Source organism: Lichenostomus cassidix, chromosome 2, assembly GCF_008360975.1.
Source record: "Lichenostomus cassidix isolate B80296 chromosome 2, HeHo_3.0, whole genome shotgun sequence".
Classification (NCBI taxonomy): domain Eukaryota; kingdom Metazoa; phylum Chordata; class Aves; order Passeriformes; family Meliphagidae; genus Lichenostomus; species Lichenostomus cassidix.
In genome coordinates, this window is record NC_139482.1 from 134,882,117 (window position 1) to 134,954,205 (window position 72,089).

Below are 72,089 nucleotides of genomic sequence, written 5' to 3' on the forward strand. Positions count from 1 at the left end.
TTTGTTTCCTTGATGGGAAAAAGACATTCAACATGACTAATTTTTTTTTTTTTTAATATTTAATTTGGGGTTTTTCCCCCCCACCAAATATAATTTGAGCTTTCCTATTGAATGAAATTGTTCGAGGCTGTAGTTTACTCAGGTATAATCCACAGTTAGCACAAACCATTCTTGAAATATTAAATGCTGATTTCTTAACTATATTTGCATTCTTAGTTGCTGAAATATTAATGTTCTGTCAAGGATTCAGTACTAATGGATCTGGGGTTTTTTGCCTCATAAGCTATCTGTGCCCTTTGTGATACCCTGTGACAAATAACAGCGAGTACCTAATAACCTGCAATCAATATAACATGGACACAGACACAACACTGGTAATGTGTGCCTTGTGCTGAGGAAATATCTGCTGGGAGAGAGTGACATTAGGATGGAAATATTAAATATTTGAAGTTGGGCAGAAATGAATAATTAGTACAGAGCACTAGTAATTGCTTTATTTAAGAGGTGGTGGATAACTCAGTATCATTTTTGTTGTCAGGTGAATTCTGAGTGATATGTCAGCAGCTGGCAGCTTAATGCTTCCAGTGTCCAAGAGATTAGGCATATCACCCGTGCTTATGTCAGAGCAGGGAGTGTAGCTCTCAGTGAGCTTCAGGCATTCAGTGAGTCAGACAAGGGGTTTCCTTTATGTCACCTGAGCAAAGTAGATGAACTCAAGGCGGACTGCTAATTAACAGTGGAGGTGGCATAAATTTTGACACCTACAATACAATTAAGCTGTGTTACAACGGCTTTTAAACCTTTCACATATTAGCAAAGGACTTTCAAATTCCAGGAGAAAAGTCAACTAGTTTTGCCAATACCATTATGGACTACATGTTGTGGAGTTTATTACAAAATATTATTTTGCTGAATGTAAGTCTATTTAATCTCTTTTTAATAGAGATATTTGAGATAATTTTAGGAAACATGCTAGGAAACCTGCCTGAAATATCTAAAATAAACTGTTCTGTAAAAATACAGACTCCCAATTTTGGAAGATTGAATAGAGCTTTATGTCACTCTCAACACCAAATTCTTTTACAAAGCTATTCCTAGACTTAATCAAAGGTATTAGTTAGAAATTATTGCAAATATGTGGTCAAAAATACTTGAAAGTGAGCAATTTCTGGAAGTGGTTTTCTCAGATTGACTGTCTCCTTCCAAAAAAAAATAACAATAATGATAATTTTACAAAAGAACACTTATTTTTAATTTTTTTTAATGTGAAATGTTCCGTAATGAGATCCCTGTATTGACGAAGATATAATTTTAAATGTAGGAAAATGAGATTAGATAAAACTCATAAAGCAACTTTAAAAATAGATTTTATTCTAAATCTAGTTGTTACCTAATTAAAAATTATATCAGATTATCAATATTTTTTGTCTTTGATATGAATGTGTCTTTCAGAAATCTGTCAAAGTGAATATTAGTAAAGAGTTGCTGTTAAATCAGAAATTAATCCCATGTTTGCTTCCTCACAATGTCTTCAAAGTCAGAGCATACTGTAGGCGGAAGTCATCAAATCATATCAAGGATATCAGCAAAATCCCAAGTCACTAGCTGTTGCCTATCTCTCAGAATAATAAAACAAAGCCCTTTCTTTTGAATAACAGATTTTGTACTTTTATTCCTAGGCAATAGCTAATTTGGTTAGAGCTGATAAAAGTATGTTATTACTAGCGCATTGTGCAGGATGAGATATTAAAGAATATGCCAAGAAGAGACAATGCATAATCATGATATTATGTATATTTTTGTACTGAAAGAATGTTCTTGGCACTTTAGCAGTCATAAGCTGGCAAAGTGGAAACTCTTTGATGCAATGACCACAGGATAGAATTTACTATTTATTAATGTAACTGGTGAAGTTCCAGTAATCAAGAAAGAATATAGCACCACATCTTTCTGATGTAATAGTGATGACATCAGATTGCATTACTTCAAGGGTCTCCAAAGTGGACATGACAAACAAGCTACATTTCTATTTCTGTGGCAGTTCAAATGCTCTTTCCATCAGTATAACACTGCTGTCACATCAGTTTCATTAATTATCTTAAGTGGAGCTGCAATGACTGAAAATAGATGAGCATTAACCCCTGCATGTTGCTAGACGAATGACAAAGTATAGGTGAGATAGAGTCTTATTATTGGTTTTTTTTTTTTGGTAGATCAAAAAAGATTAAGCAATGGCACTGTAAATTTTTTCTCACTCCAAGCAACTTTAGTACAGATATCAGAACAAATATCCTGTGCAATGGAGCAAGCTCAGATGTACTGCATTAAGCAGTTCTTATATGTAGTTTTACTATTATTGTTCCCAAGCCACATTATTGTCTCTAGAAACTGCGCTGTTTCTGGTTTCTCTTTTTTCTTAATTTGTTTGCAAGGCATTGTCTGCCAAGTAAAAGGTCACTTAAAATGGGTTAATTTAATAGAGTAGTGATCCTGTACTAAATATCTTCTCTGTTAAGATTCTGCATTATTTCATAAATAATGTTATTGTGCTGGCCTCATGGTGAACACTTATAAATTCAAATGAGAAAAATAAGGCAGTGCACTGTAAGAAAACTCTAGAAGACCAGCATCATAAAGTACCCTGTAGACTTGTGCTTGCTTCTGTCTTTGTTGAATATTTGCTGCAAAATTGAAATATAGATGGTATTTGAACTCTGCAATCAACAAAGCATCCTAGATAATTTTTTTTCTCTATAATTGAATCTAAAAACAAATGCCTCTAATGGTTGTAATGTGATTTGAATCAAACCTTTATCTAAAGAAAAAGTAAGTTTTTCTCAAATGAGCTTCCTATAAACAGGAGCACTGTGTTATACAGTATTTGGAACTAACACTATTTTAGAGAAAATTGAGGAAAGCTAAATTGCAATGTATAGGAGAAGGTCCAGATTGACTGCAATATCCTAATTTTAGACAGTATATATCTTCATTTAGTTATTAATATTTTTCTGCCTCCATACCACAAGTCATGTCTGCCTGTTCCTGTAGATCTCCACTGCATTTGCAAATGTTAATTTACTTTGTGTGCCACCATGCCACTGTGCAAGATACTTTTGGAATTATCCAAACTAGGAGAATTATTAGCTCTAAAGGTGCACCTAAAATAATAATTAAAATGCCCAGCACTACCTCATTGGGAAATATTAGCAAAACAAAATTTCCAAGAATCAAACTGTGCTTACTACCTGTTCTTCTCTACAGGTGCAGAGTATGTATCCATCCTCATATTGTGTCTGTACAGTAGTAATTCCCACTTAAAGTGAAATTCCAGTACAAATGAACTGTGATATCCTATACCAATTATGCTTCAATTTTGTATATATATTTATTGTGAACAAGGTTTCATATTAAAAAAAATAATTTCTTATAGAAAGAAGCCCCTGAATTATATTTATAACAATGTTTATGCTGTGAATTTCAAAGAAAGATTTAATTTAGCCTCCTTAAAATATGAGAAAAATCACAGTCCTTTGTATAGTGTGAGTGTTAATACACACTGCTATAGGGAAAACTTTGTTATGATGACATATATAAAAAACATTTAAAGGATTAGAATAATATAGATGTGAATAATACTAAAATTTAGAATTATTAGTAATGTTTCTTTAAAATATGAGAATGGATGATGAAAGTTTATATGACATTTAATTATCAGTTCTAAATTTTCCTTACCATGTACCAGATTGCTATTACAAGTGAATTTCTTTTTATTATAAGTATTTTTTGAGCTTAAACCACCTAAATCTCTACCTCTTTCCTCTTTTCTTTAGTTTGTTTCAGTTGAAAACTCATCAAGAGCAATATCTAGCATGTTATGTCTTTAACAACACTTTTATCTGTAATAATTTAAAAAATAGGGGTGGAAGAGAAAAATAAGAGAAATATGACTCAATTTTTTTCCTTTACTATTTAGAACATTTTTTTCCCAGTGGATTAAGAGGTAGGCAGCTTAAAAAATATTTGTTTGAATCTGCTCCTCCTGAGCTATATAAGAAACTTTTCAATATTTTTTAATGACCTTACATAAAATGAGAATTCCTGTTTCATTTTGGTGGGTTTACTATAGGCACCAGGGTGAAATAAAGTCAAAATGAAACAGAGCAGCTCATTGCCACAGAAAATGAAAATGTGAAAAATGAAAAATGAAAATGAAAATATGAAAAAGTTTGAAGAACAATTAATTTTCTGCTAAACACAATAGTCTAAATATAATCTTTGGCTCAGAAAGTCTGTAATTGCCAAGCACTGGGAACTCATGGGGCATCCATCAGATAATTCAAGATTTTCTGTGGTGGTTTGTTTTTGGATTCTTTTTTTTTTTCATAGTCCAGTTTTTTTTAGTAATTTTAAAGAAATCAAAGCAATAATAATGGATGCAGACTTCTAAAGAACACAATTTCAAGAAACGAATAAATATTCCTGATTTCATTAATTAGCTGACAGAGAAAGTAGACAACAAAGGACTGAGACGCAGAAATAAACTATGGTTGAGATATGCAGAAGTGAATGAAAGACAGTAGTGAAAGTGGCTGATATTGTTGTGATGCCACTGGGTGTTGTGGTGGATAATACCACCTCAGGAACTGCTGGGGAGCCGAGTGGTTCCAATACAGCAGGGCTTCACTGGTGGGAGACATCCTAGTCTCCCCCCTGGAGAACACGATGGTCCCTCCCCAAATTATGTAAATCCCCCCAGCTGTAACCTAACCCCTGATTCCATCCCTTCCTTCTCCCCATTGGTTGTGGTGTTCCCCCCACCTCCTCTCCCCTGACCCTCCAGCTATCCCTATAAATATAGACACCTAGGGTCTCCTCTTCCTCTTTCACCTTGGAACCCTTCAGAATAAACCTCTGGAACCTCCAGATGACTGAGCGCTCTGAGTTCTTTGTCTCTGGTGACGCACGAGTTATCCAACTCCGTGGGTGAGTGAGAATATGTGCCTTACACCGGCACGGGTGTGAGAAGGGCCTTTCTGTACAGCACCAGGCAGTGCTGGCTGGAGTGATCTCTCGATAGCCTTAGAGACACTTTCGGTAAACACAGAGGCCTGTTGCACCCCTCCCCCCCCTCAGCGTTAACTGGGGATTGGATCAGGTAAAACTTCTTCAGAACATAGTAAATAAAATGAATGTATCTTACCAGCTTCGTGGTGTCTTTCAGAATTAAGCTTTGGAATGAGCATGTGATAATTGACATAAGACATGGTTTGGTTTGGTCTGATTTGGTTAGAATTTCTTTAATTTACTTTGGTTTGTTCTATATTGATTTGTAGTTCCTAGAAATTTAAAACCACAATGCTCCTTAGTATTCCACAAAAGCTGATTCTATAAACCACTGATATGGTTTCATAGGTGTCTGCATTTCTTCACATACCTCCAGTAAATTGTAGGATGTATTAGAGAGAAAAGAGAAATAATACTAAGGACTACAGCTGCAGCACCTTTTGTACAAGTGCTCAGTTACACAATCTGAGTTGTGGCTATGTCCCAGATATCCTGTCTTTTCTTCTTCTGTTTGCTTTGGTTGAGACCACTTATGAATCAAATATGTCTGCAGCCTGGTGTCTGTTTGGTCAAATATGGAACCACTACCTGTCTGCACTGTAACAGTTAAATTACTGAGTGCTCCAATCAGAAATGCAATACAAAGAAGAACCATAATAATTTTCAAGTGATAGCTAACTTGGGGTTAGTCTTGGTAGCTAAATAAGATTATTTTCCAGAGGAAGAGGATTATTAATTTATTTTTATTTTTTAAAATAATTGGCAGGGCATTCAAATGGGGTCTTTTGGTACTTCAGATGGTTGAGCTCTACCGGCCAACATCTCCCAAGTAAACAAATATAACAATAAGCCTTACTTCAAAACCCTTAGACAGGCAAGGCTTTTACTCAGGAAATATATACACAGTTGGTATCAACCTTGATAGGAAACTTAGAAACCTTATGTGTATTTTTTAAAATGTCTTGAAAAATTTGAAGATTTTTGTTTCCCTTTATTTCTAGACATAGATTTAAACCATACACAATTAGAGGTATAAGTGAATAAATGTCTTAAGGGATTACTAAATGAGAAAATCTTGTTCCATATTAAAAAATATATACAGAAAACCAGAATGCACAGCTCTAACTAGATCATTCTATTTATCTCCCCATGAGGAAAAGATGTCACATAAAATCTCTCAAATACTTTTTAAGGTCCAAAATTCAGAAAAGACTATAATTTGTCCTGACCTCTTCCCACTGGTAAATTGAGATCCTAACCACTAGGCTAAACAGCTATGAACATACTATATTCCTAAAAATCACGTTTCAATGGCATGCAACGATATTAGCAATGTACTTGAGGCTGTGTAATTACAAGCAAACACAGAAATAGATCAAATAAGAAGTTGAGCTTAAAACACAGGAATTAAATAGAGAAGTAGAAATGTTGTTTTACTTCTGAATAAAAATGTGCAAAGTTCTCAAGTATATTGCATAACCCCTCTAGTTTCTAGCTATTGCAAATTAACATCACATTAAAATTTGAAATAATATACCAAATATGCAGATTAATACAGCCAATACTATCTGTGAGATGCAGGTCTATATTGTTGCTATATAAAATTAATATATTACTTATTATATATATATATATTACATATTAATATATTACCACGGTAAATTCTATATTAAATTATTAATTGACACACAAACCTTCAGTGTTGAGGTCACAACTATAGTGAATTTGAAACCTTCACTTATGAAAGGCCACAATATCTATATCAAACAATCCCATCTAAGAGCAATGGTAAACACATGGCAATGTGTGATTTTGCTCTTTCTTACGGCTTCCAGAACTGCAAGCATCTCACCAAACTCAGTAGTTACCCCTCTGTTGCAGAAAGAAGTATGAGATTCTTTACACTTTTTTTTTGGCACCAGATGGAAAAGGTATAGGGCAAAAAACCAAATTGCAATGCCTTACTTAATAAAATCCCCCAAACCTCTGTATTTATTCACTAATGTTAGGATTGCCATCATCTAAGCAAATGGTAAACCAGAATAAACTGGTTATGTAATATTGCATGACTTTCATTGGCTTGTTTGGCAGTACTTAAAATTGCTTTTGAGGTTACCACCAGTACGATGAAACAAATCTCAAAAAAATATAAGGCAAATCAAGAGGTTCTTTTTATTTTGATGAAGGCATTACATCCCCCTGTTTTCACAAATTTTTTCTTTACTCCCTTTCATTTTCTGAAGTGCACTTCAAGTATTTAAATAGCTGAAGCTTCTGCTATTTTATGTTGATTTTAAATTTTTCCATGGCCTCTGTCTGTAAGAGATTTAAGACAGACATGATTGTGCTGGATGACCAACATGGGAATGTAGTACACTGAGTACATAGAATACAGTAGCACAGAGAGCAGAACATCCCTGCTTCCTTCTGGCTGTAACCAACAAGGTAACATGCAGTGTAGATTTTTTTTCTCAATATACCATGTATCAAGCAGTGGCGTGATCTGCAAATGGATCATTAACATGAAATAAATCTCTGTGTATCTTTATCTATCTAAATCTCGATGTATTATTTTTAGCTAGCTGGAAGGTAATAGCCAGTAGCCTTTTCCTACATTTGATGTACTGACAGATTTGTCTGTATACTTTAGTTTCAATCTGTCCTAGAAAAAATGTTCAAAACCCAAGCCAGATCAGTTTCTAATGTCTCATTCTCTGTCCCTCTTCTCAGTTACAAAAGGATGCCTATTATTCTCCACAGAACAATCACATGTGAGTTTGATTAAGAGCTGAATTTTGGCAGGATTGTTCAATCATTGTTTTATGCTGCTCCACTTGATGACTTGCAGTGGTAGAATTAGCTCATCATGCTTGTAGCTAATGAGGAGCTGGGAATGCTGTCAAACAACATCTCTGGTGGCTGAATCTGAGCCACTCAGGACCTCCAAAAGGAAGTGGTGTGTGGTGGTGGTAGGAGAGTCACTATGCAGGGGACAAAGGCCTTCGCCTGCTGAACACTTGTCACCTGGGGAGGTTTGCTTCTTGCTGGGGGTTTGCATTCATGGCTTCCCTGAGAGACAACCAATGCCTAATCCAGCCTAGTGGTTTGACAGTTCTTCCATGTAAGCACCAATAATATAGACAGGGGTGACCTGGGAATTGCCAAATGTGTGTAAAGGGCTCTATGGACAGTGTTTGACAGCATGCACACTGTGTTTGACTCCTGCCTGTGAGGAGAAAAAGGCCATTAGGAAGATTCAGCAGATTTTATGGCTCAACAATAGTTTGCATAACTGGTATTTGAGAAGGGCTTCAGGTTCTACAACCACAGGACTCTCTGAAAGGATCACCACCTGCTTGCAGCAGACTGGATCCATTTTGATCCAGTCAAGTGGGGCAACTTTCCCATCCAACTGAACAAACTGGTGAAGAGAGTCTCCTCAACAATCAAGTGTGGAAGTTTTAGGTGAGCTAGGCAAAATAAAAACTTGGAATGATGGGGAAAAAAGGAGACTCAGTGATCAAGTATAACCATCCTTCAGGGCACTACAGACACAGGGCTCATGACACCAGGTTGCACTTATGCCAGTGATACAAAATCTCTGGGACTGGGACAAAGCTTTAAGCTCCTCTTGTTCCTCATGCTGTGTGCATTGTTGTTAGAAACACTTCAGGTGGGGCACTTTGTAGCCAACACCTCACGAAGCAGGTGATAAATGATAAATTAGTAAACTTGTGGATTTTTTTTTTTTTGTGATTCCACAAGAGGATTTTATCACTGCTTGTGAAGTCATTGAGGAAGATCCTCCTTCATAACTAGTTCTATAGCCTGTGAGAGGTATTAAATCACATATATGGGAGAGTCACATGCATATCTTTTTCCATATGAACAAAGACAGCATAACAATTATAAAAGTCAAGGTCTTTACTGCGGCCTCTGAACTACTGGACTCTTGAGTACTCTGCTTCTGCTGTTTAATTTTCTCCTTTTGGTATAAACCAGTATTATAGCAGATATAATTTCAGTGCACTGGTCACCAAGCTGCAAAGTTATTGTCTCTGTTTTTTTTAAATTAGCTCTAGTATATACTCACATTATTAATATATTCATTTGCTTTTATTAAAACTGCTCAGAAATAAAGCAGAAAAGAGGCTACTTAAAAATTATTATAGTCTATAAAACTATTACCTTTAATGAAAACATTTAAAAAAATACATTCAGTTTAGTTTCTCCTCATTACTCTTATGCAATATAAATCAGACTTTTGGTGATGGTGAATTTATCCTAAGAGATCGAAATGGAAGTTAACCTTTTCCTCCAGTTTAAGAGCTTAAGTTTTATTACTGATTAAATAAAAAAATCCCAGTGTCAGAGATCTCAAAAATAACTATTTTTTATATATATATACTTTTGTATTTATTTGAAGTTTCTAGTTTTTGTCTCCTTTATTATACTTCTATATCTTAGTGGAGTGTAGGTATGATTCCTTCCTGCACAGGCCTTTTGATTCAGTTTCATGTCCACACACTGATTCATGGCTTGATTAATCACACCTTCTCTTTTGATACTTTGTCCTCACAGACAATCCTCATTTTTTGATACTTCTGTCTGTCTTTGAGATATATCAAGCACATCTCTTAGTGGATTTTAGTGGATTTATCTCTTCCCATTTATCAGCTCTGAAAAGCATCAGTCCTAGTGTAACATGATGTCCTTTATAAGAGGCTATCCCATCCTTAACTGCTGTCTTTACTTTCTAGTACATCTTTGCAATAGTCCTTTTCCCAAATTTCTCAGTACAAGCTACTTCAATCCAATACAACATCTGAGTCTGTTATACATCGACTTTTAGTAGCATAACATGATCAAAACAGAGCTTTGAAAAAGCTGCCAAGTCTTTCATCTAGTTCTTAGCTCACAAAAGTGTGAAGTCTCTCTCCACTCCCTGTAGCGGCTCAGTAAAAAAGTTCCTTGTAGTGCTGTTTCACATGATCATCTGCTCAAGGCAAAATTGTGTTTTGCAGAAGTGACAAAGCAAACAAGGCTGTGAACAAAATAACTACAACCCACCCCAAATCCAGCTGTTCTCAACACTCCTTGAATGTTCTTCCTTAAAAAAAAAAACAACCAAAAGAAACAATAATTCCTGCCACAACCAAAGGACTCAAAATTAAAGAATTTCAGCACCTTCTAGAGCTAACATTTAGTCAAAGACAAGAAGATTGTACAGTACTGTGCCAGCAATATTTTTTTTGCAGTGTGATGAAACAGTTTCTGGAATTTTTTATGCCAATGACTTTCATAGTTTGTCTTCTTCATGGAAGTAAGTTAAGATTGATGTTAGCTCTCTCTTGTAATCAATGACAAAATAATCCAAATGAAAAGGACTAGCTTCTTCATCACCTTATATATACTATAGTTTTTTTTTCAAAAATATCATTAGCCTTTTAAATAAATAGACATAGAATTTATTGAAATGTACATTCAGATGACCTTTTGTTAGCATGAAATCTTCAATAAAGTTTCTTAGACATCTTGAAATCTGGGAAGTGGAATTAAGGAAAATGAAAATATCATATGCTATTCACTTTATGGCAATAATTCTTCAGTTCATTTCCACAAAGCTGGCACTGGATTCAGAAAACATTTCAGCTTCAATCAGTTAATGTAAAGTTCTCTTATACCTAAAGACTACTTTCAGGCAAAATATTGGTTTTTTAGTTCTTTAGGGCAAATTGGATGGAGCCTGGATAATAAAAATATATATGTCAGAATATTTTTAATATATATTTCATAATTTGCAGTATGAGAATGAGAACTATTGAATTCTTATTCCAAAGTTATATTTTCCCCTTTCAATGTGATGTCTATAATTTTTTCAACTTTTCTAGGTAGTTGATGTATGCAATTTATTTATTGTGCAGATATGAAAACCCTTTTTATGCATTTAGAGCAATTTGGTGCTATTGTGATCAAGTGAACTTTTTTAAATTTTCTTTTGCACATCTGATGTGCTGAATCATTGAAAAAAAAAACAGTGAACAAAGAAAGACAAATTTCCAGTTGGTTTCATTGACATCTTTCTTTGTCAGGATACAGTGTAGTACCTATAAATACACAAGCTTAGTAGAAAATGGTGCATGATGTGGAATTAAATGTTAGGTAGCCTATGACACATCTACCAAAAATAGACACTTAACAAGCCATTCTACAAAGTGACAAAAGAAATCTCAAAAGAGAGGCATGTGAATAAAGTTCCAGCAATGTGTTGCAAGTACCAAATGCATGACAAATACTTAAGAGAAAATTCCTTTAACATCTCCACCTCTTATAAATGACAAAAAAGACAATGATATACTTAGACAAAGACAATTAATATATTAAGTGCTTAGAAACTTTTTATAGAAGAAAGTGCCCTCAAAGATTTTCTGCAGATGATTTTTCCTTTAAAGAGAGCTTCTTGCCAAGACCAAAGGGGAGAGACCTAAAAATCCATTGTAAAAGTTGACCACAATCTCTCTTTTTATGAAAATTTTGTCCCAGTATTATAAAAAAAATCTTTACTCCCCTTACAGAAGTTTTTCAGCTGTGAATTATTTACCTGTGAATTCCTGTTTAGAAGCAATTTATTCTAGTCTACCTCTTAGAAAACATTCTATATATTTTTGTTCTACTCAGAAGAAACTAGTTCTAGTATTGAAAAAGCAGTATAATTCCTTAAAAAAGATTTGTCCTCTTATTTTCTTTCCCAAAAGAAACAATTGCATTTACTCAACTTTATATCCAAGCAATTTTGTTCCATTTTTATAATCAAGTATTCTTATTGCCTCCCTTTTTATATCCTATAATAGATAACATAATGATGTGATACAAAATGCACTTAGATACTCTCTAATTCCAAGTTGTGTTTGGATAATGTTTTAATAGCACAGATAGGTATTGAAGATTGTGCAGAATAGTACTATCAAAAAAGCATAGCTGTATTCCCAGAGCAATGAGGTATCAAGAATATATCATTAATCCACACATGGATGCATCCAAAGGCTGCTCAAACTTAATAACTCCTGCCCAGCAGAGAATAGAGAATGTTGTTGCCATCAATTCATTTATAAGGAATGTTTAGTGGAAAGTTCAAGGTCATCTCCAAACAATCTTGCACTGTAAGGACAAGGAAATGTTTTCACTACAAGCAATACAGCAGTTTTGTCCTAGATCACATCTCTGTACAGCTCTGCAAGCACTGTGTAGATGTAGAGGCAGATGTAGGTGCTTGTTCACAGCTGAGGTGATCACTGTCTGTGTATGTGTCCATTTCCACCTGCATCTGTGCTGACAAGAAGCCTTATAAGCCACTCTTCTGAGAACCTAAGCTAAAACTTTGATTTTAAATTATGTTTTTATAGATAAAAATAAAAAAGTAAAGTGTTCCCAACTCACGTTTTTTCATGCATATGCCTTCATTTCACACAGTACATTTAAATCTGTATGGACTATTGCCTTTATTTAGAATAAACATTTTTTCTCCATTCTTTCCAGAAACTACTGAATTATTTGCAAATAATTAATTTCAAAAATCTATTCAATGCTTTCTCAAAAAGGATGGAAGTTAATCATTATTATTACATGTTACAAACAATTAATGGTGTTTGAATTACTGGTATATATTGTCTTTGTATATAAGATTAATTGAAAAATTACGTCAGTAAGGTACTGCTCTCAGAATCATCAGATAAATATATACTAAAACACTAAACCCTAACAGCAGTTCTGCACACATTCATGGGCATACATGCACCCTGCTGCCATTCTGCTGATTCCTTTAAGAACAGGAATTGAAAGAACACAGAAACATAGAATCATTGAATCATTGGGGTCAGAAAAGATCTACAAGATCACAGAGTCCAGCCATGGCAACAAACCATACAACCCCATGGCAATTAGGCCGTAGTTCTAAGTGCCATCTCCAGTAATTTTTTAACATTTCCGGGGATGGTGACTCCATCCACTCACAGGGAAGTCTGTTTCAACGCTTAATAACCCTGTCCATGAAGAAATTCTTCCTGATGTCCAGCCTGAACCTCCCCTGGAACAGCTTGAGACCATGTCCTCTTGTCCTGGACACAGCACTCGAGGTGTGGCCTCACCAGTGCAGAGTATAGGTGAACAATCACTTCCCTGGTCCTGCTGGTCACACTATTGCTGATCCAGGCCAGGATGCTCTTGGCCTTCTTGGCCAGCTGGGCACATGCTGGCTCATGTTGAGTCACTGTTCACCCGCATTCCTGGTCCCCCTCCTCTGGGCAGCTTTCTAGCCACTCTGTCCCCAGCTGGTGGCACTGCATGGGGTTGTTGTGAGCCGAGTAAAGGGCCTGGCACTTTGCCTTATTGGCCCTCATACTGTTGGCCTCAGCCGCCTGATCCAGCCTGTCCAGATCCCTCCGCAGAGCTCTCCTACCCTCCAGCAGATCAGTGCTCCTGTCCAACATAGTCTCTTCTGTGAACTGACTGAGGATGCCCTCCATCCCCTCATCCAAACAATTGATAAAGTTATGGAACAGGACTGGCCTCAATACTGAGCCTTGGGGACCCCACTAGTGACTGACTACCAAGTGGCTGTGTCACCATTTATCACCATTCTCTTGGCCCAGCCTCCAGCCAGTTTCTAGCCCAACAAAGAGTGCACCTGTCCAGGCCATGGGCTCCCATTTTCTCCAGGAGGATGCTGTTGGAGGCAGTATCAAAGCATTTACTGAAGTCTGAGTGGACTAAATCCATAACCTTTCCTTCATCCACTAGAAGGATCACCTGTTCATAAAAGGAAATCAGCTTGGTCAAGCAGGACCTGCTTTTCCTAAACCCATATGGGCTGGGTCTAATCCTCTGGTTGTCCTGAAAACATCAGGTGCATAAAATTAAAGAAATTTCCATCCTAACAGATTTCACATGGATGCATCAGTGTAATTTTAATGACTCTCATCCAGCAGCCTTAACACTTTACTAAGCACAAAAACATAGGTCCCTGGTGTACCAAGAAGCTATTCTGAATGCAATCAACCTAGACTCTCTTTTTCTCATTCCTGTTATACATTGAGAGCAGTCTTTTCTCACAAATATTGCTGTTTACTCCATGGTTTATACTAGTAAACACTTTAATAGTGAGGATCTTGCAAGTATTAAACCAGAATGGTGTTGAACAAATTTGCCCTGAGAATACACAACCACCACCTCAGGCCCCTGCTGCCCTGGTCTGGCTGTGACCAGAACTGGGGTCCAGAATGCACCCTTTGATCCAGTGTGTGTGTCCTAACCCTGGCTAGTGGCCTACCAGTGCCTCCTGGGACTCAACCCCTCTCACAGTGACAGACAAGTGTGGATATGTTCCCACTAAAGGGTTAAATCTGTCATTTTTTTATACTTTCTAACTCTCATGGTTGGTACCAGTTGTCAGTGGCTTCATTGGTCATGTAGTCCCAGATCAACCTTTTATTTTGTCTATATCTAATGGCAATTAGTGGTCATTTGGGTGGATGGAGCTAAGGATTAATTTTCTCTCAGTGGTGCATCTGAGTAGGTGTCAGCCTGTGACACACATAAACATGTTCATTTTTGAGGAGATGGATGACTGTAATCTGCACTGCTATGAAACTGGTGGTCATTATGTCTTAAAAAGAACTGGCCAATGATAACTAGTTCAGCAGTATAAAGCAGGCTTACCGAAAGGAAGCAAGTTGAATACTATTTTATAAAACACTATTTTCTGCAATGTCCAGAGAATTTCCAAGGAAAGTACACAGGGCTTGTACTTTTACACTTTGAATTTTCCTGTCCTGCGTAGGACATCAAACTTTCCACCCATCAGAGAAACAAAAATATACCTTTCCTTAGTGCTACCAGTTAACAGTTTTCATTCAGTCCCTATAGTCTGACATGTAATTTTAATATAATATATTGATCATGACAAATTTTAGTCGTGAGATGCAGTCTCCACATAAATGGTTTCTTTCTTCCTGTCACTTTCCCGCTGGAAAAAAAGAAAAAAGTTAACATGTCCACTCAAAACTTAAGCTTTCCTGCTTAATTAAGTAGGAAAACTCACACACTGCATTTATACTCTCAAATGAATTTTGTGAATTTCACTTTCAGGAACTTAATTCCTTTATGCAAATATTTGTTGTAGAAGAGGGGAAAGAAACTTTGCGTAAGATAAAATTCAGATTCTCCTTTAAAGATTTGGTCTCAGAGCAGATTAATAGTCTGCAGTTTTAAAATATTGTCTTTACAGGTAAGACACTGCATTATCTAGCTAATATATATAACTAAAACAAGGAAAGAGAAAATTGGAATAGATTTGAAGACATTCTTTGTTTAAAAGGGAGACAAAGAAACTGTATTAGCTACATTGCTCTCTTAAGAAAATCTTGAAAATAGTATTGCCATTAATTGACTCCAGGTTTTTGCTAAACTGAATTTATTTGCAAAATATAAAAAGTATTAAAATAGTTTTGTTTTAAGACATATTCATATTTACAGTCTTGCAAAGATTTTTCACTATCCAAATTATCAATATAAGTAATTTAAAAATAGATGTACTAGACCTAAACTAATCTAAACCTAAAAGAAATCATTATCCAAGAGGGAAAACCTGAAAGGAAAAAAAACCCCACTAACATTCTCTCTCTATGTAAAATAACATGACTGCTGAAATCTTATTCTGTTGGACATAATCAATTAAATGAAAAAGTCTTAATAGCCTGCTGAGAAATGATAATACCACCCTCCAATGCATGAGCTCTTGTCCTTTATAACATTGGATTAATCAACTATAATTACATTTTTTAAAGGAACATTTTAAATTTATGTCTAGAGGGATCCATAGATTTATTTGGGGTAAAACAGTGGATAACTTTTATCTTACTCAAAAATTAACCTCATTAAACTTTTTTTTCCCTGTCCTTTTCCTTGCTCACTGTGGCTCAAAATGAGATTTCAGTTTTTCTAAGCCATAAGTTGAACCTATGAACATTTCTGAATGTTGGATCAATACCAACATTTATATTTCTTTCTAGATGCCCACTGATATTTAGAATGGCTTTAATTTTTTTTTGTAATTTCTTAGTTCACTGATTTTTTAATGCAAAAGTTAATAAATAATAGCCCTAGTGTCGTTTTTTTTGCAAATAATATCATTTTCACCTGTAAGCTATTATTTTGTGCATTTTCTGTTTGGAAGGTATCTCTCTTAAAGGATATGGAAGTACCTGCTTAGAAATGAAAAATTATGTTTTCTTTGGCAAAAAAACCCCAAAAACCAAAAAACAACCACAACAACAATGAAAAAAAAGCCCCAAACAAACAAACAAAATCACCCAAAACCCCAACCAAACCAAACCAAATAGAAAAAACTCAGCTGCTGATCAAAAGGTGAAAAAGGAAAGCTTTTAAGGACAGAAAAATTCCAGGCATCCATGAAAATATTGGGAAAAAATACTCCTTTTAGATTCCCTCTCATCCAGGGCAGTGTAGTTTCCTCAGAGTCTATCATCCTGACAACATTTTCTTCTTCTTTCTTTCTGTTTAAAAAGTGCCTCTCGTAGTCATTTTCTCCTCCCTGATTTCAAACCAGAAATGCTTCTAGCTCTTTGGAATATGTTAGAGCTACAAGTTTCTCTCTTATCAGCTGTCAGCATCATAGCCTGGAACTTAGGAAACTGCTCTTACAATAATAAGAGACTAAGAGAATGTGCTGCTTGCTCTGACTCAGACTGTTCTGGTAATGTGACCTCTTGGAAGCATTCAAAAGAGAAAATGAGATAACAGATTTCAGTACCATAAGCCTCTGGTAAAAATGAAGCCTTTTTCTTGAGACAAGAATGCTTGAGGACATAGTAGCAGGATGTCTTCTGTTAGAACTAGGGCTGGAGAAAAATGAAACCGAGTATCATGCAGAGACAGGAATCAGAGTGCACAAGCATACAAGCCAATCTTGTGCTCACAGCCTTATCCGACTCATGCTAACCACTTCCCACCTGGATGTCTTGGGGCTGTGCAGCAGCAGAGCACAATTCCATACTGCTGGCTGCAGAGGGAGAGCTGAACACTGTACCCATTAGAGTGGAGGCAGAACTGATGGTTATCCAAAAGTGAGGAAAACACTCTAGAATCTAGCAGTCATGTTTCCGTCTGTAAGCACTGATATCTATGACCCAGCCTGGATATCCTGTTCTGCAAATGTATGTTGTGATGAATTCGGTTTAAGTAGTGATTACAGTGAAGTAATTGCTAGCAGTGAAAACTGGTGTCTATAGGAGGGATTGAGAGATCAGGCCATACTTTCTTGCTTTGTTGCAGAATCAAGACTGAAAATCTGTAACATATATACAGACTCTGTAGAAATATATATATGAACACTACAGATTTATTTTTTTAACCTTAAGGTAAACTTCTCTGGAAATTATAAAATGTAGTAGAATGAGTTGTCATGGAATACTGTGGAATATTGTCATGGAATATTGCACAGTTTAATTATGTTCTTTTAAAGTATAACAGTATAGTATAGTTTTTTTAAAGTATAACACGTATTAAAATTATACTGTAAATTAAGACTAGGAGCCAGAATAAAAATTGGAGTTAAGAGACAAGGTCTTTGCTGGTGTCAAGGGGTCTATCTGTGCCTTGTTTCCTCAGCAAACAAGCTCATGCAGTTGCTAACTCTCTGTTCATTCACCAGCGGAGTGATCATCAGCAGAAGCAAAGGAATCTTGAACTATGAAGATCTCGTGAGTTTCTTGAAAATTACTGTTTTCTACAAGAAAATACTGAAGCTTCTTCCACCTCATAGCAGGCCACTTATCCCATGCATAGCTTGGAAACAGACATAAAATTGTCACTCTCTCACTCAGTAATTAGGGAGCAAGAGAAGTAACTGGCTTAACTCAAGGAATGAGAAAGAAGAGATGCCAATTAAAGAATGCAAGAAGGAACCAAGTTAAGGATTGTATGGAAGTGTTTAATGGACTTATAAGAGCAGTAATATAGAGGAAGCCTGTAGGAAGCCCGATTTTTTAGTTCTAACTGAGAAGCAACTTCTCTGAAAAATATTTTGTTGCAGATGTCAGATAATATTTCATTCCTTTGAGTCCATTGTTTTCAATAGCAGTCTGTAATAAAGGCATAATATTAAGGTATTAATTTTACCAACAATACTGTAAGATGACATGCCACTTGCTTGCACTTCACATTTTGTAAATGCACCCTGAAATGGTCCTTGCACCATACTTGGGGGCAGAGAGGAAAAGTAAAGGAGAAAGATTTGTCCTTTAGGAATTTTGATATTTGGGTAATTCCACTAATTCTGAATGTATGTAGTTAAACATAGATGCAGTTTGGGTTATCCTATGCATCTGAGAATCAAAATGGATTATTTGATTCTCGATTTCATGGCACTTAGCTAGCTCACTGGGAATGGTAAAAAAATGAAATACCATACCTGTATCCATTGTCTGTCCTTGACAGTGATATCAAACACAATACACATATTCTGTGAAGTCTGAAAATTTTATCTGAGGTGGTCTTTTTATTGGCATTGAAATATGTGTAGCAGAGAGGCCATGCAAGTAACTGTTATTTTGTTATGCATTAAAAATGCTCTTAGGAAGTGGTGTTGGTAACTATTGTTATATGAAACACTAACAGTCAGGTTTATTGTATTTATTTTTTATTTTAGGGGCTGTATTTTGTGAAAACAGTCATAAAAGCTTAAATAATGAAGCTTTAGCCTACTGTGGATTTGGATCTTGTGTCATACATAAGGCACTGGCTTAATTTAGGCCAAGTATGATTTCTCTGGCTTTGTCTTATCCAGATGGAGTTGTCTAGAGCTTTGTGTTTTCAAGTCTGCCATTGAGATTCTATTACTGTGAATAGAATTTATAGCATCTTCACATAGCTATTACTGCTTAGAATAGGTGTGAAAATATTGCATATATTCCTAATTTTTTTTAATATGTTACCCTTTTCTATCAGTTAAAGATCTAATCTTGATTCCCTCTTCTCTATTCGTCTTCCATCTTTAATAATACAATCTGTGAAAAAAATATATCAGAAAGGAAATTGCTCTTGCAGAAGACACTAATAAACATGTCAACTGCATTATATGGAAACTGTGTTTATCTGGAGCTGAAACAAAATATTAGCATAAGACAAAATCTGAGCACATCTTCTGTGCCTTTCATTTTCACCTTTGGTAGGAAAACGCATTTCATACTGTTATTTAAACTTTTTAGTTTGAAAATAAAAAAGAAGTCTATCAACATTTCCTAATAGAAATGTATGTGTTGGTTTTCAGAAGTTTTTTGGGAGACCTGTTCTTTATATATATAAATTCAGGACTTATTTACTTTGAATATTATTGGCCATGAATTGCAATAGATCAAAATCACATCATACCATTTTTAAACTTAATTGCTTCCAAACCTATTGAACCGTTCTTTTAAAAAACTTGTGAAATTAGTGTCTTACTTCAGTTTTATTGCATTTTCTGTGTCTCTTTTTCCTTTAAGGAACTTTTTCAAAAGCTACATTTTAAAAGATTCATGCTGGGACATTATTCCTATGAAATGCCACCTACTTACTATTTTCTGCCTGTGTGACAGGTGAAGCCTGCTGAATAAGTGAACTTTGGCAGAAGACAGAGTGCAGGGAAAAAATAACTAACGGGTATCACATATGTAGTGACACAATATATACAATATTGCAACTTTCTCTTTCTGGAGAAAGAAAAGTTAGTGAAGTAAAGTCTGAAGAGAGACAATAGAAGGTGACAAATGAGGTAAAGTCTGACAGATTTTCAAAAACTGGCTTCAGAAGTAGGCAAGATTAAAAGTAAAACGACACATTACAAAAAAACCAGCACATGACAAAACAACAAATGTGCCCTCGTTGTCACAGAGTCAGCAATACAACTAGTAGTACCCTGTATATCTAAGTGCTCCTGACTTGCCATACACAGCAGTATATTACATATTTCTTCTAGCTTCTGTTCTACCCCTTGCTAGAAATTTCCTGCCAAATATTTAGGTATACTTTTATCCCAGTCCCCATTTTTGTTGCTGAAGATGTCAGTATTCATGCACAAGTTAGATCAATCCAAAATCCATTGATTATTTATTCACCTTGTTAAAAATAAAATGGGTTTGGGTTCATTTTAAAAGTGGGCTCATTTCTCATTTTAATATGAGAACAGAATTTTGTTTCTTGACATCAGGTTATCCATCTGTAATACACCTACAACTGTAATTTTATGGTGTTGTTTGTCTTATCCTAGGATAATTGTTATATAATCTATTGCATTTTGTCAGACACCATGTCTTTTATTGGTGTGCCCTCTTATTTTGGGCACTGAAACTCCTCTAAACATATTTCTGCATCTGTAAATTGTGACCATGGAAATGTTGTGACAGGTTTGGTTTCCAGCACCTTGATGCCCACTGTATGATGTTTACCATGAGGAACTTTACTGCCACTGATGTCTGTGGAGCACACATCATGCAATGTATGTTCTCCCCTCACAAAAAATGGAAGTTCCCCACACAGGCTATGATGTATGATAAAAGCTTACAGAGTTCAGGCAGTAAAGTATTCTTTTAGGAAAAGAAAAAATATCCTTATAACTTACTATAGAAATGATGTGTGATTCATTAAGCCTTTGAGGCACACACAAATCCAAGGTGTGAGAGTGCTTGTGGAGGTATCACTTCATAATTGCATCGTGTTCAGGTTTTTCTTCAGATATGTGTTTTCATCCACTCTTGTAGATATGACACTGTTCTAGAGACATCTTTGATCTCACTGTAGTCAGCCTCACTTCTCATATTGATTTAAGCAGAGGAACAAGAAGAAACTTTCTGAACTTTGAATGCAGTCATCTGCATTTTCTGGTAACATGTTGACAACCTTTTCTAAAAACTGTTCCCAAATTGTGTTGCTTTCCCCCTTCTCAAGTTCCCACACATATTCCTTTGCAGGCACAATGGGGGGGAATTATATTAATTAGTCCCACCTATGGGAGGTGGTGAGATGCATGAAGCAATTTATTCTAGCTAAAATCAGAGATTTGAAAGTCAGTCCACAATATTTATTATTAAATTATGTCCTTCTCTCTCTTGCATGATCAGCTCTCCTCCCCTCTTATTTACCTCCTGCTAGTCACTTAAAACTAAGTGCCTGATTTTAATTCCTTCTTTTTTTTGGCATTAAGGGCGACTTTTATTCATGTGTTTTCTGCTACACCCATCATTGCTCCTAACTGTGGGTTGCAGCTGGTTTTTACCAGTTTTTTAGGTGCTGAAGTTGTCACTAGATAATGCGTTTTGTACTTCATACACTATAATTGTTCACTAATTCAATGCCTATGTTCTGCACACACTTGCTTCTATTAACTTTTCCTTTACTTCATGTAAAAACACCCAGACTACAGATTTTCTTAGGAGGCAAAGCTGTGCAAATAAGTGATAGTCATGTGGCACATATTTCCCTTAACAAGTAACAATGAAAACTTAAATGTTCCTTATGTTATGATAATAAATCAATTATTTCCTTAATATTTATATATGTTGCTATTTTTACTTTAAAATAGACACTTAAATTGCATATATAAAAATTAAATTCCTGTAAATTTTGAAAAATACTATTATTAAATCCATTAAATCCATTAAATCCATTAAATGACATCTTTCTGACATTTTCTTATAGACAACAGTAACACTAGCCACACATTTAGTATATGACATTGGAACTCTCTTAACAAGAAAAAAATGTGCAGCTCTGTAGAAAAATACCAGTAATGAGAGTTCATTCAGGCTAGAAAAATAAAGATATTACATTGTCAGCCATAATTCAGATAAGGGCCACATCAAAACCTCTACTTGCTAACACCAGCAGCCTTTGAAATACAGCCTGGAATATTTAACAAATTTGAAATGTAAAAAGGACACAAATAGGAGATTAAAATCCAGTGTATATTGGGAAATACAGAAAATTATTTTGACAATGTAGTCCTTCAAAAAAAACCCACTCTAAAATTTAACAACAAAATGAGTAAGAAGTAGCATTAAAAGCTAGAAAGCAGAATACAAAGTAATGTACTAAAACTCACACTAGATTTTTATATAAGGCAACTCTGATTTTCTGATTTTTCCATTTTTCCTCTGCTTTTTCTTTCTTTCACTTGGATAGAAACACCCTCTTGCTTCCATTTGCCTTTCAATAATTGCAAATTTATTTAATTGTCTTTTAATATAGCTGTTCTGTGTATGGGTTAGCTAGTTAATTGCCAGACTAAGTATTCTTCTATGGATTATGTCTGTTACTTTGGAGTCAATACAATACTGTCTGTTGATATTGTTCATAAAAGCATTTCAAACAGTATAGTTATATAAAGTGTTTTTCACTATATTTTTAAAAATATTTTCGTGAAAGTCAAGTAGAATGAGCTGAGTGCCCAGATGAGAGACTGAGCATAACAAAAATATTAAGAAATGGAATAATCATGATGCCTTCCTCTATGTCGTTAAGGAAGACGTTAAATAACACTGCTTCCAATATTGACCCCTGAGGGACACCACTTGTCACTGATGTCCATTGAACCTCAGCCTTTTACCTCTACCCCTTGGATGCAACTGTGCAACCACATTTTTATTTGTCTAAGAGTCCACTCATCACATCCATCTTTCTCCAACTTAGATAGGAGGATGTTGTGGAGTACCTTATCAAAGGCTTTACAAAAGTCCAGATAAATGACGTCTGTAACTCTTCTCTTGTCCACTGATGCAGTCACTTCATCATAGAAGGCCACTGGTTTGGTCAGGCAAGATTTGCCCTTGGTGAAGCTGTGCTGGCTATTCTGAATCACTTCCCTGTTCTCCATGTGCTTTAACACAGCTTCTAGGAGGATCTTTTCCATGATCTTCTCAGGCACAGAGGTGAGGCTGACAGGTCAGTAGTTCCCAGGGTCTTCCTTACAACCCTTTCTAAACCTGGGTTCAATGTTTCCCTTTTTCCGGTCACCCAGGACTTTGCCTTACTGCCAGGACTTTTCAAATATCATGGAGAGTGTCTTGGCAATGACATCAGCCAATTCCCTCAGGGTTCTGGGATGCATCACATCAGGTCCTGTAGACTAATGTACATTCAGGTTCCTCAAGGGGTCATGAACCTGATCTTTACTTACAGTGTGAAGGACTTTGTTCCCCAATCTTGATCCTGCTCTCCATCTGCTTGAGAGGTGTGGGAGAAGAGGTTTTCATTGAAAACTGAGACAAAACCATTGTTGAATACCTCAGCCTTTTCCTCATCTTTTGCTACCAGTTTTCCAGCATTGTTTGTCAGGAGGAATACACTTTCTTTGACCTTCCTTTTCTGATTAACATACCTGTAAAAGCCCTTCCTGTTACTGTTTGTGTCCCTTCCCAGATTCAGTTCCAGTTATGCCTTGTCCTTCCTTACCCCATCACTACACACCAGAACTTCGTCTGTATACTCTTCCTAGGTTACCTGTCCTAGTTTCCACTGCCTATGCATGTGCTTCTTTCCCTTTAGTCTGACCCACAGTTCCCTACTCAGCCAAGTCTGCCTCTTGCCTTCCTTGCCTAGTTTCTTCTCCTGGGAGTCGCTAGCTGTTCTATGACAGAATTCCTTAAAGATCTGCCTGGTCTGTTCTGCTCTCATCCTTGAGGTCTCCCTCCCACGGAAACCCACTATTTCCCTAAAGGGCTGTGAGTCTGCTTTCCTGAAGTTCAGGGTCCTAACTTTACTCCATACCTGACCTATTTTCCTCAGGACTGTGAATTCCACCAATACATATTCCCTGTAGGCCAGACTGCCTCCAGTCTTGATGGCCGCAATTAGCTTGTTTTTGTTGGTGACCACTAGATCCAGTAAAAGCATCCCCTCTGGTAGGGCTGTCTATTCCCCCATGTATTTCAGGAGTCTCTTGGATTGTCTACAGTTCATGGTGCCAATTTTTCAGCAAATGTCTGGGTGGCTGAAGTCCTCCAGCATGACAAGAGCCTGTGAATGGATGCCTCCTGAAGGTGGAGCAAGAAGTCTTCATCCACAGGCTACCCTTGGACATTAAACTATGCAAATCCAATGCTTTGTTCTAGACATTGTTCCTTATCAGCCAAAACTTTCTGAGTTCAGTATGAGCAAGCAAGGATTTAGTACAGAAATGTTGGATGTCATCATACTTGGTACTTGTAAAAATGTCTTATTTTTATTCTTTGACTTTCAAAATTTGAAATAATATGTAGTCTGTTTTTTTGTAGAATCTTAGAATAGTTTAGGTTTTCAGTCCATTTGAACCATAACTATAAATGCTTTGTGTTGAACAATTCTTTAATATTACCTTAGAAACATCTTGGCTCTCAGGGGTTTGTCCTTGCAAAAGACAAGCTAAAAGAAACATTGGTAAATTAGTATTAAAACTCGCTTAGGTTCTCTAAAACATAAAATTTGAAACAGAGTAAAAAATCAGTCTCTGAGTATGTTTATCTCAATTGAGGTTATGCTGGCATGATGAAACCATACCAATGAAAATGAAATCTATCTGTATGTTAATAGTAGACTTAATGCTGTATTAATTTGAAAATAAGGTGTCTTCTCTTATTTTGTTCATGTACTTGACTTTCATTCGGTAGAACTAACTTCTGCAATTAAATTTTGTACATTTAAAACTTCATTTATATTTATCCTTTATCCTGTTCTTCTATATGTCTAGACATTACATTATCCCACGTCACTAGAGCAGATATCTGCTGGAGAAATCAATTGGATTTTGAAGTCTTGGAACCTAATACTAAATGTGGATTGTATAGAAACATAAAATAATTCTTTTCTAGAAAAGCAAATTTTATATTTTATGGGTAAACCTTTGACTTGTACCATAGGGAAGGGCCTAATTTCATAGCCTACATTTGGTTTTCTTGATTGTTCATATCTATGAGTTTTGTAGATATATCACAGGAACTTTTTATCAAATATTATTTTTGTTACATCAATCAGAACTGAAATAGTTATTGAAAAAAAAACAACATATTTTCTAATGCCAGATGTGGAAGACTGTGTCTCAGGATTCTGGTCCAGCCTGGAAGAATAATTCCTTGAATCTGTGTGTTCCAATCCTAGCTGGGTGCCAGAATCAGCTGCTTATTCTTCTTGCTGCTTTCAGGTTTTAAAAAAAGAATATGAAATTTATTTCCCATTGGGAGTTTACATCATAAATATAAATAATACTTAAAAACATCCCAACACAACCTCATCGCCCTTTGTTTTCTATCCTTTACCATTGAATTTATTGAAGTGTCCCTCTGCTACAATATGTGGTTACATTTTGAATTAATTGGATATTTAGCAGGGGATTTATTTTTGAATTTAAGGGAGTTGCTCAAGGTATGTTCTCTAGTCTCTGGGTGATGAAGAAAGGCTGTCATCACAAAAGGCAATTAATCTCATTTTTCTTAGACATTTGCTTTAACTGAAATAATTGGCAAGCTTACAGGCACACCACCCTTCTTCAGCTGACATACATATTCATTATGAGCAGATTCATTCGTAGATTGGAGTACAGTAGTATTTTATTCCAAAGTCATGTTACAAGGCTTAGTTAATTAATTAATTATTACAAAGCACTTTGAGAACCCTGGAGAGAAGGCATTATAAAAGTATGTGATGTTATTTTAATAGTTTTCCATTCAGCTGACTGGAATGAATTACCTAAGAGCCCTCAGGGTTCTGGGTCTGATTAAGGACTGTTGACTGCATTACAGAAAGTACAGTTTCCACTTCCCTTCTGCTTGGCAACCTCCCAACTTCTATCTGTCAGCTGGTAAAAAAGAGGACTCTGTAGATTTTTATATATGAGTTTTGAAATGCTAGAAAAAATATTTAAAAGAGTAGACATCAGCTAATTTCATCTAATCAGAATCCCTGGGAAGCTGCTATGGAGAGAAAAAGCTGTTTGAGTTTTAATGAAAACAGAGACAACTGGAGCAAAACAATCTCTTGTGTGGAAAACCTTGAATTTCTGGGAGGGGTTCATGACAACCAGAACAAATTTAATTCAATACAAATTTATTTAAAAAGAGAAAGAAGGGAATTTTTGACCAGTAAGCCTCACCTCTGTCCCTAGAGATATCTTGGAGTAATGGAATCAATCTCTTTCTTTAGATGTAAAAAACAGAACAGAAATCAGGAGCAGTCAATGTGAATTTTTCAAGGATGATGCTTATCCAGTCTTCTTTGCCTCTGCAAAGAAATTGCTGTCTTTATGGATGACAGGAGAGTGGTGACTGTGACACTCCTGGATGCTGGTAGGTCTTGTGGCACCAACTCTCACATATGCTTAGTTGGGAGCTGAGGTTTTGAACAGAGCATTGGTTTGGGTGACGAAAAATGGATGGATTGCTAAGCTCAAAGTGTGGGAATCAATGAGATTGTGTCTTGTTAATTTAGACAGGCAGACACTGGGATCCATCTTGTCCACTATTTTCATCGAAGATGTGGAAAATTACAGAGAGCACCCATAGTAAATTTGCAGAAACAGTAAAGCAAAATGACTTACTGACATAATAAAAGAAAGATCTGTAGTTCTGAGGGACTTTGATAAACTTGATTATGCATGCATACAACTTATGAAGTCCTTCAAGAACAAAACTGGATGATAAAATGGAGTCCACATTTCAAACCACACCCTGGACTTCATTTAGGAGAAACATGGTCGGGAGAACAAAACACTCTACCCTGTGCTAATAAGGTTGCATTTGGGACACTTGTGTCCATTTAGAGATAAGTGTTAAGAAACTGCAATGGATCCAATGTGCTGGATTGCTACTGTGTTGGTCAGGGGCCTCGAGCAGATGACCTATAAGGGAAGGCTTGTTTATTCTGACTAAGAAATGCTAAGGGACGGTCTAAGAGCAACATAAAACTGCTTGCATGGCACTTAAAGAGCTACATATTTTCTGGGATAAACTTTTGATAGTGGTAGAAAATAAAGTAAGGGGCAATAACAGTCTGTCATTGCCTCTTAACAACTCTTTCACTATGAGATACTGGTGAACATCCAATCTACAGGATCAAGCCAGAGCTGGTCTAAAGTAATAATCTTAAAATGTACATAGAGTTGTGCCTCCAGTGCCAATTCTTTGTCTCTGGACATTTACTTTTATCAAATATTTTTTGCTAATATAGGTGAAGTCCACATCAGGCGCAGTCTAACTAGATTTCCTCTTAGCTGCATAAATTGCATCTTATCATTCTTATCACAACTTCTGCTTTGCTATGACACTGTAGGCTCTTTTAGAGCTGAGTATCCTACACTTTGCTCAGGACAGAATTAACTCAGGAAAAGGAATGAAGAAGAACCAGAAGCATGATACTGCAGCATGGATGATTAGATGCACAGCTCTGTCCAGCTCCAAGATCTTCACAAGGTAATACAGAAAATGTGTCCTCTTCCTGCTCCTGTGTTTCTGTGTTTTCCTAAAAAAAAGATTTCTACTCCAAGCAAAATTCCTCACCTGTGTCTACAAGTTGTTGTATTTGTAGGCATGGATGTCCCTGTGGGAGTGGGGCTGAAAAGCTAAATCTGTTTTCCTTGTTTTTCTGTTGCTGATCAGTGAGCTGTTAGATTTCAATATCCTTCTGACAGATCTGACTCTGCATGAACTGAAATGGATCCTAGATGATTGATTTCAGAGAAAAGGCCCCAAGTGTTTTATTTAGATATGGCCCATTGCTTCTTTTGCTAAAACTGCAGTTTGAAAAGCATCTAAATCCATGGTTCTAAGATTTTTAAAAGCTCTTTCATGAATCAATGCCAAGTGAATTCAGAAAATGTAGCAAACAGCAATGGAAAAAAATAATTAAAGAAAAAGAACACTTTGGAGTCTCCTTCAGAGATCCTCATTCCTTATGCTGAATGCCATGAGAAATAACAAATTAAATAAAAGCTATTCTTAAAGTGTCAAATGTGATGAAAAATCTGAAAGTACTTTATCATTATGAAACCATACAATGTTATCTCATTAAATTGTCAGGGAAGTAAAAATGTCCAATTAAAAATTCTCAGATCAAACCTTCAATGAGGGGTTTCGTAATACAAAAAGAAACCTGAAAACTCCACAAGTATTTCTCCCTTTTTAATGAGTTATTATATGAGCAAAACCGGTTATGTATTTCAGATTTGTCAATTCAAAAATCAAAATAAACACTAGTATAGCATGAATAAAAAAATTCAAAACTTCTTGAAAACTGTTACCAGAAATTGATATGATACATGTTGATATAATGACATATGCATTTTGGTCAGAGTAATAGGGACTCTTGACCTGGATTTCTGCATTTCTTATTTTTTTTGTTTTGTATTTTTTCTATATTTGGATATACTATAATTTTTTATCCAAATTATCAATACACAGATACTATTTAGAGAGTGCAACCAATTTATTAAAAAAAACTTCATTAATTTATTTTTTTGTTTGTGAATTTTGTAAGTACACATAGACACAATGTCCTCACACAATATATGTATTATTTATAACTTTTCTATCAGCAACTGCTACCATGTTAGAAATGGGAAATTGTTAGCATATTCATTTCACCTGAAGAGCAGCCTTTATATTTTTCTGTTTGCTGAGATAGTCTCTTCAAAAGCTACTGTTCTAACAATTTGACTGAGCTTAGGGAAAGTAATGATTTTGTGATGCAGAATCTTCTAAATTAATTGTCTTAATTTCTGCTTCACTTCTGCATTTTTTACAGAATGCCAGTAAATGGTTGACTTCCATGAAGTTGGTTTTTTACTCCCCATTTCACAGGTTTGGTTTTTTTTTTACCAATGTAATTTCTGTATAGGTGTGCAGAGGAAGAGGGTCATTTCCTTTTGTATCCTTGGTTTAAGCCATATTGATACTGTTTTTTTCAAGACAAGAAAGAATATTTCCCTTATGAACTGTTCTCTCTGAGTAGGGCTTTATAGAATTACATTGTCAAAACAGAACAAAACAAAACAAAATATAAGAAAAAGAAGCTGAGAATAAAGTTGTCTTTAATAGCCTATATTATGAAAAAGAAAAATATTCCTATGCAGTCCCTATCTTCATTTCTTTAATTCTAAAGCTTACTAACAAGAAAAGTTATTGAGTTTTCATTCAGAACTTGATCCTGAGGCTGATCACCTCATGCATGCAGTAAAGTACTTTTAATGATTTTTTCCAGATTGAAATTCATAGTAACTTTTTTAAAATCCATTTGCTATGAAAATTCTTTCACCTTCACTTTAAAATAACCAGGAGAGGAACATTCCTTCCACTTCAAATACATGTTAAAAAATGCATGAAATTTTTATATAAAATCCTGAATTGATTTGGAAAAGTAGTTTGAATTGTAATCTAAGAAGAAATTAATATTAAAAATTCATATTTTAAAAAATATCTCAAGAGTCTTACACTGGTAAATAGCTTGGTTTTACAAAGTGCATATTCCTCTCTTCTCCTAGATGACTTCATGTTTCTCTCACTTGCTTGTACAAGGGGACAGCAGTTAACCACAATCAGCAACTTCTAGGGAAAGCCATTACTTTTATTGTGGCAAAGCAGTGGTGGCTGTAAAATAATGATGTTCACAACTATGATTCTCACATATTTTCTTTACACCATGCAGTCAGAATGTCAGTACATACTACTTCAGCATTTACTCTGCATCCTGACAGGATATTTTACTTGGAATAACACTACTATTTGAGGCACAATAAAAAAGACATTCCAATAAATTGAAAGCACACTTAAACTTTTTGAAATAAATGGACTGTATATTTGTTCTTCGTGGTAATCTCAAAGAGTTTTACAATCAGCTGTCTTTTTGCAGCTGCCATCTGCGTGTTACTGAACTCATTCAGGATGTCATACAGCTCTGAATAGAAAGCCTCATAAGGTCATTTTCTGCCTTAGAGCTTTACACTTAGATTTGGCATATCTGCAGTTGCAAAATGCAAAGCATTTCACCCAGAATAAATTTTCTGTCAAATGACAATTCATATCTATGCAAAGCACAGCTTTTCTTTATGCATCAGAGGACTGATTATGTGTAGATTAGCTGAACCCTGGAGAGGTGTCTTAACTTTTCCTAGCAGAGACCAGGAGCAGGTAGTTTGGAGCAAGAAAGCAGCTGGGAACCTGTGTGGTGAATTATTTTTTTAAATCGACCCAGGAGCTGAATTTTACAAGTGTTTTCCTTTCTTTATTATCTCAAACTCTGAGACAGTGGAACAGATTTAGAATAATTCCATGTTAAATCAGGACTTTGGATGGAGCTGGTCTCACTAGGGATGAGTGTGTTTGGCTTTTAATCTTAATTTTTCTGTGAGTGTGTTACTTTTTCTGAGAGTAGGTTTTATCATTAGTTTTTATTTATACAGTGGAGAGCTTTGGACAAGCATCAGACTATGAAAAAATATGTCATGAAAGTCAAGGCATGCCTCAAAGATCTTTCAAGATGAGACCCTTAGGATAGCAGAAATATAGATGCACAAAGAAAAGTGATCCAGGTTTTTGCTAAGAAAAACAGTGAAGGGCTCTCCCTTAGTAATAAATATGTCTTATACTAAAAGGCCACTTTAAATAGAAGAACGTATTAAAAAAAAAAAAACAGGTAAAGATCAAATTTTCAGAGAAACTTTTAGAAGTAGATAGATGCTGTCTCAAACTATAAGTGCCTAAGAAAACCAGGTAGATTGGAAGCATTCTGGAAATTTAAATTTATTGAGCTGATCTGGGTATTTGAAATGTATGTTACCCTGTCCTTTGGTGGAAAGGAATAATTTCTGCATTTACCCAGCTTGCATCATCAAAATAAGGTATTTCAACAACAAAAATAAAAAAATTTAAAGATTTATATTTAATCTTTAACTATGAAATAGCAGAATTAAAAAAAAAAAAGAAAGAACTTTATGTGCACCAAGTGAAAAGAATGTGAACAAATGTGAAAAAACCCCACAAAGTTGCAGAATTTACTATTGTCTGTCATGAATGTCTGTAACAAGACAAACCACTCTCTTCCTTTGCTTTTCAACTCTGGCATAACACAGAGGAGGGATTGCAAAAGCCATATGTGTGATATATTCATCCATTTGCTTAAACTAATAGTGCCTACAACACATGCATGAGTCTAATGTCCCTACTTATTCAGAGTCTATGTTTTTGGAAGTAAATTATGACCTTTGAGTGACCAGTATTTTGACTGACTCCTGGCTTTAAACTAAGATTGATTCCTGATTTAGAAAAAAACCTGTTTTTTTATATTTTTGGAAGTAAAACTTTAAGATGATGTCAAGAAGTTAAGAATGGAGGTGGCATTTGGTATTGCATATTTTCTTCTTATTCAACAAAATATCTTCCACCATTTTCTGAAAGAAGCCTAACTAAAGAGTCCTAGGTAAATTTTTTGTGGTGTCTATTTTTTGTGGGAGCCTAATATCACCACAGACCAGTGAGCCATTGAAAAAACCCATCTATGCTTTCTGTTTAGCACAACATCAGCATAGTTTGCAAAGTTTTTAAATAAAACATAAAAAAAAATAGTCAATCGAGCATGCAGAGAAGGTATTTTTTCTTGTTAACAGTTTATGGATTCAGGAAAGAGAGATGGAGAGTTACAGCGCAGTGTTAGCCAGTGGGCTGGAGAGATAACAGTGTTAACTGAGAAAATCGGGACATAAAAAAATTATCCTATTCTGGGGGTAAACAGATAATTTTAATGCTGACAATAATTTTCTACATATTGCAATGAATAAAATATTCAAATGAAGTTTCTTATAACCTATTTACAGATACCTATTGAAATGTATCAAAATGTTGGAAAAGCTTAATCCATTAGGGAAAACTTATTAGAAAATAGCTAGAAGAAAATAATTTAAGCATTCTCAGGATGAAAAGGAGACCTAAGTTTAGGGGTTTTTTTTAACCTGAATACAACAAAAGAAATATTTATACATAAAGTCATACATATAGTTTAGAAGAGAAACCTGGAAAGCTGTCAGCGTTCATGTATAATGAAAACATAAAACACTAAAACATAATACATAGAATGACACAAAGAAAAAAATATTTTAATGATATTACAAACTATTTTCCTATTTGTCCATTGTCTTCATTGATGCTCCCTCACCACTGACCTGCGTTGAAAAGGAGGATTTTATTTGTAGGCTGAGCAATGCTTGAGAAAGTAATGTCTTGGAGAACAAGGCTGGACATCAGGCCTTCATATATGCAGTGAGATTTCTGCCAGTCTTATTCCAACATTCAAGAGATTACTTTTTTCTTTTAGAAAAAAAAAGGTAATTTGTGTTCTTTAACATCAGAAAAAGGAGGTGCTTGCAAATGAGCCTGTCTTTTCTAAGTGGTGTTAGTGGAAGGATACTGAAAAACATGGTGATTGGGGTGAGTATGTTTCATTTACATCAACACTGTTCATGCCCGAAATAAAGTTAACTGAGCAAAGAAAGAAAATTTGTGCAGTACAAAACATTTAATCTGTCAATATTACTGATTTTCAAGGACATGGAACAGTGAAACAAAACTACATGAAACAAAAGATTCTTTATTTCCAGGGTTTTAGAATAATTGGCTAAATTTCCATTTCCCTTGTGGTTCACTGAATAACACAGAAAGTAGACATAAATAATAATGTACTTTTTAATACTGTATGGAAGAATACTGCTCCTGTTTTTGGCTTAATTCAGACTCAGTTTTCTAATTCTCCAACAAAATCCAGGTAGAATTTACAAGCAAAAAAAAAGTTTGTTTTTTATTCTTAAAATCTTGAGCTTTTACATTTCCTTTCATGGTTAATAGTACATATTCTTATAAATCGATGTATCATTTCTAATTTATTGTCCTATATATTAAGCTTTCTATTGAAACTAGTCAATTATTGCCCGCACTTTTACAATAGCGTAGCCACAATTTAGTGATAATCATCAGCTATCCTACCATAAACTGTACCTGATCTAGGTCTGCTTTGGGTTGGTTAATAGCTGCCTGAGCTCTACTTTTGTGATTTTCAGAGTTATGGGGATTTTCTTTGGTATGTAAAATAAAGATCTCACAATGAAAATGTGGTCCTTTTTTTTTTTTAATTTACAGAAGTTATCTTCTGTGGAATTGTCCTAGTATTCCAGTTTCTACTGTGAATCTAAAGTTTTAGATGTTTTAAAATTTCTGCTATTCTTTCAATTTGTATATATTGTTTAATGTAGCACATATCTGCTCCAGTGGCTTTGCTGTGCTCTTGCAAGAAAATATGTTTTAAACTAATATTTTGACTTTTCAAACGTAAGTACATGTATGCTTTTTTAAAATTGGCAAAATTATGTTAACTTATGTTGGTCTGCTAGCTGAAGCCTTATTTTTGTGATGTAAAGGAATTGTATATTTTTTTAATTGTTGTAACTCTTGATTTCTCTTTAAAGGAAATAGTTTGTATTAGTGATATTTGTAGACTTAAAGTAAGGCTGAATTGGGATCAATATCTAACATTCCAATATTCAGATATTAAATCTCTTCATATAATAAAGTTGTTTACATTTGAGCTATTGTATCAAAATATTAAGAAACAGAACTACCTATATTTATTTAAGAAATTGGAAAGGTTTCCACTGACTTTGGACTATGCCTTCACCGTTGACTAATGTAGCTAGAGATCAGATGAACGCTTGACCAAACAAATACATCTTACACTGTGTTCAATACTAATCAACCCTGACTTTGGTACTTATCCAAAAGGTTTAGGTCGTGTCAAAAGGGTTTAGGACATGTATTTGTTAAATTTCTTTGGTTTGTGTGGATTGTATGCAGAATTGAATGACATTCAAGTTCAAGGGTTTTTTTCAGTTATCACAATCTTCATTTAATAGAATAGAATAATGCAGTCACAGAGAACATAAGCTGAAACTTTAACCTTGGCAGCAAACACATACACAAACACAATAATTTCATGACAAAGTACACTTCATTGTTTAAATTTGAACAACTTCAGGGATGTGCTCCTCATTTTAACAAGATCATTGTGAACTTTAAATTCAGGAACAAAAATCTGGAAAAAATATTTGTTAGGATCAAACTGACTACTTTAGGTACTAAATTATAAATAATATTAGGAATAAACTAAAATTCAAACTGAAATTTCTTATAGATTGAGTACCTTATAGATTAAGTACCTACTAACTACACTTTAGTAGAAAATGTTTAGAATTTTATATTGAAAATCTAAAAAATTGAAATATCTCTTGAATAAAAATGAGTTACATGGCATAATAAAGGCATAATAAAGTCTTTCTCCCTGTGGAGAAGTATTTGAGTGAGAGTTGATGAAAAACTCAACATGAATCAGCAGTGTGCACTCAGCACAGAAAGCCAGCAAAATCCTGGGCTGCATCAAAAGGAGTGTGGCCAACAGGTCGAGGAATGTGATTATTCTCCTCTACTGGCTCTTGTGAGACCCCACCTGGAAGGAGCAGTCTTGGGATTCTGGAGAAGTTCCAGCTGACTGGACCTGGCAAATATTATCCCGATTTTCAAGGGCAAGAAAGAGGACCCCAGAAACTACAGGCCTGTCAGTCTCACTTCAGTGCCTGGTAAAGTTATGGAGAAGATTATTTTGGAAGGTATTGAAAGTGAACTGAAAGACAATACAGCTGAGGGACACAGCTAGCATGGCTTCATGAGCAGAAAGTCCTGGTATCAAACCTGATATCATTTTATGACAAAATAGCCCACCTACTTGATCAAGGGAAGCCAACTGACATAATCTTTTTCAGATTTCAGTAAAATGTTCAATACTGTCTCTCACAGTTTCCTTCTGGACAAAATTTCCAGCACACAGCTGGATAAACATCTCATGGGATGGGTGAGCAGCTGTCTCGTGGATTGGGCATAAAGGGTTACAGTGAATGGGGTGACATCAGACTGGAGATATGTCATCGGTGGGGTTCCACAGGGCTCTATCTTAGGCCCTGTGCTCTTCAACATCTTCATAAATGACTTGGATGTAGGACTGGAAGGAGCACTGAGCAAGTTCTCAGATGATACAAAACTGGGAGGAGCTGTTGAGTCCCTTGAAGGCAGAGAGGCCTGCAGAGAAACCTCAACAAATCAGAGGCCTGGGCAATCACTTACCACATGAGGTTCAACAAGGGAAAGTGCCAGATTCTGTACCTGGGATGGGGCAACCCTGGATGTATGGACAGACTGAAGAATGAGATGTTTCAAAGCAGTGCCTCAGAAAGAGATCTGGGATCCTGAATGGTGGAAAGTTGGATGAGTCAGCAGTGCCCTGGCAGTCAGGAGGGCCAAGTGTGTCCTTGGGGATATCAAGCACAGCATCATCAGCTGGGCCAGAGAGGGAATTGTCCCACTCTGCTCTACACTGGGGTAGCCTAACCTTGAATATTGTGTGCAGTTTTGGGCACCACAATATAAGAAATATACGAATCTTTTAGAGAGGGACTGAGGGGAGACCTCATTGAAGTCTACAGCTTCCTTGTGAGGGGAAGAGGAGAGGCAGGCAATTGCCTCTTCGCCGTGGTTCCCAGTGACAAGACCAAAGAGAACGGCCTGAAGCTGTATCAGGGGAGTTTTAGTTTAGATATCAGTAAAAGGTTCTTCACCAGAGGGTTGTTGGACACTGCAATAGGCTTTCCAGGGAAGTGTCGCAGCACCAGTCTGACAGAGTTCAAGAAGCATTTGCACAATGCTCTTGGGCACATGGTGTGACTCTTGAGGATGGTTCTGTCCAGGGCTGGGAGGTGGACTCAATAGTCTTTGTGGGTGGCTTCCAACTCAGCACATTCTGTGAGTATTCTCTGAATACTGCATACAATTCTGATGCCCCCAAAATAAAAAGAACATAGAACTGTTGCAGCAAGTCCAGAGGAGGGCCATGAAGATGGTCAGAGGACTGGAACACCTCCCCCATGAAGACAGAGAGAGAAAGTTGGGGCTGCTCAGTGTGGAGAAAAAAAGGTTGTGTGGAGACATCATAGCAGCATACCAGTACCTGAAGGGGCCTACAGGGGAGCTGGAGAACTTTTTGTTATGAACTATAGTGATAGGACAAGGACTAATGGGTACAAATTGAAAGAGAGGAAATTTGGGTTAGATAGTAGGAGGAGGAACAGATACTAACAGGCTGCCAAGGGAGGCTATGAATGCCCCAACCCTGGAAGTGTTCAGAGCAAGGCTGGATAAGATCTTGAGCAGCCTGGTCTCCTGGGAGGTGTTCCTGCCCATGGTAGGAAGGTTTGGGACCAGATGATCTTTAAAGCCCTTTACAACCCCTTAACATTCTATGATTCTATAATTTTATGATTCTATCTAATCATGACCAAAAACCAAACTAAACCAAAAAACCCGAAACAAAACACGAACAAGCAAACAAAAAACAACAAAAAGGAAAAAAAATAGATAAGACTAGCCTTTTAAGGAATTTAATGTGAGATGTTGAATCCAAATATATGAAACATCTAGTGTATACATTCTAAATTCATTCATCTCAGTATCACTAACTTTAGCATGTGTTAAAATAAACAGTTAAGTTTTTAGAGCCTCAGAAATTCTGGGTATATATTTATTTCAGCTAAGTGAAGAAACTGATAATGGGTTAGATTTTTCTTTTATACAGCTGATTAGTTGTAACAAAAAATGCAAAATCCTGTTTATCTATGCTCTGGAGAAATGAACCATGAAACAATTTGTAGGCATATAAGAAAAGTGCTTTCAATAAGCTATCACTTCCAAAAGCCAATTCTCCAGACTTTTTCTGATATTTATGTTCTTGGGATATATTCTTGCTGTACCAGTTGTGTTTCTTTGTTTCCCCTGTGATGGTTGTGTTGGAATTTTTTTCTATTTCATTCATTTATGTGGTTTCTTGTAATACCTTATGTAAACTAAATGTGGGTCTCTGACAGATGCTGACTGGCTCATTTCCCCACCTTCTGGGCTTTCTTGTTTGCTTCCCTGCATCCAACTCATTGTAAAAGCACTTGTGAAAAGAGCGGTATCAAGAGTTTGCAACAAGATGTGGAAAAAGAACAGCAGAGCAGAAATCCTCCTTCATACATTTAAATACAGAAGCTTAGGTCCAAAAGCAGAACTATATCCTTGGATACCTTTAGCCAAATGGCACTCCTCTGCCCACCCAGGTCAGATGCATGAGTGAATTTACATTCTTACAGCAGCACATATTGTCTTGGAGACCTTGATTGCACAGCTACCTACTTGTACAAAGAAAACCTCATACAACCATCATATATATTGCAAGAGTTTAATTTAGATTTAATTGCCTAATGACTCACTGTTTTATGTACAGTTCATATAGAAAATACACACTAAAGACTCATTTTTAAATCTTGGGAAAGTTTTAAGCAGAACAAAATTAAGGAAACAGCAGATAGTCCAGGATATTTGACCAATTTTAAATTATTTAAAGGACTGGATGCCACAGAAGAAAATCAGTGTTTGAGGAGTATCTGGATGATTCTTTTAGTCGTGTGGTTTAGTTTTAGATAGTTCTGTGAGAAGCAGAGATTTGGACTTGATCGTCCTCATGGGTCCCTTCCAACTCAGGATATTCTGTAATTCTATCATTCTAATATTTATCATTCCGTATCACATAATCTATGCAATCAATTTTTTTCCCTATGAATTGGTTTCTCTTGAACTGGATGACAAAAAAGCATTTTTTTAAACACTTAGCCACAGAAGACTTCTTGTGGAAGAACAAGCATTTTCTTTCTGTTTTACACATTGAGATGTTGTGGGACTAAAAATAGAAAGTACTATATTATTAAAAAAATCAAACCTGTTTTTCAAATTGTCATAGGCTTTAAAAGCGCAGCCTATATATGAAACTGTCACATAAAAAAAAATCTATTATAGTCTCTTTAGCATGAACCTTTAATTTCAAATATGTATCTTTACACTACACTTATTCATCAGTTGATGCAAATATTTTTAATCTTTCCTGAATTATAAGAAGTGGAGTTTGCATTGGAGATTTCCATCAGCTGAAGCTAAACTGCATTCCACTTCAAGTCAGCAAATGAAATCCTAATTTACAATGGAAATGACTCATCAATGTCTTGGATGAAGGGGCAGATGCCTCCTTAGCAAGTTCATTGATGACACGAAGCTGGGAGGTGTGGCAGACACCTCAGAGTGCTGTGCAGCCCTTCAGAAGGACCTTGACAGGCTGGGGGGATGGACAGAGAAGAACTGTCTGAAACTTAACAAAGGCAAGCATGGGGTCCTGTACCTGGGGAGGAACAACCCCAAGGACTGGTACAGGCTGGGGATTGACCTGCTGCAAAGCAGCTCTGTGGAGAAAGATCTGGGGGTCCTGGTGGACAAGAAACTGTAGCTGTCCATGAGCCAGCAGTGCCCTTGTGGCCAAGAATATCAAAGTAATCCTGGGCTGAATTAGAAAGAGCACGGCCAGCAGGTCGAGGAAGGTGATCCTGCCCCTCTACTCAGCCTTGGTGGGACACATCTGGAGTTCTGTGTCCAGTTCTGGGCTCTTCAGTAAAAGAGAGACCCAGAACTCCTGGAGCAGGTCCAGCACAGAGCTACTAAGTGGGCCAAGGGTCTGGAGAATCTCTCTTATGAGGAAAGGCTGAGGGAGTTGGGCCTGTTTAGTCTTGAGACTTTGGAGAAGGATCTTGTCAATGTCTATCAGTGTCTGAAGGAAGCGTGTCAGGGGATGGATCCAGGCCCTTCTCAGTGGTGCCAAGCGATAGAGCAAGAGGCAATGGGCTGAAAACTGATGCACAGGAATTTTCACCTGAACATGCGGAAGAACTTCTTTACTGTGCAGTGACAATGCACTGGAACTGATTGCCCAGAGAGGCTGTGGAGTCTCCCTCACCGGAAATACTCAAACACCTTCTGGATGCAATCCTGTGCCATGTGCTCTGGGACAACCTTGCTTGAGCAGGGAGGTTGGAACAGACAAGCCACTGTGGGCTTTTCCAACTTGACACATTCTGTGATTCTGTGAAAGTAGAATACTTGCATACATATATATGTAGGTATCTACATGTAGACAGACATTATGAAAATAGGGAAAAAATAATAAAAATTGTAATGAAAGAAAAGTTAAAGTAAATCTTGAATAAAATCTTTTGAATTATATATTGGCTTTTAACAGACATGTGCCTGTTAAAGAAATTGGCGGTTAATTTGCTCTTTTTTTAATATCATAACCTTGATTTTGAAAGTTGCATAGCAATTGTTTCAAAAGACAAGTAAAAAAATGTGGACCTACCTTAAAGTATCTGTGAGAATATAAGGAAATAATTTTAAATCTATCCTTCTAAAACATTTATTTGGAATTACATGATTCTAATGAAATGTAATGGAAGAAAACCCTCTAATGTGTATATGCTTCATGCACAGCCATAAAGGAATTTCAGTTCTCTCCTGACTTGACTCTAAATCTGTCTCTTCAGACATGCACATTGATTTTGAAGATGTTGTGGCACTAAGCATGAAACATTCTTGATTCCTTACAGTGCTGTCACAGAGATTGATAAGCCACATTATGGTTTGGTGGCCATTTAACTCTTGTGAACTTGACAGTATTTCCCTGGAGCTGGAGAGCAAGGGAAAAAAGAAAAAATGGAAAGACAAATGTGCTGGACCTCAGCTGTGCTCAGGATTGCTCTGTGTATGAAAGGTAGGTTTTCTGGTAGCAAGACCAATCTCTTTTTTCTTTGTTACCTCATTGCTACGGAATACAGAGGAGGAAAAGTTTTCTTTTAAAGCTATGCAATTCAGACTTTTCACCCTCTGAATTAAAAAAAAAAAATCAGAACTTCAATGTCAGAAACAGAGATCTACTGAATCTGATAACACATAAAATTTAGACATGATTGACTGACGTGAAAACAGCATCACAGATGCCTAACTGACCTCCTCCCTCTTCCAGGCAGCTCTCAGGGCATAAGGAACTAGCAACTGGAACAAAAACTTCTATGTACTCTTTAATCCTCCAGTAGAGGTCCAGATGGTTGTGATGAGTTTATAGTTTGGAACATAATTAAGTCAAGCAAAAAAGACCAGAAACCCTATGAAACCAGTTCCTGGAAAATTTACTAGACATATTTTGACAAACTTCTGCTAACTGATAAAACTCGGCACAGTTGCCAATAAACAAACCCCCATGCCATTTTTGATGCCAAAGAGCCTTCAAGTCAACTGCCCAGTGCTGGCAGCTGGAAGATACAGAGCTGCCTCCCACAGCAGCTGGAGGCAGGCAGAGACACCTTCAGGCACCACAGGTGAAGCCTGTGGTTAGGGAACAGAAGGAGTCCTGGATTCTCAAGGGACAGCACACGCCATCTGTAGCCCAAAGCTCAGATTAAAGCCAAAAATTCAATCCCAGTTTTGAGGTCCATCTTTATTTTTGGTCCCTTCATGTGCCTGATTAGCAAATGGATGCCTACAGACCACTGCATTCCTCTTCATTTTAGTTCAAGGGCCTGAAGAAACTTGAATGTATCTGTTATGTTTGAACTGTCAAAATGGTGTGCATGATGTTTTTGTGAGAGTTTCTGCTTTCAATTTACAAGTACCTCAGGATCTTTTGTCCTAAAGCTGTATAAAACTCAGTGTTTCCTTTTGTGTTTCTCTGGTTTATCTAGCATGAGAGTTGCACATCCTACCCTATTTTCTTAGGGTAGGATGTGCAACCTTCACAAAGAAATTGCTATATAATCGTATTTTATAAGTAGGGGCTGAGTTATCTGTATTTGCTGCATAATCAATATTCTGTGTAATATTAACTGAAGAATTAAAATTCAGTTAAGTGATATAATTCAGCATTTGTAAACAGAAGCAATAAAATGTATTAATTAAAAATGTGATTTTTTGTCTTATGCTAGAGTGTTGTAAAATAGAAATGTTATTTTGATTAATTTAATCAGAACCTTACTTAAATGAAGTAATTGTGTTCCACCAAGGGCCATCAATACAATTAGCTATCAGTTGTCACTTTATATAAACCGTAGTGAGAACAGCTGCATAGAAAATTACTGTAATTTGAAATATTGGATCTTTTTTCAGGAAACAAGAAGCCAATGATTATAGTTTATTATTTAGTTTAATTTACTGAAACTCTCATCAACATTGTGTTTCCTTCAAATATTAGTATAGTTCTGCTCTGCTGTGTTTGTGTTCAGATCTGTGATGTGGGAAAGTGCCATGTAATTTCACAACTTTATTACATGAGGAAAAAAATTGCATAGAAACAAGATTTTGTAAAGATGCAGAAATTTGTGAAGATGTAGAAATAATAAGTAGGGCTTTCAGTACTGAGGTTTACTAGTGCTTTGAAATCTTCAAAATATTTATTCCTGCAAACATTTGTGAGTTAAAACATATATTAATAATGATCTTGCAGAATAGCACTGTTCTCAAGTTCCCAATGTCTATACAGGATGACAAGCTCTGAATTACACAGAAGATTGGCCTGGCTTGCCACCTGCATTAGAGCCCAAGGACAGTCTCAGATACAAACGGAGCACACTTTTTAGGGCACATGAAATATTGCATGTGTAAGAGCAATAAAGTATTGCTTCACTGAGGCAAATCTGTACTTGCCATCTACAGGTGACCTCTGAAGCAACAATATATAGAGAAGGCAGCTCCATGGTCCAGCGTTTTATTACAGAACAACCAAAGGATTTCCCTGACATTTTGGAAGATAATTGTGTTAGTTACAAGACAATTGGTATCTCTCAAACTCCCAATGAGTATAATTTTCTGTCCCAATCTTACTGTTAAATAGATCTATAAACTATTTTTGGAATATATACTAGGAAAAAAGTGTGTTTAGTAAATCAGAAATTATTCACAGATCCTGTGTCAATGCACCACCTAATTTCTTTTGTAATATATTTTCATGGTTAACAGAATAGAATGGCGCAGCTAACAAGCCTTTTATCTAAGTGAAATAGGTAGAGAAATATCCTAGGCTGTGGGAGTCCCAGACTCCATTCTTTACTATACTTGCAGGAATATCAAACTTGTAATGAGTCCCCTTGATTTCTGGATAGGTGGTTTTCATGTATTTTCCTGTTGACACAGTTTCGTGCTGTGTGAAGTACTCAAATTTGCATTGCAGCAAATACTGCCAAACACTTTCTCTGTTTATAAGATGAAACAGATTTTAAGGCAGGCGTATTGTAGGAAATACTTAAGGAAATACTGAACTAGGGAAGCATACTTTTTGCAAGTGGGTTGTGCACGTGCACAGTCCTTTGGGAATGTGTTGGACAGCTGGCACTTTTGAGAAGCAGCAGACCTACTAATAGCAGAATGACAGTGTCATGCATTCATAATAAGCCCAGTGTGTCCATTTGCAGTGGATGGTCCGGATGGTGTGTGCTAGCATAGCTCACCTCCCTATGGCCTTATCTGGAGTTCTGGTATCCCAATTAAAAATTCTGTACACATATAAGAAAGTTGTTTCTCATAAGTATCTGTCATATGCCAGATGTAGAAAAGCTGTCTAAGACCTCCCATTCAAGTTTTTAAGGTAGAGAAAAAAAATCAAAAATCAAGTCTTAGGAAAAAAGGGTGTATGATATTAGCATCATTTCCATTCTCTTTCAGTAAGTCAATGAATATTTAAAGTAAATATTTAAATTAAAACAGCTGCAAGAAAAGAAAATAATGAAATACCTTCCAAATTCTGTACAATATGCTGAGAAAATTAATTTGGATATTAGGAATTTAACAGAGAGATGACATAGTGAATACAATCCTACCATGCTCTCAGTTTGTGCATTAATTATTTGCACATAGCCAAACATATCCTCTTACTGTGAACTGTGTCAGTTTAACTTACACCTCAATTCATGGTTGTTCAAGTTGTAATTGAAAAATCTAAGTGAAAACTAATGTATGGAAAACTGCATATTACCACTCATAAGGAATGTAGCTTTGAAAATACTGCTAATTTTATTCAGGAAATTATGTTCCTTGACAATTGATTTAAGGGGAATATTATGCAATTTAAACCCTTGATATGAATTGAAGAAGATTTTGGAGAAGAGAATAAAAAAAAGACCTGTAGTGGAACACGCCATAACAGTGCTTAAGAAAGAACAAAACTGTAGGCAGCTGAGACAAATAACTGCCTTTTGCTGTCATGTCCCACTGATCCATCAGCACTGACTGCAAAAAGAAAATGATATAAACAGGTTAAAAGGGCATGTCTCTGTCCTTAAGTTAGACAATGTCTTCAATAAATCACAGCATGCTTTGAAATAAACTGCTAGGACTCAGTCTGACTGTTAATGCTTCTCTAATAAACCAAGCCATGACTGTTTGATATTAATTTAGGCACAACTGAGTACCATCAAAGATAACACCAAGCCTCAGAAGCCTTTTGCTAAATCAAAGGTCACAGAATATGCTATAAATTGTCTGCAGTATACCTCAGTTGAAGTAATTAACTGAATAAATGAAAGTATGAAGAATAAAACTGAAAAATACCTTAGAGTGAAGTATATGTGCATTTATGCTAATTATGAACAGTTCTCTATTGTTTTCCAACTGCCATACATAAAAAATCACTAGGTATATTAAGGCATTCAGGATTTGAACTTCATCATGATGTATAGGTGACAAAGTACTGAAACAGGCTGCCTAGGGAGATTGTGGAGTCTCCTTCTCAGTAGGTATTCAGAAACCACCCGGAGACAATTCTGATTAAAATGCTCTAGGGCATCCTGTTTGAGCAGGGAGGTTGGAGTAGATGATCTCCAGTGGTCCCTTCCAACCTTTCTGATTCTGTGATACAAGTACAGATGAGAAAATTACAAAATACTGGGCTAAGGTGTAATCTGGAAAGATACCAAAAAAATGGAAAGTCAGGACAGACTGACACACTATAAAATGGTAGGATACATATGAAGTATGAAATATGAAGTATGAAGTATGAAGAAGTGTGGGAAGAGGGAAGCATCCATAGATTCAGACAAGCTAGCAGAAGATAATAACTGTGGAGAAAAAAGGACACAAAAAGCTGATATGAAGAAGCAGCAGGAAGATCTTTAATCAAATTGGCCAGAAATCTGAAGATTAGTTGGATTCACTTTGGTCTTTTAGGAAGGTGAGAAACTTCAACAGTTAGGTATCTCCACAGTTTCCATTCAAAATACATTATGTCTTCTGTCTTTAGCTTGCAAGGTTCTCATACTTGAAGTAAATATTTAATGTAAATTGAACATCCAGAAGATATTAAACTGCTTACATATTATTTAACAAGGGATGTGCAAGTGTGAAAACTGAATGTACCAAAATACCATGTTAATTATAATATAATGTAATTGTTCCTCTGGTCCGAGAAAATTATTTTGAAATTGCAATTTAGAAAAATAATTTTCAAAGTTAAATTTTAAGACAATGTTTTATCTTTTTCAAATTTTTTTCTTACTTTTTAAGCTTAAAAGATATATTTGATTTTTTGCTGAAGGTAAGTAATCAGCTAAAGGTTTATTTATTTATTTTTTTTTAAATTCATGGACACACTGTGAATGATGAGTAGGCACAGATATATTGCACATTTGTGGGAAGGTAAGAGAGCCCTGATTAGAATGAGCAGGTGCATATTGTCTGTCACAAGCCACCTACATGGTGATGTATTGGTTTTATTTAGCAAATCTGGCTCATACTGCTGTGTGTTCAATTTGTAGCCTAATTGGAAAGCTGGCAAGGAAGCATTGTACTTTTGTGACCTGTTTAGAACATGCCAAAGGCCAGCAGTGTTTCACTTATTTAAAAACAACCATAGTACACCAGAGAATTTCTTTCTTTTAACTGCCAAAAGAGTCTTTGGTCACTTGAGATCTAATCTGCTGATTAAAGAGCACATATAACCACAGCTAGAGATAATTCTCATAAACTTGCCAATATCCCAAACAACTTACTGAATTCAGTGTAGATTGACAAAGTAAAAGCCTTAAAATTATGACGAAAATACTGCTTTTAAAATGTGACTCACTTTGAGTTATCATTTTCTGTAAATTGGTGGATACCCTGATATTGTGTAGTGTAATGTGATGAGTAGAGTTTTTATAATTTTTCATTCACATGACAGACTGAGATACCTGAGGTCATTATGTATGGTAAAGTCTGCTTCTAGTTTCTTATTAATATTCCCTTCTTACTCCTTGCAGGTTGTTTTGGTTGGTTTTTTTTTTATAACCACTCATAAAATGAAGTGTTATTTGTGATTCTAACAAATAAAATTAAACTCTTCAAGATTAATATTACAAACCCAGCAGGAATTGTGTGATAGTAACTCACCTTTAGTGGGAGTTGGAAAACTGTATGGAAGACATTGTAAAGGTTTAGATAAGAAAGAAAATGTTGACAGAGTGGGAACTACAGAACTATAATATAATTACTTGATTGTCTTTCAATGAAAGGATTAAATTTAAGCAGTATAAGTCCTTGTTAATCACTTTCCTTTCTTCTGCAAAATTATTTTCTGACACTAGCATTTTTAGAATTTGAGGTACTATGAAATAAAAATACCAAACTCTCTGTGAATATTTAACATTGTCAATCTTTAACTAAACTTCAAGTCAAGTATGATCTATTTTTTAAGTATTGAAGCACTTTATCATAGTGTTAAAATCTGGTCAGTGAGGAAGTCAATATGTTAAAATGAACATTTTAAGAGTGCAATCATTGCTCCAGAACCTCTCTAACAAAAAGTTTTAAAGTCACTTTACCAGTAGGAAAGGGGACTAGTTTCATACAGAGGAAGAGGGGTTGAAAACACTTAGAACATCCAGCCTTGTCACTTTTTGCTTCAACTGTCACACAGCTATCTGAATATGCTTCTAAGTTGAGGAGGGCTGGGGGAGTGGTTTGGGGGAAGTGCCTAGAAATTAAAAAATAATACAATAGTACCCTCAAACTTTTTTCAGTAAAAATTGACTTGTCAGGTTTCCTTTTGTTAAACTGGCAGTAGGCAAGAGGAGATCCCTTTAATATAACCTTACTGCTGAAAAATTGAGGAATAACAAATAATGAGGTTGCCCTTAACCTCCACATGAGCTGCCTCCAAAGCTGAAACATCAAAACCAATTCAATTAGAAAAGTGAATATGAACAACATTTGTGTTTGAACAAGAAGAGCATCTTCAAAAAAGGTAAAAAAAATAAGAAAGGATTAAAGTATAAAATTAACAGATATGTTGTCAGGCAGCAAGGACTTAGATCAGTTTCCCATGCAGAGACATCCAATAACATTCAAGGTTTCCTAAAGTATCTCAGGTATCCACATGGAGCTGGCCAATGTAAAGCCCACTTGGTTCTAACCTGTAAAGAAATCTGATTCCCAAGATTTTGAAATGTAACTGATTTTGTGACAAGCAGTATTTCTGATAAAACTTTGTGTGATACGTATATAGTTTGTCTTTTCTGCAACAAATGTGAAGAAAGGATATTTATCATTGACAGATTAATGCTTGTAAACTTGCCATTATGACATCACTTTGCCTTTTGTCATTAAATCCATGAAAAACCACTGGCTAAATTTTGTCAGATGCAGGGAGTTAACAGGTGGGAAAGGCACCAATTTAGTGTGTTCTGTTCAATTGCTACACATCCATTGGTATTGTTCTATGGCCAGTTCGATCATACACACACATTTGAGTCCACATTTTAGATATGTTCATTTGTTCACTGACTATCAAGCTAAATATTTCCACTGCAGTCTTGTTTCATTAAGTCCTTGAAAAATGGTTCCTATTATTCTCATCTGATGACAGCAATATAACTAAGAAAAGCTTCATCCAACATGGAAAGATGGTTGAAGATGTTTTGGCAACAAAACCATTATTTGAAAAGTTTGAGTCATATGTGTACCTTATCTATGTGCTTATTTAGCACAAATATAATGAAGCTAGCACAAAAAGAATACATAAAGAAGCCAGAGATTCCAGCTCATGGATGCAACACAGAATTCCATATTTGTGCACAAAGTCCTTGGACACAATGCTGAACTTACTGAGTCAATGGTGAAACTCTCAAAGAATTAAGTGTCTGGTTAGCAACACTTATAAAACAGTGTTTCAATAGCTAATGTTTGAAAGTGTCAGTACTCTCCTCCCAATAATCTACAAAAATTATGATCTTTGAAAGCTTAAAAATTTAATACATAAAATTTCTTTACCTGTCTACCATTAACCTGAGACAGTAAAAATTTTAAGAATTTTAAAATTGTTAATAATTTAATTGAGAGATAACTACTAATCAAGCAATAAAAATAAATCAGGGTACCTGACTAGCATAAAATAGTACCTAAGTTGTCTTTCATAAGAATATATATGTGTAGGTAACTCAGGCCTGATATATAACTTCTAATTTTGCTGTATAGGCCAATGTTAATCAGTAGAGAAAAATGAGTTCCCTAACCTATAATCTTACTGAATGGAATAGTACAGATTACATCTATTATGACTATATTCCACAAGAAATGATATGTTCTACGAGCACTTCCAGTAGGACCAACAATAGTGAGGCTGCATTTGAAGTGCTGCATCCAGATCTGAACTCCTCAGTGCAAGAGCCATGGAACTCCTGGAGTGGGTCCAGCAAAGAGTGACAAAGATCATTAGGGGACTGGAGCCTCTATCCTGCAAAGAAAGGCTGAGGGAGCTGGGCCTGTTCAGCCTTGAGAAGTGACTAAGAGAAAACCTCTACTATTTAATTGGAACCAGTTGTTTGCTTTCTCTGATAATTAAAATTAATTAAGTGTTTAAAAACAGCAATATTGATTTTGGAAAGGAAGACTTAAATGACAGCAGTGCTCTAGCATGGCTCCCAGCTAGCTATCGTTATCCGAGAACATGAGATATGTCTCTCAATTACTCTACCATAATGCCATTGCTCTGTTAGTTTTGTTCAGGTTAGCTTTCAGGGAGACCAATCATGAAATTCTATCTAAAGAGAGACATCTTTGCTCGGAAGGCCTTTTGTAATTGCTGAAAAAGTAGGGATATACCTTGGTTTGTCTGGGCTTAATAAACCTCTCCCAATTATACTTTTGAGCTACAGTTAGCTGGACATTGATACTGTCAGCTTGATGGATATTGGACTTCTCTTCTGGGTGACATGAGCAGTAAAGATGCCTTTTGAACTCTTGGTGTGAAGGGGACCTTTGCATCTCAGTCTCCTATGAAAACACATATTCAAGAGAGGAAGGCTGAGATAATGGGTAATATTAAGCAGATTCATTGTTACAGGGGTTATGGGTTACAGCCTGTCTGTTTTGAACTGTTTTGTTTGTTTCTTTATGCAACATATCAGAACATCTTTCAAATGTAGAGTTATGATTGCTTTTTTTTTCAAGTAAAGGTTCAATCGAGGTTTAAATGACTGATGAACATGGTAAACTTGGAATCACTAAACCTTAAAAAACTTCTGCTTTGACAGAAATGTCTGGTGATAAAATATTCACTGGTAAACTAGTAGACTGGTAAATTAGCTCTTATGTTTAAATTTCAGAAGAATACAACAAAGAATGAAAATAAGGGTAAATTACAATATCTACTGAAGAAGTAAAGCTTAAAATTGGATATCAGATTGAACTGTTTTTATTGAGAATTACTGAAAGCAGCTGTAGACTGAATACACTGAATTACATTTCTGTGTATCTTTTTACATGTTTTTAATTAAACAAAAGCTGATTCTAATTACATCTGAAGATAGCAGATTAGAAAAAAGCAAGCTGTCCCAGCAAAGCAGTGATAACAGCAATTTGAAAGTGTAAAGTCTCACATATACTTAATTTCTCACTTCTTTTGCTCTATCAGCTGGGAGCTGAAGCTTTCTTTATTTCTTATGTCACTGTCTTGGATATTAGGAAGGGCTGCTATCCTCATATCAAAACTATTACTGAAATCAGTGAAAATTTTGCTGCAGAAAAATGGCAAAATTTGGGTCCAATACACAGAAACATTTTTTTCTTTATTCTTTTTCTTCCTTCCATACTCATCTCTCTCATTTTTGAGATTAGTATCTTGTTAATAATTAAAATAATCTTGATTTGTTCTAGTTCAAATTCATTTTTATCCATTGAAAGTATAGCTTTGGTGTGGATAACTTTTAAAGAATTACTGCTTACAGAGTCTTCCTGTTTCCTTTTGACTTTTCCTGTATGTAGGATGCAATATTATGATGCATATACTTCAGAATCTCCAGGTAATTTAACCTCTATATTATTATATTATGCCTCTTTTCATATTTCTTCTTCTTTTATTAAATATAAAACTTTCTTAGACTCAGCGAAAGCTGCCTCATTCATCACAAGAAGATGTTGTTTGAAAAATCAGATTTGGGGAATATTGATATTACTAAACTTCCTAGGTAGTAAGTTGTTGGAAATGTGTCTGTTAATGGGATCGTGTTGTCATTCCATTTATTATAGTATCAATAGTATTGATTTCTCCTTTAGGAGTTTTGTGTCTTCATCTCCTTTTTCATACAATCTATATTTACAGTACAGTTCTCTTGGTTTGGTAAGAGGGCTATTTTTCTTTCATTATTTTCAGGTCTGTTGTCTTCAAGCAATTAAAATTTAGAAAATTTAGTTTCAGTTCAGAAATATATGCATGCATAAGAATTAAATTAAAATATTGTTATATAAAAATATGTATTTAATTACCATAATCAGTTAGGTCTAATTTTATCTAAACTGCTGTATATTTGTATGGGTTACAGAAAGGTATGAGTTCAGATATGAGATCTGGCATCCACTGTATTTTAGTTGTGTCATGTTATTCTGTTATCCTGATACTGTGAACATTTTGAAACATTTTGAAGTTTTCTCAAAATTTCTGTTTGTCCATGTCACTACTGCCTTCCTCAAGGGCATTTCCAAAAAATCAATACATATCCCATTTTAATAATGGTAAATTATCCAAAAAAATATGAATATGATGAACATGATTTGCTTCAATAGATATTGAAATTATTTATGTGGATTTAATATGTCCAAACATTCATTAGTCTCTACTTGCAAGAAATTGAACCTTTTCAACTTTCAAAATGTATTTAAACACATAAAATAAAACAACCAAATGAAATAATAAATCAAATAAAACAAAATCAAATACTGCTTTTTTTTCTTTCACATAAAACCATGATTATACATATATAATTTTAATTCAGGCTAAAATTCAGTGTTCATTATGATCAATGTGCTTTGAATTCTCACAATACTGATGAGACAACTAAGTAAAAACTGTTAATGTTTATTTACATTTACATTTGACAATTTTAGCCAATTATCCTTGCACAGTATCCATGGCAAAGGGATACTGACACTGCATAAAATGACTAATACTAATTCAATTAAAAAAATGAAACCAACAAAATAATTACACTGTAATTTCCATGTCTAAACATAGACAACGTTTAATTCAGCCTTAAAATATTGCATAAACTAAATGGCTTCCATCTTCATATTCATCAAGGAAAATTATGCTTATGTCACAGGAGATTTACCAAAGGAAGTGGGGAAGGTGGCTAACATGGTCCCCTGGTCAGCACTAAATAGCAAGATATATGTTCATGCTAAATATAGGAGGAAAAGCTTTATTGCCATCTCAGAAGTTTCTCAGAGCATGTGTATTCCCTACATAATACTGCTGTGTATATGAACAGCTTAAAAACAAAGCTGTTAAGGAATTTACATAAAATTTTCCATTTTTAGCAAATATTGATTTATTGAAAGCAAGATTCTGAGGAAGAGTCAAGCATGTGCTCTTATGCCAGCTTAGTGCAGAGAGATGAATAACATGTGGAAAATGTGGGGAAAAATACTGAGCATCATACTGGTGCCTTAATAATTTTGGTTTGGTTTTTTCTTCTCTTCATGTGTCTGTAACTTGGTGTAGCTCTGTGATATAACAGAATGCTGTAAACCTCTGTTCCCAACACATTTAACCAAAAGAAAGCTCTCTGCTTAGAGATTCAAGGACATATTTGTTACCCTAGGGCCCAAAAATATGTAAACAATGGTGGAAAGGGGGGAGAAGGGCCTGGGGCAGTCAGTATCATTACCTGAAGGTGTGATTGGGAAATTAGGGACCAATATGCTAATAAGACAAAACTTATAAAAGGTGAAGTGCTCGTGACCTGGTGTCCATTTTGGGTGTAGTCCCCAAGGGGGACTTTGCTTGCCTGAATGTACCTTGAAGGCCTTGAATAAACTTGTCTGCTTTTTATACACCTAATTGTTTTTGCCTCTGTTTTCAGGTAGCCTGTTTCAGGCATCAATACAAAAAATTCAGGAGCAAAACTATTTTTCTTCTAACAGTTTCTCATTTTACAGGCAGCTGTCTTGGATGTAAAACCTTTGTACAGCGTATTTTATTCACCCTAAGTGTTGGCTTATTCCACTTTCAGCTCTGCTTGAAAGCTATCTCCAAACTGTGATGTTTTTCTTCTTATCCAGGCAGCCAGTGACGGATATCTTAAAAATATCTTCTGAGCAGCTGCCGCTTTGGTGGAATTGTGATGCCAGTCATAGACTGTTCATTTGTTTGTTTGTTTGTTTGTTTGTCTTATGTGAGAGACCTGTAAAGTTAGGAGTGCAATTTCAATGTCTATGTCAGTGCTCTCTGCATCACAGAAATGTTGCCCTGAGGACTATTTTGGGAAAATATGCTCTCACTAGACTATAGTAAGATTCAATAAACATTTCCTGATCTTTGCAGGTTTGTGAAAAAGATTTGTTTTATTGATTAAGGTAATTCAATGCAAAAGGGTTAGAAAATTTGCTGTATAATACTGTTCTTGTGTCTTTCTGAGCATTCTTATTCTCCACAGTACTCCTCTACAGAATCTGATTTCGGATTATTTCTCCCCAGATGTATAACCTTGTACTTTTCTGAGCTGAATCATCTTTTTTTTTCCCCTTCCTGACAGTATTTCTACCATCACTTGTTAAATTGGTCCCACAGCTTCTCTCAAAAATAGATGGCTTCTTTACATGCTATTCTTTCAGAATGTAGAATTCAAATAAAGGACATACAAAACTGAGTAATGATTTTGTGATGATATAGTAAAATATGTCTCTGTTAGAGGGTTATAGAAAAATGCTTTGAAGTAGTAAACTTGTTGAGAATAAATGACTCATGAACTAAAATAACATTTCAGACCTTTTTAAACTGTCTCCTTGCAACAAGGAATACTAAACATGTTTTATTACCTAGTTTTATCAAAAATGCAGGTTATAAATTCTCTGCAAGTACAATTTGCAAAACAGACATTTGGTATGAGAAGAGGATGGGGTAATATTAGAGAAATCTGCAAAGTTATTTTTGCATTCTAATAGAATGTGAATATAACGTCACAGATAATAGGAAACGAAAAGGTGATCTGCAGTTGCTGCTTCCTGGATGGAATGCATTTGGCATGCATGAAATCTACTCCCCAATGATTCCCCATGCAACACAACCTGCATCCTTAAGCATGTCCAAAGAGGGATGAAATGGAGGGTGGAGCAGAGTGGAAACACTGCAGCCATGCTCGATTGAAATCCTTGCAGGGATGGGAACTCGATTGTATCATGTGGCTGATAAACTGCACAGCACCTGTCAGCCAAGGGAGATAGGAGAAGATGTCCTGCTGCTGAACCAGCAACTGTGGAAAAATATTTTCTGCAAATGAAATTGCTTCATTATAATATAATTTTAACAGACACCTCCATTCCAATTTCACCCACCTCCAAGGTGCAACCACTCCTCACTGGACATGTGCTCTATATTTTATTGACTATAACAGAGAAGTCACAGAATTTTACATCTATCAATAACAAAGGCATGTAGGACTAGAGTCATTCAAGCTCCACCTTAACACAAAGAAATTGTATTAAAGTGAGTAAAAGATAGAGAAATTTGAGGAAGACTTCATTCTGATTTCTGGGGTCAGTTAACTGGCTGAGCCTGTCTTTTCCCTTGCAGGGATGCATATTGGGCAAGAAACTCACTCTATGTATGTTCTATTATTATCTCAAGCTAACTTTCATTGGTGATTAGATCTTCTCTGTATATTGCCTTAAATACATTTTTTACGTCAGTTACTATTTATGACAATTTTCAAACCTTAACCTGGGACAATTTTCTATTATCTGTGTGTCTATTAAGTGGCTTATTCTGTAAAGTGTTTTGCCTAAGTCCTGCAAGGGTCCTAGCAGTCACCAGCAGTTGATAACATACTCAGCAAAAGTGGGGAGATCTGCTAGTCAGTCCCTCTTTCACAATGGTAATAAAAGATTAGACTCTGGTGCACTATCAGTGCGTGTACCTGAACAAATTAATCAAACTGCCCTCAGATACACTGGACTCTTCAGTGGAGTCCCCATAACAACATGCTGACAAGTTGGTAGGTCACAAGTGTCTTGGTTTTCCTGGGGCATTAGTGGACAGATCTAACATAAAGGGTTCAAGGAAACCCCCTTTGATGTGACATTTGGGGTAATTAAATTCTATCGTTTTCCTCTGTACAGGGATATGAAGTTCCCATGTAAATAGTCATAAATGGCTGTGGCTAGCACAGGTCTTTCTCATGAGAACATTCCACTGTGTTTTATAAACAAAGATAAAGTTTGGATGTTTTTTAAAACAGTGTCTTGAGATTTGGACAGTTCAGGCCTGGCCAATAAGGCCTAGGGGGAGGTTTCTGACTGACCAATCTGGGCAACCTCTGAAAAGTCTATATATATTGAAATCAAAATAATAAACTTCCTCTTTCTTACCACACTGAGAACTTGGGTCCTTTTCTCTGCTAGCGGCTCAACAGCGACAAATGGCAAACAGTCAGATAATATATTCAGAACAAAGACTACTAATTTTATTTTGAAAAGCTGTACCAAATTATTATTGTAGGTCTGCCTCATCTGTTAGTATAAGTGTGGATCTCATACCTTGACTATGTTGTATAATTGCACAATAGCAATACTAGGGCGAGCTTCTAGGAAGCTCACAGCCTTGAATACAGAGAGTAATAAGACACAGAGGTAGTATAGGTTGACATCTTTGGGTGTCCAGTGTGTGGTACCTTCCAGACACATAAAAATTGTGTAGCTCATCATATCAGACAGGTTGGCTACCTGTGGTCTAAAGGTTAGAAGCAAATCTTGAAACAACTAAAAGTTTATTTTAGAATGTATGCATCTCTTTGGTTCTTTATGCAGCTTAGGCAAGACCTACTGGAACATTTAAAGCTGTCATGTTCTGTTGCCTATGGAAGAAAGTAGAATTTATTATCACAGAGTAGTACACATGGTAAATGAGCCTATGACATATGGCTTATAGAGCTGATGCAAACTGGAATGATGAAGTAAACAGATTTGTGACTTGATTACTATAAATCCATAGCTAAACATGGAAAAAGACACAATAGTGCTGAACTTCCTGCTAAAGTTATGACAGGGCATCACAGCCAACCTTGGGTAGCCAAATGCAGTCATGAAAAAAGACACATTCTTAGCAGTGGGATTAGCACAATTAACTATTTATACACAGTAGTATTTATTATAAACTCTAAAATAGAATTTTGTTACGGTTATTTATTATTTCAAAAGTCATTCTAACAAAAATGTGTTTTCAAAATGAGACTGGATGATGAAGGCAGTCTCTCCTGGATGGGGAATTTATGTAGCTGTGAATATGGCCTGTCACATCAGACCAGTAACAGAATGGTTTTCTCTCAATATCGCCAATATTATCGCAATAGTTTCAGTTCTGTCTACCTGCTGATTTAGTAATCAAACAATATTCTGCAGCACTTCATTGTCAGGCATTGGGAAACTGTTATGCAAATGATCAGACATATTTTTTGTTCTTCTTTCTTGCCTTTTCTTTTTTTTTTTTTCCTCAGTTATTAGGTAGCAGAGGGAGATGGTGGTAAGGACTTAGGAAAAAAGACCTTGTATTTCTGTGTTGGTGAAGAAATTTTTATCACGAATGTCAGTGTGTTTACCTACAGGTTGGACACCAGACATAGAAATGGAAAGAAGTTACCCTGAGATTTAGCATGCCTTTGAGAGGGCATTCATTCCAGAAAGTAATGGTCAGAAATACTTTGTCAGTTTTGATATTTCTTTTCTGAAATGAAGCATTCACTTTTCCACCAAGATAATGATGTTTACTCTTCATTATTTGAACACTAATACCTCCTCCATTTTATTGTTTATATAGCTGAGGTGTTTAAAAAATAGAACACTTGAACATGCAGATCTTTTTCTTAGAAGTTTCTCCACAGAAGTTATAAATAAAATAAAATTGTCTGGATTTCATGTTAAAAGATCCTGCCCCAGAAGTAAAATGCATAATTCTTCTTCAGCACTACAGAAGTGTCAAGTATACTTTCAAAGATTAATATTTTTACATTCAAGATTTCAGGTATCAAATCCCAGTTATTTGTTTCACAATACTGTTGTCTTTGTATTTACGCTTACTTTCATTGTGAAGAAGAAAAAACCCATAAAATATTTGCTTATACTTGCATTTTTCAGTTCGATAACAACATCTAGCTCCCATTGCCCCCCCCCAGATATATTGTATCTATGCCGTTGTGTTTCAAAACACTTGCCTTCAAAAGCTGTACATACTTAATAACTTGTCCAGCCATTATTTTTTGATGGAGTGACAGACTTGTCATTATTTCTCTAAGAATTTTTTCTTTAAGTCACATGTACTGCTGTCAACTTAATCAATGTTAAAGCTATATTTAAAAAAAACACACCCATCAAACAAAAAAAAAATATCCTCTTTACCATGGTTTTTGCTTTGTTGTTAATTTATGCATTTTTATTGGTCAGTCAAAAACAGACAGATCATTATTTTTGTTGAATAGTACAATCTGGCAGCTAATCATTAAATGAAATATAGCCTTCAAATTTAATCAATGTCATGAATAAATGTTTGAATAATATAGATGGTAAAGCATTACTTCTTTTGATTTTCGACAAAAAAAATACCCCAAACACTGAGTGGATTTGAAAAAAAAAAATCATAAAATAGAATCACAGAATCATGAAATCATCACGGTTGGAAGAGATCCTTAAGATATTCAGTCTAACCATCAACCCAGTACTACCACTGCAACCTCCTAAACCACTAAACCACATCACCAAGCACCGGATCCAGGCAGATCAAACACCTCCAGGGACGATGACTCCACCACCACCCTGGGCAATCTATTCCAATTCCTGACCACCCTAACAGTGAAAACGATTTTTCTGATATCTAATCTGAATCTCCCCTGTCTCAGTTTAAAGCCATTTCCCCATGTCCTCTCACTGAAAGCACAGCAGAAGAGACTAACTCCCTCCTCACTACAAAGTGCTTTCAGGTACTTGTAGAGAGCCATGATGTTCCTTCCTGAGCCTCCTCTTGAGACTAAACAAACCCAGCTTCCTCAGTTGTTCCTCATAAGACTTGTTTTCTAAACCATTAATGAGTAGCCCTGTTCCAGTATCTCCATGTCATTTTAAAGTGAGGGACCTATAACTGAATGCAGCACTCCAGGTGAGGCCTCACCAGTGCAGAGTACAGGGGGACAATCACTTCCCTGGTCCTGCTGGCTGCACTATTCCTGATCCAGGCCAAGATGCCATTGGCCTTCTTGGCTACCTGGGCACACTGCTGGCTCTCATTGAGAGAGCTTTCAAACTGTCCCCCCAAGTGCCTTTCTTCCAAACAGCTCTCAAGCCACTCCTCCTCAGCCTGTAGCACTTCATGGGGTTCTTGTAACACAAGTGCAGGACACAGCACTTGGCCTTGTTGAACCTCCTGCAGTTGTCCTCAGCCCACTGATCGAGTGTTTCCAGGTCTTTCTGTAGAGCATTTCTACCCTCAAGGAACTACCCTATGACACAAAGTAAATAATTTCATCACAATATATATATTTATATGGTATAAGGAATTTGAAAAAAAATGCACCTCAAACAAATTAGATATCTGTTGTAGAAGAGCCGCAGGCGGGGCTGATGGACAAGGCAGGAGGCGAGGAGGGGAGCGGCGAAAGGACGCACAGCAGGCAGTCTGCAGTTCTCCAGAGGTTTATTGCAAGGCGCATCGGGGAGAGGTCCGGGGAGGAAGAGACAGGGCAGAGAGGCAGGGACGGATGTGGGGTCTGGAGCTCTGGAGGCTGCAAGCTGTTGGTCTCAGTTGGTCTCAAAAGACCTCGAGCACCCAGTGACATAGGGTTTTAAGGGGAAGGAAAGAGGGAGTGGTTTGGCACACAGGCCAACCGGGAAAGCCATAGGGAAGAGGGACAGGGGTATCAACCAATCATTACAAAGAAGGGTAGGATACATAATTCAGATCAACCAATGCTGTACAACTCAAGAGGGGAACAAAGGGGAACAGTCTAGAAGCAACCTATATATGGAGAAGGGGCGGGGGAGGAGTTCGGGCCAATGATCTTCTCTGCTGGCGCATACATTGCTGCAGGGGCTCATGGGCTGATCTTCTTGTCACCATGACTGCGACAGCACAGACTGTCCCTGCCCCCACGGTCGGCCCTCTGGCTGGCAACTTGCGGAGGTGAAACCTCCACAGATATCTATTTTCTAATTCTCCATATGGCTTTATACTAAGGTATGCTTTCATGATAAGAGGCATTAGTAAGAAGGAAACATCTGTCCAGAGAGTCTTTACCACTGCAAACCATAAAAAATAAGGAATATAGTGAAGAACTATTTTATTATCTCCTAAGAATTTCTATTAGAAGGATTAATTCAAAAGTATATTCATCATTCATGACTGACAAAAAAATGATGCTAATTCATTCCAGTCTATAGATTGTTAAGTTTTTTTTTGAAAGGGGTCATATTCTCATGCCACAAAGTAATATGGTGGATCATCACCTTTTTTTGGTGTATACATTATCGTTGTAACCTTGGGTTGCTAAAGTTATCTTGGGATTATCAGGCTATTTATTTACCAGCAGGCAAAGTACTTACATGCATTATAGAGAATTGTTTTTACTCCCTGCTCTCATCACCATATAATTTATAAATAAGAAAAAAATCAAAGTAACTTTAAGATGTTTACACTATGTCTTCTGTCAAGGATCTTTGAACAAATATATTTTCAAAAGTGTTTGTAAAACTCTCTCAGACAGCATTCTTACAAAAAGAAAATAGCTCAGATAGAAGTATTTTTGGAAACTAATAACAATGGTTATAAATAATGTCAGAATAAATTTTTCATTTGAAATCCAGCACATACTTGAAGATCACTTTTGTAAGAGCCATTAAGTTTTGGCAGTCATTTATCACAACAACATTTCCCAAAGCGTTAGCAGGAGTAGTTCTCTGTTCTTTGTATCTTCACAATGTTTGTGAACCTGTGTCTTCCCTGCAAGAATTTATGCTGCTAGAACCCGACCTTCAGAGGAAAGTTAACTAACTTGGTGCTGATCAAAACTTTTGAAGTAGTGTAGGCAAGGACAAAGCTGAATTGACAGTGTTATCAACACAGTACAAATGCTAAAGTGTGGGATATATAACTTACTGATTTTTATAGGTACACAAACCCAAAATAATTCAAGACAAAACCCCAAGTAAAAATTAATTAATCTGTGCTTTGGATACCATTTTGTAAAAATATTTCTCCCAGCTCAGGAGGAGTTGTTCCCTAAATACTATACAGAGTTGTATTATTGCCAGAACACTCTGACAGCGCAAAAACAGATGAAAGAATGAGTTAACCAGATGTTTTGCTTTGTTATTATTTTCCTTTATTTTCCCTTGCTAAAATGACACAGATTTAAAAAAAAAAAAAATTTGAAATCTCCATTTATCCTTCATGTAGAAAGGCACAATGAGGGAAGGACCGAAGGAGGATTGCGATATTCAAACCTGTCAATCTGAGCACCTACATGCTTGTTGCCCTCTAATACACTAATGCCCCTGAAAGTTAAGTTTCTGCATAAGTCCTTGTAGGCAGAATATATTAAACAATATTTGATCATTAGAAGTCCATTTAATTTAAATCATGTTTTCAGTCAAACAATTACAGCCATTGAAAAGGACAGTTCTAAGATCTACTTTACCAAGACTCATGCTTTGACTGAGAATTATTTTAATTATTTCATAATTTGTACTGGTTGTTATGGGTGCTACATAGGTGTCTGACCAAGCAACTACAATTTGTAAAATTTGAAAACCACAAACATTTTAGGAAAACTGTTTGGTAAGTGCAGTACATTGCTTTCACTCATGTCAAGGAATTGTTCTGATTGACAAAAAATGCCTTGAAATAAATAAGAATCTTTTAAGAAATATTTTTAAATACTTGGGGGTTGTCTTTTTCTATATGCTAAGATATAATGAAAATAAAACTGCTTTTTTTTACAAAATGTTCATACACAAATGCATGTGTATAAATATACCCATGTGAATAGAGAAAAATAAAGAAAGATATTTACGTTTTCTTACAGAATTAAACCAATTTCTAAAATTATAATAACTTCATAAACAGGGTCTGTGTGCTGTGATGATCACCCAGATCTGAAATAAACTGAAGAAATGTTGTAGGAATGAGGGCTAAAGATATGCTGTGAGATATGTGGTGAAGAGAGTACAGTGGGCATGATGGCTGCCTGAGGGGATGAGAGGTTGTCACGCTAAAGCTCAGAGGTCCTAATCACTGCAATTAGCCAGGTGAAAGAGGGAGTGATACCAAGGGTTACTGTTCCATTCCACCCTTGTGCAAGATCCACAGCCTTTGTAATCTCTCTTTGTACCTCTCAATATTCCTCACTGTCTCTCTGGGTCTCCTTACTCGCATTTATTATGACGGCAACAACAGGATATTTGACTACAGTCTCATTGCCATTTCCCCTAAAAGTATAAATTTGGCATTTGAAATCCTTCATGGCAGAGGATGAGAATACAATCACCTTGAAGACAAGTCGATGGGCTTGCTCTTCTATCCCCCAAAAAGCAGGGACACCTCTTTTATAAGATTTGCACTTCTATGTCAGAGCACACCCTTGCGAATAGCACTATACACATATTTTGTAGGTCTAGTGCATTTATTTATATGGCAACCTAACAAGAATCTATAGACTGTTGCTCCAATAAAGTGCATTATTCAGAAGTCTATGATCATGAAAGCTCTTACTGAACCTGACCATACTGACAGTGTCAAATTGATTCTAATCAGAAATCAGGTCCAGACACACCGAGCCCCGCTGCTCTCTGAGGACTGGCTGGAACGCAAGGGAATTCATTTTCAGCCAAATGTCTATACTCTCAATGCAACAGGTGTGCAGGCCAAAACTGATGTGACTTGAGAGTCTCAACAATGTTGCAGACAGACCCTGGGACAAAAACATTCATGTGGTGGGGCTGCAGTCGCACTCTCTTGGGGCCCCAGTCTAAATAAGCTCTATCTGTTATGGCGAGCTGAGGAGTCACCTGAGTAAGTTGTTAATACCTTGTGAGTTGGGGATATGTACAGCAGGGAAGAAGCTAAGGTCTTTTTGGCATCTAAGTAATATATCCCCATCTGTCTTCTGACAGTTTTAATAACTGTTCTTTTGCATACTCCAAAATCAATCTCTTACACTTCAGCTTCTGTGGGATGCCTAGGGACTTTCAATTGTCATATATAATTTCTGAACAAAGAATTGGCACCAGATGTTAATAAATTTAAAAGTGTCTATAACTATTAAAATGACAGAAATAGAACACCACTAAGTTCAAAACAGCTAAAAAAGATGATGAAATGACACTTCCTTCATAAGAAAACTTAGAAAAGCTAATTCATCAAAATAATTGAAAACAGCTTGAAAAACATTCCTGCAGTTACAGTTAGGTCATAAAACTCTAAGAATGTGCATGAAGGTTTTCTCAGCTCTGCCTGAGCAAAAAATGAAATTTAGCCCTTCCAGGATATTTTAATTGACTTCTAGAAGAATGTGCTTTAGAAAATACAAGCATGTTTTAAATTTGCAGCTAAAATGGCTTCAGAATAGTTGGAGTTTTTTGCTAATACCCAGTTTAGGTGGTATAGCATTTTCACTATCTCATGAAGTTAATGTCTTTAACTTTTTCATCAGGCTATTTTAATCTATTCTCTAGCCCTTGAATAGCCTTTTTATCAGGGAAGGGCCTGGAGTAATGTCCTATGGAGTCTTCAGAAGTGTGTTGTCATTGTTGGATTTTGGGCTCAATTAAGAGCTTTATCTTTGCTCAGTGAAGTGACATTCAGCAGACTTCTGAGACTCTTTAGTGAAACTGTTTCTTGTGTATCTTTTCAATGTTCTCTAGAACTTCATTGTCCCATATTTATCTGCTATCTGCTTCCACATTTAGTACTGCCATGATAACATCCTCCTGTGTTAGATGTGTTAGGCCTTTTAATTTCTTGTGTTATCACAGGGCGACTGCAAACTACCACAGGCCTTTTCCTGCTCTGTGGTGGACCTTGAGGCAGCTGAGTACCATTTGTCTGGGTGCAGTGATACCCAGGTATGAGCGGGGCCCATGAAAGATGTCATAGGCTGCTGCTGCTACCAGATGTGCTGTGTTTCTTCACTGGCTTATGGACTGTTCCTGAGAAGGAGCATTTCAAAAGCAGGCACAGCAGGTCACAGACAGCCTGTGATTGCTGGCTGAAGGCTCCTTATGTAGAACATGAAAGATGTGCAGCAATAAATTTACCCATTCTTCACGATACCATTCACTGTCATCTTTCTCAGATGAAGTCATGAATCCTTATAAGAAAAATGAAATCCATTAAGGCTTAGGTATCTGGCATAGACACTAATAAGCATTAGCTGAACTATACCTGCTAACTATGTGCATGTTAGCTATCCCACAAATTTACAAGGGAATATAGCTACTTGTATGTTAAGGATTCACATGCAAGTCAGTACATTCCACCTCATTTTTGTTCAGAGCCAGTCCTTAGATGCATGCAGCAGCTCAGCTGGCCTAAGATTGTTCAGCTTTGTGCCAGAGTCCTGAAACAGAATATTATAAAATGGAAAAAAAGAGATAAACAGTCTCAAAAAAAATCCATAGTGTTTGTAAGTATATGAGCAATGCCCTACAAAGCCCCATAAGCTTAAATAAGGTCCTGAGAAGACTGAGGCTTCTGTCCTAGAACAGGTTTTTGGAACGGAAAAAATTAATAATTTATTACAGTTCACTTATTTTAAGCCAATATTTTTATTTGGAGGTGTTGCATGTGTGGCCAGAAGATTAAGGTCTCTAAGTCTCCTATGGCTATATGAAGGGATACATGAATAAATTTTGTTTGCTTAAGTCTTTCACATGGCTTCCTGCTCAGAGTAAGCTCCAGTGTAACAAATGACCTTTTATTGATTTATCCTGGAACGGCAATCCTTGCTTTCAGCAGAATGCAATAGGATGAAGCTGAGGTTTAGCTCATAGAAGGAACCACGCAGGAATCCATTTAATTCACCAAGGTCATAAGCTCACTATATGTGGCTGCACAGTGGATATTTTTTTCAAAGCTAATTGGGCTTAGAGCGAGGCTAGTGATTACACAGCCTCTTCATCACAGGTAAAGAAGCATTTCAAGCTGGGAATCATGCCTTTACACCTACTCTTGCATACTGTTTTTCCTGCCAGCACTGCCACTCATCTCCTAGACTGGTATGGTGCCTTCTCACAAATTAATTGAGGACTTGCTGAATAACACAGATGCCAGTAAATTATGTGTTTACAGAAAAAAAAAAATCTGCATTTTAGTACAAGTGCTGATTCATTCTAAAGAGCTATTCTGTGAGTGTAGCACCAAAACAGACACTGTGACCATTTTGACTTCAAACCTTGATATTTCTTTTAAAACTGCCATTTTAATGCCTTAGAAAAGCTAATATAATTTTAAGGGAAATACGTATTTGCAACCAAGATATATTTTGCTCTTGGTTTTGAGTTTACAATAAAATGACAGTGAAAATATTTTAAAAAGTCACTATTTGTAAGAGAAAGATTTTGTCACTGTCATGATGACAATCAGAATTTAACATGATTTAAACAGGTGGACAGGTCTACCACCCCTGGAATTTAATTTGTTAAAAAGAAGTGATATACAGACCTTTTCATGCAAGTGCCCTCTGAATTTTTTCTATTCAAGATGAAAGGTGATTTGAGCAAATTGAGAAATTTAATAAAACATTTTACAGAGCTAATAATTAGCCCATTTTGGAGTACTTCATAACTGGAATGGTAAAACATATTATGGTCTAATTTTTAAAACATTTTAATTTTTATACGTGTCACAAAAGATAAGACCTACTGGGATATCACATAAGTGAGAATGTCCTTAGCAAACAGATTCAATATGAATTACAGATAATTTAAATCACATGGGAAGAAACAGACTGCAACTGAGCTATGGTCTATTACACTGTAGCAGCTGAACAAGAATGTTGACGGTTTTTGTAAGAAAGCAGTCTTGGAGAAAAGGTGTAAAAAATGTTTAAAATATGAACATTTGTTTTTATTAATTAAATTAATATTGATGACATTCTTTAATATTTGAATGCTGACGAATAAGTTTGCGGTAGTTATTCTGCCAGCTAGCATGAATATTCTTACCATTGAAAGGGCTCTTGTTTTCCTGTAAGGTAAACCAAGTTATTTGCTGAGCTTTTTCAGCAAGCCTACTGCTGAGAGGCAGGGTAAGACATCCTGATACCTATTCTGTATTTCTGAATTAAGTGTACAAATTCTTGCTTACAGTACTAAAAATGGCCCAAAGATTCCCAACTATGGTGTTATTGTTGATGAAAAATAGTATATTTCTCCTTATACTGTTCAATCTCATGCTTCTATAACACTGAATATTCTGGGATACAAGGGCTAGCTCCTTGTCCTATGTTTTCCCCACATATTTTTTGTGTAGTAAAATATTTTAGAAAGAGATGCCAAAGACTTAGACAAATGTTTTCCAAATCCAGCATTATAATGTTGAAAATCCCTGCTTATCTGTTAAGTCATTTATATGTCTGCTTTGAATTTAAAGATAACTCAGAGTCTTCAGGGTTGTGATTTTGCATACACTTAAAGCTATCAATAAAAATTATCATGTAACACCATGTGGTTGATGCTTAGCTGGGTCTGAATTCTGTCTCAGGTCTAAAATGAGAATATAGCATCAAATCATATAATAGCTTTGTGGCAACGCAGCCTCGAGTTTCATGGACGGCCACCCCATGCTGCACAGAGGGGGGCCGTCCGGGGCCGAGACACACTGGGGCACATGTGGCTGCGGCAGGCAGTGGAGCTGCGGGGGATACGAGTCGTCATAGAGATGCGGCGAAGAAAGAAGTGTAGGATCCCAGTCTGTGGTTCCAAGGGAGTTTATTAGGGTCCACAGGCACAGGGCTAAGGGAGAGGAAGGGGGGGCGGAGAGCAAGGGGTGGTGAAGGGGCAAGGAACCAGAGGCTGTGAACCCCTAAGAAAGGGCTGCGGGGGATTAAAAGGAGAGGGAAGAGGGGAGCGGTTAGCTCCGACAAGTCAACCAGGGAAAGCCAGAGGGGAGGAGATAAGGAGGGAAAAAGGAGTTACAACCAATGGTTTACAGCAGAGGAGGGTACAAACTCAGGAAGCCAATAATATACTCAGCTAGGGAGAGGTTTCTAGAACATAAACCATATACAGCTCGTGTTAATATGCATACCCTAAATCCTACTAGCACACTGCAACACAGCTTGATTTTGGAGATTTGCCTAAAAAAGGAAAATAGGTGCTGTCAAAGTCAGACGTTTCACATAAAGCACTGAGGTTTTTCTTTCTGTGGTTAACCTTTATTTAGGAATATGCTGGTTGAGAAGCTTACTTAGAAACAGGAGATGTAGCTCTGGCTTCTCCTGTTGTTTTCAACCTCTTTGCAAGATGATGCCTTACACAAGGTGGATAATAGCCAATTTATATCTACGTATGCCTTTCTTTATGAAGAAGGTCTTTATACTCTTCATGAACTAAAAACTTAGTTTAAAAAGCGCATGAGAAGTCACTCGATCCATCACAGCATCTTGCACTGAACATGAGGATTTACATAGTCAGGAGCTGCTTCAGCTACATAGCTTGTACTCCTGAATTCCAGTTCAATGCAGATCTTTCTTTTCTTTGCATGGGTTCAATTCTGTGGACTTTATCAACTGAGAGAGATTAACTCTTATAGCAATTCTGAAATAATTATATTCTATGGTAGTTTTTTCAATAATTTCCTCTTAATAACTGCTCTCTTTTGTATTGGTAATACACACTAATGAGGGTGATCTATGACTGCAATTACATCTCTTTTGGCCATTGAATGACTACACCACAAGAGAGAAAACTGTTACATTGAAAAGAAAGTTATTCTGAAATACTTATGATAGAACATTTTGCATAGGTATTTAAACATTCAGGTACAATTATCTGAGGAAGATCAAAGTTTTAATTAAAACAATTAAGACATACCCATCATAATTACTCACAGAAGACATACCCACTATCATGACCCTTGTGAGCAATGTTCTCTTATCACATGGAAATCATAGAAATAAGGGAAATAATGACTAATGAGGCAATTTTTTTTTCCCACTAATCTGATTAACCATTTTAACTTCAATCTCATGCCACCTCAAAACAGCAGGTTTCTCAAAGCTTATGAAACCAATTTTTTTTACTCAGCCAATTACTTAGTTGACAAAACACTTCACAATTACCATAAATGAGTAAGAACTTCTCTGAGCAAAATCCACATTAATATATGTGTTAAGTTTCTGTGTGGTGTAGCACAGATAAAGATATGAGAACACTAAAAGCAATGAATAGTTCACTACTGCAGTTAGCCTCTTATAAGAAAAAATATTTTGAGATAAAGAAAGATATATTTAAATGAAATCATTATATATATTTTACATGACTGAACAATATATTAAAAAGCATATTTTTATGCATAATCAAGACCAGAAACTATTCAATGAAGCAAATTAAAATGCTTGTAAGGAATCAAAAGTTATAGAATAATGTCAATCTTGGGATAGAAAAAGGAATGAGATGGGTTTTTAAAGTAATTTCAGCAGTCCTATGATTCTACTGAAATAAACAAATTAATGGAATCTTAACTAATGGATGTTCACTGTGTGTTAGCAACTGGCAGAGAGCAGGTAAATAGCACAACTGTATTTTACAAGCAAAAGAAAAGTTTCAGGAATAAAAGCATGGAAACCAATGTAGCATGCATCAAGTTACTGAATACATATTTTTTTATGTCTGCAAGAGGAATAATTTCTCCTGCTTCTTCATAAAAATTATCTGTGGTTGGCATAGAGAGAGTGATCATAGCATTCCAGAAATTCCTTTTGTTTAAAGTTTGTTTAATGCCTTCCCAGTATTTTAAGGGGTCTGATACTGAGTGGGGTAGTGTTAATATCTCATTGATACAGCTTAAAATTGAACCAAGTGAAAACTAAATGCCTTACTCTTAACCTCTGAAATTGTTCATTACTGTGATACAGCTTTGTTCTCAGGATCAAATCCAGCACTGTATGAAGTAATACCCATTTCTTTACCCATTTGTCTCTGTTGTGGACAATCGATTTCCTAATGGTTGTTCAGAGCAGAGACCAGAACACTGTAAGTCAGACTAACCATGAAGAGTCTTTGCTACAGTTCACAGACATCTATTAACTTTAGGAGGTTTTAGGTCAGACACTTCTGTATAGAAGAGTTGTTAAATAGGTACTGCCAAGTTTTATCTGTCTTTGGCATAACAATTAGTTTTGAATAAGTTTGGGAGTTGTAAAGATTTCCAGGACCTCCTTGCATGCCATCTTTACCAAACTAGATTATGAAGGCCACAAGGTATCAAAAAAAAAAAAAAAACCCTGTTATTGACAAAAAGTTAAGGTAACATAATAAAATACTTTTACATCCCCAACTTCCAACTGTTGAGAGGGCAAATATATGCGACTTGCACACTTTGTATTGCCATCAGGTCATATTGTATAATGAAGTCCAGTAAGAGTCTCAGAATATGCATTGAAAGAAGGTATAAAAAATGCAGGTTTTATACAGCATTCACTATAGTAGAATTCTCTAGCACCTACCATACAACAGTAGATAATAAAGAGCTAATAGGAAGTGTGGATGTTTTATCTTTGTTTCACCAGCCTCTTCTGGAATCACAGGTAAAATCTTCTGGATTTTAACACATACTGGTTGCCCAAGAATGAAAAGACTTTGACCTTCTTGCAATCCACTCTTGCTATTAGAAGATTTCCAATTCACACTTCACTTGCTCATTGTCTGTAGCAATGTGGGGTTTTAGGATTCCATGTGCTCTCTTTGTTTCCCCGCTCGGTGTACCATTGGTTCATTTTGAAATATGCTCTGCTGTATCTGAAAACCTATTGGTGTGTAACCCTCCTGCCAATCTTCCCTTCGTCCTCCTGGGACTGGCTCAGAGAGAGCCAGCCCCTGCCCCCTCTCCTTCCCCTTAAAAGCCAGAGCCTGGATCAGCTTGAGGTCTTTGCATCTCTGGGCTGGAAGCCCTTATCCTGTCCCAGCCTTTCCTTCCCCCTTCTCCTCCCCTGCAACCCCCTTTTCCCCCGTTACCCCAAATAAACCTCCCTGCCAGAACAGAGATGGAGTCCAGTTCTTCCTTCGCCTTACCTAATTTCCTGCCTGAATTGATGTGGTTTGGAGACTGATGCCATGCCGCGGAACCTCGGGGGCTGCCCGCCCCAGATCTGGTGGAATTACACGGACCAGGGACCCCGGACCGGGAAGGAGCCGCCCTGTGCCACCCTCCCGGACCCTGATACATCAATTGTCTATCTGTTTTTTGTTCTGTCTACTTCTTTTTGCATCCGTTCCAGGCTCTTCTCGGTGGTGCCAAGCAAGAGGGCAAGAGCCAACATAGAGAAACTGATAGACAGGTAATTCCACCTGAACATAAGATAGAGTTTCTTTACTGTGCAGTGACCATGCACTGGAACATATCCTGGATGCAATCCTGTGCCATGTGCTCTGGAATGACCCTGCTTATGCAGGGAAGTTGAACCACCTGACCCACTGTTGTCCCTTCCAACCTTACACAATCTGTGATTCTGTAATTTATGTTTACATTCATAAATAAATTATGGTTTGTTTGGGGGTTTTTTTTGCAAAGTCTTCACTCACTGACCTGGAAGCAGGGTAATCAATATAACTTTTCATTATCTTCTGTTAAACATGTTTACTTTCTAACATATCAGGGAGGTGGTGTTTTTTTGTTGGGGTTTTTTTTTTCTTTTAGGTAGCGTGTCTTCCTCACCAAAATAAGGTAAATACAAATCCTTATTCTGTTTGCATAAATAAGTATTTCCAGGTTAGATCTACAATGTATAAACTTCATGTTGCAAAAAGTATTTTAATTATTCTCATATGTACCCTTTAGGGGTCAGATCTAGGGAGAAAACCCAATGGGATTGCATGCTGAAAAAGAAAAGAAAATCTGTAATTACTATTCAACATATCATTTATGGGTCAGTGGTAAAGAAAGATGCCTAGGGAATCTATTCTGCATATCCTCATGTTTATTGGGTGCAATGTTATGCTAGTTTTAAACTAAAACTTTTCAATTAATCTTTTAAAATAATGTAGTTGTAATATTTGGGACATCTGAGCATTCTGCAGATCTTAAGGCCATATATCTGTGATAATTTGTGAGCAATTTAAATGAACTTTTCTAACATTACTGTTTATGTTAATAGGCTTGCAAGTCTTGATTATATCCACAATATGTGTTAGAGAGAGTCTAGGCACTTTGCATTCTCTGCAGCAGATATTTGATGTGGCAGTTTCTTTCCTCCATCAGATTAGTACTGCTGTACTCAGAGACCTTTGTTCTGTTGCCTAGCCGAGCATGGAGCAAGTGAATATGTCATGATTACAAGTTTAAATGGTATTCACTGTATTTCCATATGCTTATGTTTCTGGTGTAGTGTAAGAATCAATATTATTAGACTGTACTACCGTGGTTTTGAAGAGAGATGATGAAATCTTACCTAAGTATTCTTGCACAAAACCCAAAAATTATAATGATCTGTAAAGGGAAACAAAAAGAAATGAAAAATTAATTTTCTTGTCTTGATCAAGAATTTACTTACAGGTTAAAAGGTTCCCACTAACCCTAATCTTGGCTGTGCAGTCTCAGAGAGTTTTGAATACCTTCAGACTTTACAGCATTCACAGCAGTTTCCTGTGGCTTAATCCATTGTATGTGTGGATGTTACTGGTCTCTACAATTACCTGAGAAGGAGTTGTAGTGAGGTGGGGGCAAGTCTCATCTTCCAAGCAACAAATGATGGGAGGAAAGAGGAAATGGCCTCAGGTTACACCATTGCAGATTTAGATGGGATGCCAGGAAAAATTTCCTGACAGAAAGAGCTGTTAAACACTGGAACTCGCTGCTCAGAGAAGTGGTTGAGTCACCATCTCTGAAGGTATTTAGAAGATGTGTAGATGGGGCACTTGCGGTTTAGTGGTGGACTTGGGAGTACTGAGTTAACACTTGGACTCAATGACTTTAGAAGTCTTTTTCAACCTAAATTGTTCTATGATTCTATGATGAGGAAGGGAGATTCTGTAAGTAAATAACTCAGGTAACTAATTTCTGCAGACAGAATTGATACTGTGCAGTTTTGTGTTTATTATATAAAGTAGACTACAGTTGCAGAGCAGGTAAATGATGCATGAAGTATGACGTATTTAGCCCAATATAATACAAAAACCAATTTCATCAAGTTTTAGAAACTGAGATTAGCCTGAAAGAAAAATTTGTAATAAACCAGTTTTTAGCAAAAATTATTGATTCAGAATGGATTCTGTGGCTTTTATGTTTTCTTCCTATTAAAGATTTCTTATAAGTGCAATAAAATACAGATAATTGAACTGAATTGTAATAGAAATATTTTTCTGCTTCTGTGTGGGGTGATGAGTTCCCTATAGTCCTGGCTAAAACAGAAGAACAAACATAGTGACATAGATAAAGAAAAATATTATTTAAGCATGATTTCTAGATGGGGTAGAAAGTTCCCTGTGAACAGTTTTTAAACAAAATAAATGAAGCTGCAAAGCAAAAATTATCCTTTCTTATAAAGAATATACATGCATATGATGTGCAATTGAAGATGGTTATTTTAAATGTTGCATCATACAGCTGTCACTTGATGATTAAAAACCGTCAAAGCTGAATATTCATTTATGTATACTTACATATATCAGGTAGGTGAAATAAAGATATGTGTTGTTGGGAGTGTTTAGAAGACTATCAAATCAAGACAGTTTTAAATTTTAAAATTAGATTTTACTAATTTAGTTCAAGAACATCACAAATTATAGTAATGTTTAGTTCTTTCCTGTTATTAATCATCACAATTACACCTAAAAACTGTTAGTCTTTAATAGCTGTATCTTAAAATTCATCATGTATATACAATCCACAAATCGGATTCTGTGCAATGAGGACTGACTATTCAGTTGTTGGATTTCAGTCACTGAGGTCAAGGAGATCAGTCACAAGAATTTTTAGGAAAAAAGTGGGAACAAAGGTGTCCTATTTTATTTTACTTGTTTTTGTGGTACTTGACTTCCTTTTAAAATTGGGAAAGATTGCTTCCTACTTGGCTTCTCTTGGGGGTTTTTTTGGTTATTTTTTCCCTACTCATTTTTCTCAAGTATTTGTCACGTTGCCCTGTTTATTTGCTGTCTGTTGTATTGTTGTATTGTTGTATTGTTGTATTGTTGTATTGTACTGGCCTTGTCTTACTACTTTCTGTTACTTGGATGTCTTTTATGCATTACTACGTGTATCTTTGCACTTTCCGTGGTCACATTGCTCACATATTTGTACAAAATCTCTTGTGTCTTACCATGTTTTTGGGATTTTTTTCATTCTTTTTTTTTTTAGTTATGGTTGGTTGGTTGGTTTGGGGTTTTTTGCTTTGTTTTCCTTGTTTGTTTGTGTTTTGTTTTGTTTTGTTTTTTGGTTGCACTGCCTCTAATGAAAGCATCAAGAAACACAGAGACTATTTAAGCTGCCTAAATGGAGGCTAATATTAGAGTAGTGTTCATGAGGCCTGAGATGGGCTATGTAGACATCTGAATATTGATTTAGCAAAGTTCATGTGATTACAGTGGACTCACATAGAAGGGTATTTTCTTTCTTCCAGTGCCTGGATCTGATGGATGAAGGCAAATTGGCTGAGGATTGAGCTAAATGGAATTTGAATATATATTGCAAGTCTCTTTGACACCAACTTTGGTGAAAATATTTCTTTTTAATAATGCTGGAATTATGGAATTATGACATTATGTCAAGTAAATCACTCTTCTACATGTAGACTATAGTGGTAGTGAAAATGACAGTCTTTTCTCTAAAAAATGCAATGGTCAGAAATTCTTACGATAAATTTCAGCCTTTTCACTTTGACCGATACCTACTTTGTTTAGAATTAGACTTTTCTGTTTTACATTAAGATTGGAAGCAACACTTATATTTTGTCTGGTTAATTCCACCTGTAGCATGTTATTTAGGAAAAATATGTTAGTTTTTTCATCAATTTCAGTAGTTATTCAGATGACAGTTGAATACTTTGTAATCTTGTAAGCCTTAAGATGCAAGAAATGGGCTTTTTATTACTATATGGTAATGCAATTTGACAGATTTAAGTGATCTTGATGTTGTCCAAATGTCAGTTTCCTGCTGTTCCTACTTTGAGATCAGGATGAAGGTTTTTAGAGAAAACAGGTGTCACCCCAGACCATGCTAAAATAAAAATTCATTCTTTGAGTTCAGACTTCTCAAAAACAGTTCTAGGTGGTTTTTTAGTTACTGTGGATTTTTTTTAGGGTGAAGTT